General features: G+C 35.2%; 1 protein-coding gene across 1 annotated transcript; it reads left to right on the top strand.

Annotated features, from left to right (window-relative positions):
• The first annotated feature begins 19,730 nt into the window (after positions 1-19,730).
• Emc2 (ER membrane protein complex subunit 2) lies at positions 19,731-49,453 on the top strand. Its single transcript, XM_013012551.1, has 11 exons — positions 19,731-19,815; positions 27,815-27,928; positions 28,390-28,454; positions 28,814-28,899; positions 31,302-31,359; positions 36,455-36,540; positions 36,691-36,750; positions 39,775-39,856; positions 41,436-41,546; positions 43,836-43,940; positions 48,933-49,453. Exons 1-11 carry the CDS (start codon positions 19,776-19,778, stop codon positions 49,017-49,019), a joined length of 894 nt encoding a protein of 297 aa, XP_012868005.1. The 5' UTR covers positions 19,731-19,775; the 3' UTR covers positions 49,020-49,453.
• The last annotated feature ends 22,636 nt before the right edge of the window (positions 49,454-72,089 follow it).

Raw genomic sequence — 72,089 nt, 5'->3', positions numbered from 1 at the left:
TCCCTAAAACAAGTATTATCAGTAGGAACTGAATCCAGGTTTTCTGACTTCAAGGGCATAAGACCACACTGAATCATACTGAATGGACAGCTATTTTATGATACAGGTATTTTTTCTTTTACAGTCTCAAAGCAAAAGAAGGAATGCCTTACAAATCTTTGCTTTTCCTTTTGGTTATTTCCTGGTACCTAACTGTTCTTGCATTAAGATGGCCACTCAATTACGTGCCCTTTGTTGGGAAAAGAGCAGATGATTACCATAAACTAAAAGAATAAGCTCAAGTCTACATCTGCTGATCCTTTTAATAGTATGCAATATCATGTCCGTGTAAATATTATTATGTACAACCAAAATTTCAAAAAATTATTGTTCCAGGGATAGACAATCATTAGAAACACCCCATTAGTTCTAAAGCAAATTTTTAAACAGTTAAAAGATATTTGGTATATCACTTAAAACTGTCTGCTTTGGGCTGGGAAGGTGGCTCAGTGGTAGAGGGCTTGCCTTGCATGCATGAGGCCCTGGGTTCGATTCCTCAGCACCACATAAGCAAAAAGCAAAAAGCCAAAAGTGGCGCTGTGGCTCAAGTGGTAGAGCGCTAGCCTTGAGCTGAAGAGCTGACGGACAGCGCCCAGGCCCAGAGGTCAGGCTCCATGACCGGACCCAAAAAAACCCCCAAAAAACAAAAACAAAAAAAAACTGTCTGCCTTTCCTGAGAATCTTTTATACATAAAGGAATAACCCAATTGCAGAAGGAAATGAAAACTCTAACTGTAACTTATCTATAAACGAATCTGTGGTTTCATAGCACCAGTTTGGACATTAGGTTGGGACTCAGAAAAAGTGTAAGGTAAAGCTGTATTTATTTTGAATGATTTGTGGCTTTCTGCTTCCCACAAAGTCCACAGAAATGTTTCATTTCCTCTAGAACAAATAATGGGGAAGAAACAGATAATGACCTCTAAGATTTCCTCCAGAGTTTAAACCTATCTACATGTAAGACGGGACCCACAAGTTTCTGTAAGTGTCCAGTATTCATCATGAAGGACAAATCTCAGCCTTTGTCTTTTTTTTTTTTTTTGGTGGTACTGAGGATTGAACCTCTTGAACATGAGGCAGCTACTCTACCACTGAACCATATCACAGCTCAAAGTCAAGTAATAAAGTAAGTATACTTAACCTTTCTTCCTATTACAGAAGGAATTGTACAAAATTATTCTTAAAACAATATTATTAAAATATTAACACTCATGCTGGTATCATGAAATATTTAATTGATCTGGCCTCTTTTTGCTCAGTAATTCGAAATCTGGGGCATCTGAGCTGTGAAAGAAAACTGTCCTGTATAAATATAACACATCTGTTTTTTGTGATAGAGTAGAAGAACCCAGAAGTAACTTAACCACATCTTAAATGATTTAACTTTCCTGAGTAATATTTGTAATAGTACTAGGAATGATGGAGAATATGGGCTCAAATTCACATTTGAATCAGTTTTAAATGTTGAAACTCTTTTTGAGCATTCATGTGCTTTGTAGTAAGCTAAGTTCTTTACTTACATGATGTTGATTATGATTATTTTTCATTAATAAGACTTTTTTCAGGTTGGGAAGGTGGCTCCGTGGTAGAGCACTTGCCTTGCATGCCTGAGGCCCTGAGTTCGATTCTTCAGCACCACATAAGCAAAAAGTAAAAAGCCAGAAGTGGCGCTGTGGCTCAAGTGGTAGAGCGCTAGCCTTGAGCTGAAGAGCTGAGGGACAGCGCCCAAGTCCAGAGTTCAGGCCCCATGACCGGACCCCCCCACCAAAAAAGACTTTTCTTTTGCTTTTTAAATATGTAACAAAATATCTAACTTGAAGGAAAAACCTCTCAAAAACACTTCAGTTAAGAACCTAGTTTAAGTATTTTCCTTCGGATTTATTTATATGACTGTTATTAAGTTTTTGCAGATATATCATCTTATAGAATGCTTTATAATTCTCTATTACACTAATTCTGAAAATTAATCCAAAATATTCTCAGTGATATAGTGCATTGTAATAGGTATTAGAGCAGAAGATTGCTCTAAGTTCTTATATCCAGAGTATGGCAGATGATCCCAGAGGATTTTTTGGTAAAGAAATTATGAGATCTAACTTTTAAAACCCACTGGATTTTATATTGACCATATGACAAGAAGTTTTGCAGGAACCAGTAAGAAGGCAATTTCAATAATCCAAGTGAGAGACAGATGTGGTGGGAAGTTTGGCTATATTTCAAAGGCAGGACCAAAAGTTTTGCTGACAGAGTGTGGATGTGAAATGTGAAAGATGATAAGGTTTCTGGCCTGAACACCTGAAATAGTGGAGTTGCTGTTACTGGGGAAAGAGAGACAATGGGAAAAGACATTTTTTAATGAGTATGGAAGAATGCAGCATCAAGAACTCCATTTTAATCAGTATGAAATGCTTATTGTACATATAGTTGGAGATATAAAGTACACAGATACATGAGTCTGAAGTCAGAAAAGTTCTCTACAACTTAGAAAGCATCAGAACATATTTGCCATTTAAAGCTATGAACTTGGAGTTGATATTATTAAAAATATAGAGATGTTGACTCAGTTTTAGAGCCTTTCAACATTGTTATGCTGAAGAGATATAGGAGAAATTAATAAAAGAGTCTGAGAAGAGGCTAGTGGGACAGGAAAAGAAATGAGAGAAAGTGAGTGTATTAGGAGTGACTTTTAAACTTCTGCTTATGGATCAAACAAAATGAGAACTGAAAATAAACTGCTAGATTTAGAAAGGTAAAGGTTATTTGTGTCCCTGATAAGCTTTAAGTAGGAAATGGGAAGAAGTGTTTACAAAATTTTGAGAGAAACCCAATATGGTTTTAGGCTTATAATCAGGAGAAAGAAAACCCATGATGAAGCAGGAGAGGGAAGAATCGCTGGAATTATGTACTGAGTTGTTACAAGGATGGAATCTGGTGATCAAATGCAGACTTTGTGCTTAGATGGGTGTGCAAACTATTCACAAATTAGAGCCAGTAGAAAATAGCTTATGCTTTAAAAAATTATAGTAAAGGTGATGTAAAGAGGGGTTTCAGTTACATAATTAAGGCAATGAATACATTTCTTTTTGAAAAGTTATCCCTCCCTCATTTTCTCCTGTTCACTCCCTCCATCCCCCAATTCCACTCATCTCCAAGTCGTAAAATTCATTTCCAACAGAGTTTAGTATCACTGTTGCATTGGTTCACCCTTTGTCCCATTATTTCTGCGATTCCTCTTCCCTTCCCTGAAAGAGATAAACATATACAAGACAAAAGTTACAGAAATTTAAAAAAAAACAGTGACAACAGGGAATAAACCAAAGGAGAAAAAGCTTATATTCTTCTATGGCTGCTAAGTTTCTTACATCTGCAGGCTATCTTTGAGGTGTTTATTTCAAAAGCAAACTAAGTCCTGTTTAAACCATTGTATACATTTAGCTTTATTTGTGGTACATTAGATTGAACTCCATATTCATAAGCATTCTACCTCTTTAGCTAAACCCCCAGTTACTTCCTTATTCATTGGTTGTAAGGACAGAAGTTCAAACTAGCTATGTAATGAAGGAGGATTTATTTAAAGGAATATTTGAAGGATAAAGATCTACTTTGAAAACTCAATGGAAGATTTTATGAGTGACACAGTAAGAGAAGGCTAACACAATCCATGGCAATTACTCCCATTCTTCCTGTTCTCTATCTCTAGGGCCACTGGAAATTTCATCTCTTCATCTAAGTGCCAGAGTCATTACTGTCTTCCTCTACAGGGATTTATACAAGCCTAAACACACCATACCAAGACCATCTTTATATAATCTTCTCAGATACTTGAATTTCTGAATCTCCTCTTCAAATGGTTAAGAGATCTGATTGGTTCTCGAGTCAGGTGTCAAGAACTGAATCTGTGTGTGTGTGTGGGGGGGTGTTATATGTGTGTGAATTGGTGGAAACAGAGAGGATATCCTGTGATCTGATCACATGGGTACAGGGAAAAGAGAATTCATTAAAAATTAGGCAAATTGACCAACACAGTTGTGTTATGCCTTTCAATTCTCTTTATTTGTTTATTTACTTACTTTTGTTGTAAGGTGATGTACAGAGGAGTTATAGTTACATAAGTAAGGTAATGAGTACATTTCTTGTTACCCCCTCCCTCCTTTTTCTCCCACTTTCCCTTCCCCACCACCCTTCCCCCAAGTTAGAGTTCATTTCCAACTTAGTGTCTTGTGGGTATCACTGTTACATTGGGTCACCCATTGTCCTTGTTTTTTTCATTTTCTTATTCACCTTCATTTATCCAAATCAGGTATATGTATGTACAAGACACAGGGTACCACAATCAAACACAGTGACTACAGGTGATAAACCAAAGGGAAAAAGAAATAAATAAAGAAAAAAGAAAGAATTTCATATAGTACATAAAACAACAATATCAACAACAAACAAAACTTCTTGTTCTATATCTTAGAGTTCACTTTGATTAACATCATTTTATATGGTCATATGAACATACTTATTGTGATCCTTTGCTAGGGCTGTCCTAGACATAGAGTAATTGTTACAAATGAGGGAAACAATGGAGCTTATGTTTCTTTGGGTCTTTACATTTCCTTTTGAATGGGGCAATGTCATTCTTTCTGATGGAAGCATAGAATTTCATTGTGTATATATATCACATATTTTTATTCATCCCACTCCTGGGTATTTACCTAAATGATAACAAACAAGGTCATACCAAACTTACCAGCACAATTATGTTCACTGTAGCATTATTTGTCACAGCCAAGATATGCAAATAACCCAGATGTTCCTCAGTAGATGAATGAGTCTTTATAAGGACCCAAAAGATTTCTTTTTCCATTCCTATCCAGGTCCTCCCATTCCATATGGAATGAATGATATCCCAGTATGCTGAAAAATATTTCAGAATATAAAAAGAATATGTCTATTATCAGTTCTGAATAACTTTTTTCACATGTATGCATTAAGATTCTAAAGGGTATTGCAGGAACCTCTCATTTCTAATTTTTCTCCTAGAAAAATTAACATAATCAATATTATTCCCTGATGGGATGAGTTGTAAACTTGGAGGTTTTTCCTTTTGCCACCATGAGGAAAATATAAGAAATGATCCAGTGTTAGAAGTTTTCTATAAGTTAACATTCATACTATTATCATCTTACTATCAAATAAATGAAGGTCACATTTGTATTTCCAACTATGTCAAACCATTTTTACAACACCAGTTATTTTATATCATATAGAGCTAATCAGTAAGGAATAGGTTTAGAATTATAAGTGATAAATAAATTCTAGGATACAAAGAACTAGTATGTTGGCCTCCATAAAATATCTCTTATGATCATTTTTGGATACTGGTTTTCACTTTTTCTTAAAGCTGAAAACTAAAATAAATAAATAAATAAAATTGTGTTAAATAATACTCATAACTTGACTTTTTAAATTAAGGACAGAGGGGAAATGCCAAAAAGAAGAGAACCCCTGTATGTTCGCAAGGTTTATCTGCAGTGTTTTATGGGATAAAAAAGTTCAATGTTCGGTTATGTGTGGGAAGAGATATGAGACAGGCATGATTATAATCTCAGTGCATTCCAATTCTTCATAGAAAACTTTGTTTAGAGTAGTTAGATGCTTACTTTACAAGTTTAAGAAATATTAAGGCTCCTTGGATATCTGGCTGATAGTTAAAACAGTGTCTGAAGATTTTACAAATTTAATGTAGAGAGATTAGGACAGCATACATAAAAACATAGAAATTACTTTTGCTACTTTTGAAATATTATGTTAAAATCTACATCAGTCTTCTATTTAATTGTCACTAAGAAAATATTACAAAGTTTGCTAGATCATTCTGTACTAGAACTGAATGATGAATGGAAAAGAAAATGGAAAAGTCCATGAGATGATGACTTCATTAAAGTGATTACTTTTAATCACTTAAAATTTATTCATGTGTCAAATATTATGTTAAGTTTTCCGAGGCATTTTTACATGTAATTTCTAAAGAACTCTCAAAGGCAGATAATATCTTCTATCGAACAATAGAGTAGGACTGGGAAGGTGTCTCCGTGGTAGAGTGATTTCCTAGCATGCAGGAAGCCCTGGGTTCAATTCTTCAGCACCACATACACAGAAAAAGCCCGAAGCAGTGCTGTGGCTCAAGTGGTAGAGTGCTAGCCTAAAGCAAAAGAAGCTCAGGGACAGCGCCCAGACCCTGAGTTCAAGCCCCAGGACTGGCACACGCACGCACACACACACACACACACACACAAAATAGTAAAAAGACTTATATAAATCATCTTTTAAGTATTTGTAGAGCCAGAACGCCAAAATTGAAAGAGATAATGAAGTTAGCATGTTTTGCAGTAACTGTAGGAAATGGTACACCATTGTATTTGATTCATTATTTACATGTCTACAACTTTATTAGGGCATCTATTCCTTGGTAACAATTCCTTAAAATAAATGGACTTCTTATAGATTTGTCTATAGATATTCTTTAAAGCTCAGATATACAAGTCTCTCAACAAGTTTTTATAGTTTATTGAATAATACATACCTTTTCTTTCTCAATTAAAACTAAACTTTATCTTTTTATAACCTTAATAAATTACTTATTTAAGTTAGTTTCATGAATTTAAATGGCCATAGTCTAAAGCTTTAAGAATTACTGTCAAAATAAGACCACTGCACTCTAGTTGAACTTTTGTTTTTCAGTTAATTATGCTTAGTGTACAGTTTATGGAGATAATCTTGTCTGTGTTGACACTCAGTATCTACTCATTGATATTCTGCTGCCAATTATAACTATTTTCATAAGTGATAAGCCAAATTTAGCTGCTGATAGTTCAAAAATATTTAACTATTATCATCAGCACTTTAAAAATGATATCAGCATCATTTTTCATGTTCTAGAATGTATTCAAAAATTGTATACAGTATCATTAATCTACTTATAAACTAAATGGAAACTTAAAAGTCTAGTTTGTAGTACAAAATATGATCCTTTATTCCCTATATTTATGTTGAATCAGGCAACATTAACAACAGTCATTAGTAACATTTCTGCATGTTAAATGACCAATTTCGTAAACAAATTATATATTAATTAGCACAATGTATCAAATATATTTTCATAAGTTTGATTCATGTGTTGTATATTTCAAATTCAAAGTCGTACTTTCAAAGAAGTCTAATGAAGTAAATAACTGATTAAAAAGCATAATTGCTCTAGAAATTAATGAAAGCTGCAATCCAAGAGATACTTCTTCTTCTTCTTCTTTTTTGATGGTCATGGGGTCTGAACGTGGGGCTTGGGCGCTATCCCTCAGCTCTTCAGCTCAAGGTGAGCGCTCTACCTCTTGAGCCACAGCCCACTTCTGATTTTCTAGTAGTTTATTGGAGATAAGAGTCTCACAGACTTTCCTGTCTGGGCTGGCTTTGAACCATGATCCTCATATCTCAGCCTCCTGAGTAGCTAGGATTACAGACGTGAGACACCAGTGCTCGGTGAGATACTTACTTCTTATTCCTATATATATGCAATTGCATGATTTGATGTTTTACTGGGAGGTAGGACTTTAGTTGAGAATTTATACCAGAAAGTAACATGTTTTGCCTTTAGTATTACTACTGTAATATATATGTGTGTGTGTGTGTGTGTGTTTATAATCTAGTCTTAGTTATATATATATATATATATATACATATATATATGTTTTATATATATACATATATATATGTATATATATATATATATATATAAAACTAAGACTAGATTAAGACCTCCTTTCTTTTCTTCCCCCACTTAAGGATAGCAGAAAAATTACAACAGACAACATTTGTGAAGATACAGCCATATTCAGATATTCTTTCTAGCTTAAATATTTACAACAGACATGGCATGTAGGCGGGATTTGTAAGGGAGTCTCCTGTATCTACAAGGGTCTAACTTACATCATTGATTTAATCTTTTCCATCTCCTAATTTTTAATGACTCTGCTTTCCCAAAGGCTTCTGTCATTTATCCCATGGGTTACCAAAATAAGTGAAATTTAAAATAGAAGCACTGCTGTTATACTTTTTATTGTCTTTTCCATTTACTAACACCATACCTATGTCTGATCCAGCTCTAATGAAAATGTTCCTTGGATACTCACTAATTTGTCACTGAGTCAGAATTTTTGTTACTTGTGAATAATATGAAATAAAATGCTAACATATGTATTCTGCTTTACTGCAAAATTTCACCAAGAAAAATTTTGCTGAACTTATGAGACAAGAGCTATATCCAAAATAAATTTGCTAGAAATGTTTTACATCATGAGATACTTCAAATATAATTTTATTTTTCTTCTTAGATCAGAATGGCGCAACTTTTCCCCAAGCATGTTTTAAAAATAAACAAAATTACAGTAGTTCTTACTTTCTAATATGTTTACTCCTTCTGAGATCTTTTAGGAGAGAAACAACTCTTCAAGATAATAACTGCCAACTGGAAAGCTCATGTCAAGTTGGTCATTAATTTTTTTTCTGTGAAGATACAGAAAATGAGTAACAGGTTTATTTGGAAGTGTTATTTAGGATAAATTAGACATTTTCACCTTGAAAATAGGTGATTTAGTATTCCTTACTGCCCTAATTTATCTATCAGACAGGATTTTATGAATTTTGTCATGTGTCAGTGTCTGTCATGTGATGCCATTCCAGGAGGAAATCCTCATGGGTCTTTGGTGGAGAAATTGAATTCACTTTTTCAGGAACTTAGTGAATCCTTGTAATTCCTTAGCTGTTAAAATTTGGATGATACTGAAATGCAGTTATTTCTTTTTAAGTTCTCACTTTGCAAAACAAAAAGGTGATAATGTTATTTTTCTCTCCATCCTTCTCCTAAAAAATTGTACTATTAGTTAAAGCCACAAATTTGGTAAGCATGGTTTGAATAGTTTCTACCTTTTTCCAAATGCCTTTTATGACTCTGGAAACATGACATGCATGTGTCAAAAAGAACTTGAGAACAATGACACAAGAAAATACGAATGATAAGAGTAGGTTGTGTGTTTGAGAAAGAAAAAGAGAATACTGAAGAAAACACAAGGAGCATCTTTCTTCAACTTTGCAAGGATTTCTAAGAACCAGTTTAAAAACTCTGAGTAGGTAGTACAGTTTGGATATGAAGTGCTGTACCTCACTCCCAACCTGCCTAGGGCCCACATACTGAATGCTTGGTTCCCTAGAGTGGTGCTAGTTGGAGGAGGTTCTAGAAATGATAGGAGGTAGGCTCTACTTAGGGGAAGCAAGACTTTGGAGGCAAGTCCATGGGGGCTGAGTCTTGTCCTGAAATAAGGAGATCAAGTCTGGCTGGTGCCATCTTGGCTACATGGTGGATGGTAGGGTCTGGCATCTTGTTAGCAGGTGAAGCCTTTGCTTCATAGCTGATGGGCCTGTCTGAATCCCTGGAGATGGGGGCAGGGACTTGGATGATAGGTTACTAAACCTGTTATCCATGTGCCTGGGACTCCAGTATCCTGTGACCTTGCCCCCTGACCTGACCAGCTCAGGTGCCATTATGTCATCCCACATGTCTCCTCGCTCCTGTCCTGTCTCCTGTCTCTTCTCCCGTCACGATGGCATCCCACTTCAGCTCTCCATTGGTGCTGAATTGGTTTGTTGGTATTGTTTCTGTTCATTCTTTCCTGTCTGGCCATCATATCTTGGTTTCCTAACAGTGTTAAGTGTATTTGCTGGCTGCTGGGTCTTTGAGACAAGAGCCTGCCATGCAGTCACCCGCCTTTTAATAGACTCCAAGATTCAACCTCTCAAAATGTGGCTTCTCTGTTTGTTTTTTCATTGTGCAACAGACCCAACAGACCCTTTCTATTTCTTGTCCACCATGAGGTGGGGAGCCTCTCTTACATGCTCTCACTACTACAAGATTCTGCCACACCACATTAACAAAGGACTATGTTTGGGTTGAGAACTCTGAAATTATGAGGTGAAAGAAATTCCTCCTGTTAAGGTGTTCTTTCAATATTCTTTTTGTTCACAGCTACAGGGATCTCACTAACAGTAAGTTTTTATGACTTTATGAGTAAAGTATCTTCTACAAGACCTTTCTACTACATTAGTGTTTGGGAATCAAAGGATTGACTGCCTTCTCAAAGTGTTAATAGCGCAAATGCCTCTAAACTTTGAGGAAATATTTATGTCCTAGCCAAACAACCGTTCTTTGTGTTGTTGTTTTGTGCTGTTATCAAGACTTGAACTCAGAGCCTCAGCTATTGTTTGGCTTTTTTGCTTACAGCTGGTACTCTGACCCTTGAGCCATGCTTCCAGTCTAGCATTTGCTGGTTAATTGCAGATAGAATCTCTAGGGCTCTTCTATGGGGCTGGGAATGTGGCCCAGTGGTAGAGAAGTGCTGGGTTCAATTCCTTAGCACCACATAAGCAGAAAATCTAGAAATGGCTCTGTGGTTCAAGTGGTAGAGTGCTAGCCTTGAGCAAAAAAAAGCTCAGGGACAGTGCCCAAGTCTTTAGTTCAAGCCCTATGACTGGCAAAAAACAAAAAACAAAAACAAACCCCCAAAAAACAACAACAACAACAAAATGACTTTTCTACCTGGGCTGGCTTTGAACAACAACCTACAGTTCTGGGTAAGCTAAGGTTAACAGCATGAGCCATGGATGCCTGGTTAAACAATACTACTTTAGTAAGCAGCTATCATTTTTCTAGATACAGGGAAATGGTACATGTTTTCAAATAAGCGTGATATTCTTTTTCTTTCTTCAGAAATAACTTTCTTAAGACTCTTAGTCATTTTTTTAGCAGGAGAAACACTCAGGGGAGAAAACTGGAAAGGTGGAAACTTCATCTTTCTAGCTTTGCTTTTCAAAAAAAAAACTGGTTCAAAGTTTTGTTTTTTTAAACAATATTCTGTTGCTACAATTATTTTGTTAAAAGACAGAATGCTTAAATAATGTTATTTGTGTGAGTCTTGGAATCATTCTACCTCTCCCCATGAGGCACTAATTTCATTATATCATTTCTTCTGGAAGCCAAGAGTATGGAACATTTTGTATTCCCTCCCAGAACAGCATCAGTGCACCAGAGCAGATGCTAAGGAGGGACACTTGGCATTGGGAAGGATTAAGTGCAAGGTGAACATGAGGGTCTGTAGATTTATGTAGTGTTCATAATCTCACACCTGCAAACAATCACATATTATTGAGCAAAAACACTAATAAAATTTAGCCTGCTTTAAATTTTTTAATAAGTTAGTAAACAATCACCAATGGCAAAATGGCAGCTTGCCCATGAATTATCAAGGGGCATCCTTAGTGAAATGTCTAGCAGTTTATGGAGATCTTGAATGTTAGAATATTACAAATGCTGCCATTTATCAGCTATATTGCTCTTGTTGGAAGGACACTTAAAATGGTTAATTATAAGGATATATTTAGCATCTAAGTGAAAAGAAGAAATGTTATCTTCTAGACAGTTATTGAGGGTAATAGTATTCATGGTAGCATTAGTATTCATGATAGCATTAATCTCTATCCCTGAAAAAGATAAGTGATTCTTGGTTGTATCACATAAAAGTACAAATAAATGGTTAAGCCTCCATGGAATATAAACACACACTATATGTATTTTATTTTCAACCCAAGACAATCATTGCTGAACTACTCATAAAACTATTCAGAAAAAGATACAAGAATGAGATACATTTCAACATTTATCTTAGCTTTTGATTTGGGGTCATGTCCTTATTGGCAGCCTCCATCAATAACTGAATATGTGCATATACTAAACTTGGACATTTCTTTCCCAGTGTGGGATTTATCTAATGGGTAGTATTTTCTCAGGAGCTTCTCATAGAATTAGCTGATTCATAATCATATCTAAATTTTGGTCTCCTGCCAAACCATGCTTCTTATCTACTTTTCTTTCACAGGTATCAGATATATGCAAAAGCTCTGTCTACCCAATTCTGCTTTCTTCACTTTTCATTTTTCACATAAAGTACTCTAATAAACCTTTTACATCCCTAACTTTACTTCAATGTTTGCTTCCAAGAGGACCAAAGTGAAACAGCTACTATTTATTAAGAAACTATTATATGAAGGAATATGCTGTACTTTGTTAGGAAGTTATTTTACCTCTCCAGTTTCCTTATCTACACAGGAAAGCAGTTACAAGAATTACATGAAAACAACGCAGTAAAATAAGCCTACATAGTTCTTATTTATACAGTTAATACTCAAAAGCATTTAACATTAATAATATTCAGGGTCATACTCATGTATATGTGATCTGACTGAAGAAAGTATGGTATACACAATAGTGAGATTCCATGGTATATTCCCTTTAAGAAATTAACAGACAACTGAACAAAATGAATATCAGGAAGTTGAAACATGTTTTGACTGGGTAAACACTAATAAATGGATGGGCTGCTAAATGGAAATAGTAGTGGTGGGGGAACAAGTACAATATTGTATGTACATATGTGAAAATGGAATTAGAAAATTTGATGAGATTGGTGAGAGAGAATGTTGGAGAATGTTGAAAGAGGTGACTCTTATCAAGATAAATGACATATAAAAGGATATGTTAAGTTAAAACCCCTTTGTGCAACTATTTAAATAACAGAAAATTATATAATATGCATAATATAATATCATTATTGAGCCAGACATGATGGTTCATGTCTATAATCCCAAGACTAAGGCAAGAGAGTCAAGGATTAAGAGTTTAAAGTAGACTTTGAGCCTGTCTTTGAAAATCTTTATGCCAGATTATGTGCATACTACTTATAAAATATTAATATCAAAAATAATCTTTATGCCAGATTATGTGCATACTACTTATAACCTGTTAAAATCAGCAACTATTAATATCAAAACTAATTCTTTAGTTACTTTAAGTCACACACTGTGCTATAGTGAATATATGTTCTTGAGGTAAGGTGTATAGATTGGCAAGGTGTATAGATGAGAGCAGTGTATACACATATTGACAAAGAACCCACTGCTATTATCCAGAATGCACAGATGCTATTTGGGCATGGTATATGCAATTGGTAATGAATACAAACTATTTGGGAAATGAATACAAACTATTTGGGAAATTTGTTTGGAATCTTTTTCAACCAGTACCAAGGATCGAAATTTTGACCTCACATTCACTTGGCTTGCTCAGCCACTGCTCTACCACTTGAGCATGCATTCAGCCCAGCTTTTGCTGGTTATTTTTATTTTTGTTGGTTGTAGGGCTTGAACTCTGGGCCTGGGTGCTGTCCCTCAGCTCTTCAGCTCAAGGCTAGCACTCTACCACTTGAGCTACAGTGCCATTTCTGTTTTTTTGGTGGTTTATTGAAGATAGGACAGTCTTTCCTGTTTGGGCTGGCTTTGAACCTCAATCCTCAGATTGAGATCCTCAATCCTCAGATCTCAGCTTCCTGAGTAGCTAGGATTACAGGTGTGAGGCACCGGTGCCTGGCTTTTGCTGGTTATTTTAGAGTAGTCTCAGGACTTTCTGCCTGCTGGCTTTGAACCAAGATCCTGAATTCTATAATCTTAATTTCACCAAATATATGACACTAGAGTGTTAATGTGTTTAAGATTAAATATTCACTCAAAAACTCAAAAGAACCAATTAAAATTCTTCAGCCACTCCTTGATGAGGTTTCCTCCTCCTCCTCCCCATCCCCCCTCCTCTTCCTTCTTTTTTGGTGGATTGTGGGACACTGTTCCTCAGCTCTTCAGCTCAAGGTGAGTACTCTACCACTTGAGCCACAGTGTCACTTCTGGTTTTCTGGTGGTTAACTGAAGATAAAAGTCTTCCGGACTTCCTGCCTGGGCTGGCTTGGAACTATGATCCTCAGATCTCTACCTCCTGAGTAGGTAGGATTACAGGGCATGAGCCACCAGTTCCTGGCTAGACCATTATTCTTTGAGAATAGTTATCAAGTGGTCTTAGTTTTCCTCAGGATTATATCTAGCTTACACTCAAAGTTGTTATTTCTAGAAAAATAGTATCAACTGAAACCACTCCCTATCCTCTACATTCCTTGCCATTTTCCTGCTTGTACTAAACAATGTAAGCCCACTGTTTAAATATTGAAACATAGTGGACAGAAGGAAATTACAGTATTATAGTGTTATCTAGTATTAGTAAGATGGTAGCAATTTTAACTAAGTGGTTTCTAAACCACATCTATGTTGTTCCTTACCTCATAATTTTAAGAAAAAAGAAGTAAAAATTATATTACATTTTTTTGAAATGTTGCTTTCTCAACAGTGAAGTTTGATGCCTCATGGATTTTTAGGGGTGAATAGTCTTCTCAGAGAATCTGCCAGGAAACTGGATATTTTCCCCAAATAAACTCATGGTGTTGACTAAGTAAGAGGGCATAGGATTAATCACTCACACACACACACACACACACACACACACACACACACACACACACACACACACACAATATGAGACTTGGTGTCCATTGTACCTATAGGTGTTTAAGGTAATTTTAGGCAAGAGCTGTTCATGTGGCCATGGGGGTGGGGGGGGGGAGATGGACTAGTAAATGGCATGTGGCCTGATGACTAGGGTGAGAAATTACTATGAGTCTGAGAAAAACAATTTAGTCACTTGTATCTAGACTGCTCCAAACAAACCACCAAAAAGAGGAACCATTAAAAAAATGTTTCTCTAACAGAATAACATGGAATTAGTAACACATCTGTAACTTCATACTTAATATATTTTGTATGAGTCTTACATAATAACATTTCTTTATTAGAACAAGGTATCATTTAGGGAATTTTTTTCCATCTTAGAATTAAGTTATAGTACTATTGCAAAAAGTAGAGCCTATTGAGTCTCCATAGACTGTCAGAGGACAGTAGTAGCATTTAGAGTCTTCTGGATTATTGGTACCCAAAATGAATATTTCTTTTTTCCACATTGTTATGGGTATCATTAAGTACTACAAGATTTCATTTTGACATGACCATAAATTCAAACAATGTACCTTGAATAAACACACCTTCCATCACTCTTATCTCAACTCCCCAATCTTAAAAAGAGTATTCATGAAAATACATTTTTACACAAGGACTATTACATTTATACAGATGTATGTATGCATCTGAACAGCATATATAATATGGGGAAAATTAAATAAAAATTTAAATCATTATTAGTATCTGTTTAGGTATGGCTATCTATCTGAAAAAGAAACAGTTCTAATTTGTTGTTCAAGTGGGAGAAATCTTGGTAGTGTACTCTTTCTGGATATACTTTCCACTGCATTGTTACAGTTGCAGCACAAAGGGGTAATCAGCAGTTTGCAAAATCTATTGTAAGGACTGAAATGATCTCACTGGAAATACCTTCCAGAGATTCTTCTCTATTTTCTAAAATTATATAATTGAATATGAAATGAATAGTGAGCACATTTAAAACTACACACATTTCAAGTGATAGCAAACTTTTTTTTAAATAAAAATGCTTCTTAAATCAAAAAGGATTATGGTCATGACCCACCAATTAGAAACAAGAACATGATTTAAGAGCTATGGTAAATTTTTATATGAGAATTGTAGTAAGACCAATTTACTTTGATGGCTAATTTTCATAGCAAATAGAGGCTATAAACTGTGCTACATAACATAACACACTTTAACTCACTATGATTAAGACAGAACAAAGCAGAAAGTAGATTATAAATAAATGATTTGATGAAAATGATGGATATTACAAAATCAGTTAAAACAGTATTATACTCTGCCCTATTAAACATATTTAGTGAGTCATAAAGTTTATTAAATTTAAAATGCTTCTGTAGTCTTTCATAATGTCTGAAGATATTAATGAATTAAGTGAACCATAAAAGAGATATACTTTAAAAATATTGTATTGGCCAATCTGTTTTGATAAATAAAGTTAGTCCTATTTCAAAGATAATGTAGGCTTATTCAAAGTTATTCATGTGTGACCTTAATTCATTCTGATTATTATTGTAATTATTAAAACATAATCCTGAAAGAAAAAATCATAATATAGCTCCACATTAACAAATCATATTAATATGAATTGTGTTGAGAACATTAAATAATACCTTCCACTGTGTCTGACACATTCTACTCATAATGTAAGCACAAATATAGTCTTAATATTTATATGACTGGACATTTTCTTCATATTCAGCACCAACATTTGGCAGATTTCACTCAGAGAAACTAAATGTTTGTAACATAATGAATGAGGACTCTCTCAAATGAGAGAGTAGGAAGCACATCTTTGAGAACACAATAAAGATAGCATCACAGAAGGTAATATTGATGTCTATGTTGCTGGAGTTAACAATTTTATGTAGTTATCTAGTTAGAAGTGTCATAAAACACTAAAGAAAATTATAGATTTTTGTCTCTCATATATCATTTTTTTCCTGAGTGTGTCTGATGAAGATAAATTTCATTATACAAATGAAATGTTATTATCAGTGAACAATGTTATATCTCTGTCGTAATCTATGAACTTTATAATTTACAACTGATGAACTTTCATCCTGATTTAACAAATCATCTCTATATGACTAATCTGTTATCTTCTAGTACTAAGAACTTGAGGAAATAATTTCATTTCAGAGTCCTAAATAAGACACTGTTTATTAGGAAATCTCTTTTCCAGTTTAAAAATTTTCAAGATGACTTCCATTAACTTAATATCATGTAGCTTATTTCTTCATAGATACAAGATTTAGTTATTAAAAATACTTATTTTCTAATTGTTTGCAACCATTAAGATCTATTGTAAACTTAAAAAAGTCACTTTTGCTCTCTCAAAAAAAATCAACAAAACTTTAGGAGTTAACAATTTAATGTGAATATTTAGTGCACACTGTATACAATACACTATGGTAAAGGGATAGGGAATAAAAAACTGAATTGGCATAGTCCCTATATTTATTAAATTTATAACTTGTAAGAAAGTAGCAAGTACAAAACATCTTATTCTTAACCCAGCAATAGAGTTCACATGTCTACTAGTATGAAATGTTATCCATAATACTAATTCAACCCATCTTTTATTTGATTTACTCCATTCATTCATTCATTTATTCAACAAACATTTACTATCTGCCAGTTGGGGAGGAGGAGGGGGAGGCTGGCTGTTATAAAGTAAATGACAAAGTAAAATGATAAAGTCCATTCTCTCAAGATTATATAGTAGTAGAAAACAGAAAGTAAGCAAATAAGAACTATCAAATAGTGAATGTTGTGATGATGATAGGTATTAACAAGGGACAATTTTCTTATGGTCAAGAAAGAACTCTGTATGTGTAGATATATTTTAAATTGAAATATGAATGACAAAGAGTTATTCACTTAAGGCTCTGAAACTCAGAAAGGTACTATCTAGGAAAAGGGAAGAGCTAGGCAAATGTCAGATACAAGACAGATATTATCTTGGCATATTTAAGTAGGTAGAGAATAGTTGGGGTCTAGTGTAAAGAAACCATACATACAAGCTTAACAAAGGCCCTACAAACAATTGTATAGCTTTTGGAAGATTCTTTTTATTGGCATGAGGAGTCATTTATTGAGAACTTTAAACAAAGAAGTTATGATTTTTTTTGAGGGGTCCTAGGGCTTGAACTCAGTATCTGAGCACTGTCCCTAAAACCTTTTATCAAGGATAGTGCTCCAACAATTGAGCCACAGCTTCACCTACATTTCCATAGTTAAATAGAGATAAGAGTCTCATGAACCTTCCTGCTCAGGCTGGCTTCCAACTGTGATCTCAGCCTCCTGAGTAGCTAGAGTTTACAGCTATGAGCCACAAGCACCCAGTTCTGTGATTTTTTTAAGACCTCTGTAGCTGTTGTATCTAAGACAGATTTGACATAGTGAGAATGAAAAAGTATGTTAGAAGATATTCAGGAAAGAAATGATTGTGACTTAGAATAAGCATGAGAAATACAAATTATTGTATATTTAGATGATTTCATCAGTTGTGATGGTGAAGAGCAAAGTGAGACTGGGTTAGGGGCAGAGTGAACTCACAGGTCTGCTTAGGATATAACAGAACTGATATCTCATATGACAGTGCCATGTGGGTGATTTAGCTTCAATCTCTCTTTAATCTTGATTTTTAAAAAGTTAAGGCATGTTCTTTTCAAGACATGCTTTTTTCTTTTATACAGATGTTCTTAGCATTTTACATACAAGCATCTCTGATGCTTCAAAAAATACACAAACTGAAATCTCCTGAGTTATTAGATGGTGTGGCCTACATGGCAGTCTGAATTCTTTTTCTTCTATGACACCAGATTGTTTTAAACTGAAACATTAGCAGAACATGAATTTCTGAGTCGAGCTTTTTAAACTTTTTGAATGAATTTTTTTTTTAAAGTCTGTTTAGTCTGGAGAGAACAAGGCTCATTCAGACTGTAACCCATGTCTATAAATTCTGTAGTCTTTTCTGTCCTCACATAACTTCTGTGGCAGATGACATAGGGTTTTTTTCTTTTGTTTGTTTTTAAATTTCTTTTCCTTTTTAAAACAAAAACTGTAGCTGCCAGGAGCTGGAAAAGAGATGTTGGTCAAAGGGTAAAAACCTGTGTACATCTTATGTGGGGATTTGGTGAGGAACATGGAGAACACAGTTTAACACTGTAATAAATGTCTTTACCCTCCTTCCTCGATGGCAACTAGAAGTGAGGGATGAGTTAATTAGCTTGATTGTGGCAATCATTTAAAATGATCGCTTTGTATACCTTCAATATACACATTTTTTTGGTCAATTACAGCTCAGTAACTCTAGAAACAGATTAAAAAACAAACTTGCATCGGGCTTATTAGACATTACGTTCTTTTACAATCTTTACTGCTGCTGCTTCGCTCATCCTTCAACTCTTTCGGATGCTTCTAATGCCGGATGCGTGGTGAAGGCCCTCAAAGTCCGTGCTTGAAGGGCTGACATTTCTCCTCCGCACGGGGATCGGGAAGACTCCCCAGAGGGGGAACAAAAAGGGGCAAAGTTTAGGCCCTCGCCCTTGGGCTGGCCTTCGGGAGTGTCCAGTTCCCGGCCGCGGTTTGGTGCGGCGCCGGCGGGGGGCCTCGCGGGCCCGGCCACGGGAAGACGGGGCACCCAGGCCGCACACGCAGAGATGAAACCTCCGCGGGCTTCCGGGCTCCTGGCGCCCCGTCCCACCAGGGAGATCGGAAACGGGGCGCAAGTCAGGTACGAAAGGCCGACCGGCGGAAGCCGCCCAGAAAACAGAGGTGGAGAGAATGAATACGTTTACAGGAAGGAAAGAAAATGAAGCGGGGCCCTAGAACTCTAGCAGCATTTGTTACAAACACACCGTCTGGGGGAAAAGAGGAAAAAGCAAGCAAGCAAGCAAGCAACGGCCTCACCCCACACCGGCCGCGCCGCCCGGCCCGCAGCCAGGACGCGCCGGGACGTCCTAGGACGCGCGCCGCTCCCGGTCCTGCTAGCTCCACCCACTTCCCCCCGAAGCCCCGCCCGGGAGCTGCGTGCACGTGCGTGACAGACACCGCCCTCTCAGCTCTCTCAACCAATAAGAAAAGACTTCGTAATCCGCCTCTGCCAGGTCGCAGGTCACGTGACCGCACATTTCCCCCCCGCCTCCACGCCCCCTCCCTCCTCAACTCCTCCCTTACCCTTCCTGCCTCTAGGTTCTAGGAAGATGGCGAAGGTCTCAGAGCTTTACGATGTCACCTGGGAAGGTAATTTTTGAAGCGGGGCGGGCGCAGAGAGACCCCAAGTCATGAGAAATAGTTCGGAAGTCCCCACGTCCTTCGGGGAGCGGGGTTTCTCCGGTCGGCCCCCGCCACCCGAGGTCTCGCTCCCTGCCCCGGCCAGGCTGAGGGGGAGGTGGCGGCTGACCCCTTTCCTGGCCCCGGCCACTGACTGCGGCATTCCCGGCCGCTTCTGCCTGCCGGTGGGTAGACTGACAGATCTCCCCACCCGCCCGACAGCCCGGGGCAGCTCCACGTGCGAGGCCCGAGGGCGTGGGGCAGGCGCTGTCACCCTCCCGGCTCCCCGGGGTTGCTAGGCGGCGCGGAGCAGGAGTAAGGAGGTGATGGTTGGAGCTTTGGCAGCCCAGAAGCCCCGAGCCTGAGGCCTGTGGTGTCTTTGAAAGTGTTACCGGTCTGTGCAGGGAGGGTGTGTGGGTATGGGTCCAGGTCTGATTCTTCTACACGCACTTTGCGTCTTGTTCTCTGCTCAGCTGATGGTTTCTGATGGCTGTTCTTTTTAATTCCCTGCTCCACATCCCCTGAAAGTACGTTTGTAGTCGCAACACAGCTTTATGTTTAACTCTGCTAGTAACTTCTGAAGGCGAAACATACCTGGCAAACTCTGGGACCGGAGCTCACAGGTGATGATGGCCTTCTCTCCCTATCCTTGCTTGACTTGAATGGATTTATGTAGTCTTTGGACCAGTTCAATAAGAAATGTTTTTCTTTCTTCCCCACGCCCCTTCAAAAAAAAACTTTAGTGGCGTGCAGTGCTTGTAATCCTTGCTACTCTGGAGGCTGAGATCTGAGGATCGACGTTCAAGGCCATCCCTGGCAGGAAAGTCTATGCGACTCATCTCCAATTAACCACTTACAAAAAAAGCTGGAAACAGAGCTAGCTGCAGCTCAAATGGTAGAGCACTTCCCATAGGCACCAAAAAAAAAAACCAAAACACCAAAAACAAAAAAAACCAAAACAAAACAAAAATCTCAAAGACAGTGCCTAGGCCCTGAATCCATGGCCAGGATCATCATCACACACACACACACACACACACACACACACACACTCCGCAAAAAACTTTGGCTGTCCATTTAGTAGTATACAGTATATTTTGTCCAATGAATGCCAAACAAAATGAGATATTTGCTGTTGGTTGTGAATAAATCAAGTATTATAAAATTGCAAATATATAGGGGGAGAGAAAAATATCTTATAGTTAAACAGAGTTTGAAAATACACTGGTATTGTGTCCTGTAGCACACTGAACTTCTTCTACTTGTATATGGGAAACATCCATTATATTTTAAATTTTGAACATGTGCATGCCTGATGTACTTAGGTTAGAATTTAGGGCCTCCAGCTCTTTTTTGGCTTTTTTACTCAGAGCTGGAACTCTACTATGTAGGCCACACTACTACTTCAGGCCTACTGCAGATTAATTGTAAATAAGCATCTCTTGGATTTGTCTACCCACACTTCCTTTGAATGGAGATTTTCAGCCTCCTGAGTAGCTAGAATTAAAGGCATAAGCCACTTGCTACAAACATATCAAGTTAATTGTGTACATACTCAGTATGTTCAAGTTAAGGGTACATATCAAGACAGAGTCTCTATCCTCAAAGACTTCACAGTCCAATGGAGAAGAAAACCTAATATATAGTTTGAGAATACATGTGTCAGAGTATATCTCATCAGTTGGACAATTGTTAGATACATAATTGTTCTTTGTAATTTTAAAGAAACATTGTAGGTAATTGTGATATGTTCCGGATAGCTTTTTTTGAATGTATGCAAATTGAGGAATTCATAGATATATCTAATTACCTACTTTTCAAATGATGTGATTTAATGAAGTAGCTTGGCCGTAATCTTGTAGGCATTATAAAGAAAAGTGGTGTAATAAGAGTTGGGGGGGGAAAAACAAAACCCAAACCAAAAAACTATCTCACAAATTGGTTGAGTAACAAAAGAAAAAATACATTAACGTGTTTAGTAAACTGTTAAATATTAGGTAAGAATTGTGTTATTAATATGATTATGTCCTCCTATGTGATACCCTCAGCTTTATCTCAAATTGTCATGCTCCGTTTTTGTCGTAGAGCTAAATACACATTTCTCAAAAGGGAAGTGGTCTTCCCTTTTGGCCTCCTTACCCTCCCCCATTAACTTGTTGATTCATCTGAATTATCCTAAAAGGTCATATATTTCAGATGTCCTTCCTTGACCACACACCCCTATGACTCCTTTCCCTATCCTATTTCCTATAATGAATGGTCCTTTTTTTTTTCTTTATCATATCACTACTACTTGACATATGGGAGGAACTCCGTGATTATTGAATAAGTTGTTAATGTTATAATAAACACTAACAAATGGTTGAAAAAAGATTATAAATCATTTTTCTAGTGTTGGAATAGTTTCTTCAGTAGGTTAGGTAAACGTAGTGAACTCAACTAATGAGTAAAGTTTGCTCAGTTGTGTTTCTAAAACTAAGCCCTATTATAAAATTTTAAGAAAAGACATTCTTAACAGGTAATTTATAGACTTAGAATAACAGGATTTTAGAAATGGAAGGCTAGGGCTGGGAAGGTGGCTCAGTGGTAGAGCGCTTGCCTTGCATGCATGAGGCCCTGGGTTTGATTCCTCATCCTCAGCAGCACATAAGCAAAAAGAAAAAAGCCAAAAGTGGCGCTTTGGCTCAAGTGGTAGAGCGCTAGCCTTGAGCTGAAGAGCTGAGAGACATTGCCCAGGCCCAGAGTTCAGGCCCCACGATGGGACAAAAAAAAAAAAAAAAAAAAACCAGTAGAAATGGAAGGCTAAACAAGGGACTCAATGTTTAGTTTGTGATTCAATGGAATTCCATTGAATAGCATCCAATTCTTTAGAAAGGAAAATTCATCATCTATTTATAAAACACCTATTTATACATCTAAAAAAATAGAGTATATGACTTATTAACCAGTTGAAAACATCTTATTATGTAGAGGATTTATTTATTCATTTGGAGGTGGGAAAGAGAATTTATACTAATAATCAACATTTGTCAAATTTCTTGAGATATGTGTTTAGTTAAGATTGAATAAGATTTCTAGCACAATGCCTGTCATATAATAGGCACTAGATGAGTATTTGTTGAAAAATTAATGATTGAGAAAATTTTAGTCATGTATGGTCACTATCCTTTTTCCTATTATTCACTCGTAAGCAACTACACTGTGGTTTTCGTGGCCCACCTCTCTAAGTTAGAAAATCTGATGCCAGTTAAAATGTTTGTGTTTTGTATGTGTATTACATTGGTTATTGTATGTGTATTACATTGGTTATTGTACGTGTATTACATTGGTTATTGTAGACTACACCCTCTATGAAAAGCTCTTTTGTTTCTTAGCAATATTCTTCCATATTCTCTTGGTGTTGGGTTTGCCCTTAGGAACTAATGGTGCTTGCTAGGCAGACTCCTTATCTCCACACCTTTTTCTTTTAGTTATTTTTTAAATAGAATCTTGAGGTTTTGACTAGTCTGATGTGGGAAAAACCTCTTGTTTAAAACCCCTATATAGCTAAGGTGGCAGGTCCATGCCACCATGCCCAGATTATTGGTTGTAGGTTGTAGTCAAGACTTGCTGACTTTTTCCCTGGGCTGGGTTTGAACTTCAGTCCTCCCAAAGTCTGCCCCCACCCCAGTAGTTGGGATTACAGGAACAAGAGCCTGGCCATAGCTCTTTTCTTAAAATATTATCAGTAGTTGTTAAGCCTGGGATCAATAAATTCTTGATTGATGCATGCATAAATGTTAAATAATTCATGAACACCATGAAGTTGTGTACAAGGCCGATCATATATGTGCACATGTATACTTCTGGGACAAGATGAGTAAAGATCTTACAAGTTAAAAAATACAAGAAATGATTTTGTTCTGTAGGCAGTATCATCCACATTCAAGTTTAAATATTAGCCTATTTGGTAACATACTAATTGAAAATAGTGGAATGTGGTTGCCCTGGATATTGTTCCACTTCTTGAGTATACAATGCTGAATAAGATACACAGAATCCTAAGTTCCCTGGCACAAATGTTAAGATTTCCGTTCTAAACTGAAGATCTTATATTTTCAGTTCATATAGGTCACATCTTCTAGATTTTGTGAAATTAATAAAACTTAAAACTGAGCTCCTCTTCTTTCTCTACCTACTACTTCCAGCATTACTACTGTTACCACATCATTCTTCTTGCCTTCTTTAGAATGGTACATGCCACTATTTTATCTCCCTCCTCAATAAGATGACTCCTGATCAGCTTTTATGATATAGACCTGTTCTTGCAAATTATGCTTCAAAAATATATCCTCTTTTCTACATTCTGAACTTCATACTAATAAATAACTTTTACAAAGTAACTCATATTCATATAATTCATATATAGTTATATACACAAATGCTTGAGTGTGTGTATAAATTGAAACCAAAGTTTTATAAAAGTATGAGTTATACATTCTGTTCTATTCATCGTGTTTAATCCACCCAAATGCTGCAAGAAATAACTAAATTGATTTCCTATCACATTACTGTATTCTATCATGTATTGGAGAAAACATTTCTGCTGGAATTCACTGTAAGTTAACTTTTTTTTCAACTTGAATGGGCTATTTTCACATGGACTATTTTCACCATCCTTCCATAATTTGATTAGACAAATTTGTGGGATTATGAATAATTTAAAATTTATTGTATCATAAGTACCTCTTTTAAAAGGTATGTCAGTTATGAAAATGAATATTTCTTTCAGAATTTAGTAGAGAAAGGAGTGTGGGCCATAGGAATCAGCAAAGCAAGTAGCAGGCATGCTTTTCCATCTTTTACAGCTCAACTGTCTTTCCACAGTTAATACCTACTCCTCATGGAAGAAATAAAATACAATAATCATAGCCACTTTTTTAATGATAAGTTTTAGATCATTTCACAGGGTTTATACAGTGGTTAATAAAATGAATAAGCAAGCAATAAAGATCTTACTTTTGCCTTATTAAATGGAATGACTTTGTTCTTGAGGCTTATGCATTTTGGGGGAACTTAGGACAAAATGAAACAAACATATTTGAGGAAGGATTGCCAAAAAATCTTTATATTTAGCTAGAGGCTGAAACTTATTTTCCTTAAAGTAAAAGTAGTTAATTTTTTATAGCATCTTACATTTTGTGAGGTGCTGTATATATAAATTATCTAATATTAGGAATCCTAAACACAGGGGCTAAGCAGATGAGGAAAATGTGTGAAATTGGATGAAAGACAATAGTAGACTATGAGGAATTGGTGAGTGCATCCCAAAAATAATTGAAATCAGCTTAAAAATGCAAAAAACCCTCTGCTGTTTTACTTTAGAACATGTGAGAAGTCTATCTTTTGCTTTAAAAGTATTAGAGACCTGTAAGCCTTCTGTTCTGTGTATTTTACAGCTGAAGTGTTAGTACTGCTGAATAACAGGTCCCAGATGGTCATTTTGATGGGTGACTACTGGTGGCAATGTTGGAATTTATCCTAGTCCTTTAAATATAAGTCTTTGCTCTTTCTGCTATTTAGTGTTCTGTCAGCACTTTTTTCCTTGTAAAGTACCAAATGGTATTTTTTTTCCTGCCAGTCCTGGTCCTGGGCATTGTCCCTGAGCTTCTTTTGCTCAAGGCTAGCACTCTACCACTTGAGCCACATTCTGGCTTTTTCTGTGTATGTGGTACTGAGGAATTGAACCCAGGGCTACATGCATGCAAGGCAAGTACTCTACCACTAAGCCACATTCCCAGCCCCCAAATGGTAAATATTAATAGTTTTATGCGCTGTATGGTTTGTTTCAGCTTGGGCCATAGACAACCATGGACATCTCCAAAATGAATAAGGGTAGATAGGTTCCGATAAAGCCCATAAAACAGGAGGCTGTAGAATTTGAACCTAGGGTTGTACTTTCTTGAGCTATATTTAAATTCTGTGACTCAAATTCTGTGTGACAAACGAAACCAACATTGTAGAATCAGAACAAGACTAATGGTACTTGCTGTTGGTTCAGTAATCAAGATGGAATTAACCTAAATTATTTGCATGAAAACAGGGAAGGAACTAGAGGGGAAAATATTAATAGTAACTTTTTTTTTTGGTCTTGGGACTTGAACTCTGGGCCTGGGTGCTGTCCCTCAGCTCTTCAACTCAAGGCACGTGCTCTACCACTTGAGCCACAGTGCCACTTCTGGTTTTCTGGTGGTTTATTGGAGATAAGAGTCTTAAGGACTTTACTGCCCAGACTGGCTTTGAACCATGATCCTCAGATCTCAGCTTCCTGGGTAGCTAGGATGACAGGTGTGAACCACCAGTGCCGGCAATAGTAACATTTTTTTGAGCACATATACCAGGCAATTACCAATTTGTATTCTCACAAAAAACAGATGATACATTATCATTTGTAGATGAGAACATTGAAGTGCAAAGTGACCCAGCTAGTACCTCATGGCTAGAAAGTGATGGAACTGAGATTCGAACCTGAGCCATCTGTGTAAGTCTTATGTTGTACCCCAGACTGTGTTTTCTTTTGTTTCTTTCTTTGTATTGTGACTTCAGCTCAGCCCTGATGTTTACTTAGCCACTTTGTGCAGGTTAATTGGATATGGAATCTCACTCTATATCAAATTTTTCTCACTTGTCTGGCTTTGAACTACTGTCCTCCAGTTTCAGCCTCCTGAATAGCTAGAATTATATGAATGTGCGTAATTTATTTGGCTTATGGTTTTGCAGACTGGGAAGTCCAAGATTGAATGTAGTATTTGTGAAGTTTGCCTTATTGTGTCATAGGACAAAAGAATGTGTGCAGGAGAGTGGGATGGGGACTGAATTCATGCTTGCATCAGGAACCTAATCCTGTGATAATTAAACCTCCCTTAGTAAATATCCTCCTCCTACTATAACGCATTGATTCATTCATTACAACAGGGGCCTCATGACCTAATCACCTTTTAACATGGTTAAACATTTAATGGTACATTTAAACCATACCAATACCCTGTTTATAACTTCTAGAATTCCCCACTACTTCATAATATTCAGAGTTTTGTGAGTTTGTTGTTTGGCAGCATGCATTTGGTTCTATCTCACATTTTTCATGTTATTCTTTATTTTAAATCAAAAGATTTCTTTATTCAATTTTTTTTGCTGCTATTTCCTTGCTTAGCACTTTTATAATTAAGGTGGTTTGTGGTAAATACCTCTTTACTGCTGAGAGCCTGATACTCTGATTATGAAAATTTTATATTAAAAATTTTATGTGTCAGTGAATAAGCTTAATTTTATATATTTTTCTAGGAAAATAATCCCCAGCTTTTGTCAGACTCTGGAATTGGTCTGTGACTACTCCCACCTACTACCCCAAAAATTAAGACCTATAGTTAAAGAAGTAAGGGAACGTTGTAACAGAACTATGCCTTTGTGTGTGTGCGTGTGTGCGTGCGTGCGTGTGCACGCGCACACACACACACACACACACACACACACACACACGGATTGTAGAATAAGCTCAAGGTAGGGTGCTATCCATTACCTTTTTAGCTCATTTGGCTCTCTTACCACTTTAGCCACAGCTCCACTTCCAGTTTTTCGCAGGTTAATTGGAGATAAGAGTCTCAGATGTGTTTCCTAGGCTGCTTTTAAACTCTAATCCTTAGCTCTCAGACTCCTAAGTAGCTAGGATTATAGGCATGAGCTACAGGCTCCCACCATTATTGGTTTTAATGATAATTGTAATATCAGTTGTGATGCTATTTTAGTTTTATAAGGGATATGTTGCTCTTGGTACTTGGTTTTCCATTTTATCAACTTTAGCTATTATATGTTTGCATATTAGTTTCAGTTTATCTTTAATAGCTGAATTTTATTTTGTCAGCGTTTTGGACATTTATCGTGTGTGTACATTTATGTACATCCATATAAATATCTTAAATATTTTTTTCAGAAATGCGAGATAAGATGAGAAAATGGAGAGAGGAAAATTCACGGAATAGTGAACAAATTGTAGAAGTTGGAGAGGAACTAATTAATGATTATGCTTCTAAACTTGGAGATGATAGTAAGTTCCTTGATTAATGTATTGCATTCAGCCATGTGTTATTTATGGCTCTTTATTATTTTTAACCTATCTTCATTATTTTTTTCTACTGGCCATTATCACTCTTACCTGTGACCTTTTGTTTCAGGAAATTTAATGGTGCTTTGAGAAAGACTTATAATTAGTAGTAATAAAGATGTCAAACAGTTTTGCTTTAAAGCTCACATGGCTGGTAAATGTCTAGCCAAAGTATATTTTATAAATATTTTTATTTTATACAGAACCTTCTAGAATAGTTAAGTATATTAAATAAGTAGGGATTTTTATTTTATATGACATTAAGTATTTTATTGTACTGAATACATCTCCTAAATTCCAGAAATAATAAAGCAGTGTTTAATAATGTTCTCTAAAATATCAAAAACAGGACAGATTCATTAATTTGTGTTTAGGATATTTTTGTATTCTGTTTTTCTCTTTAGTTTGGATCATATATGAGCAGGTAATGATTGCAGCCCTGGACTATGGTCGTGATGATTTGGCTTTGGTAGGTATTTAAACTAATTATATTGTCTTATATTTAGTTTCCTTTGTAAATTATATGTAAGCAGTTAAGAGTTATATGTGGTAATGAGTTTTGCATACTGCTACTAACTGTAAGTGGAGGGTTGGGTTTGTAGCTCAGAGACATAGTGCTTGCCTAGCACAAGGCTCTGAGTTGAAATCTTAGCACCCCAAAGAACAAAGCAAAAAAACATACACACAAAACAAAAAGGGTGACTAACCAGATAACTTTGAGATGCAGTAAAAGCTAGAGTGTTTTTCATAATCTATTTAGGATACATAATACAATTATTGCTCTTTAAGTTTTTTCTTTTTCTTTTTTTAAACCAATTATACTTTCAGTTTTGTCTTCAGGAGTTAAGAAGACAGTTTCCTGGTAGTCACAGAGTCAAGCGATTAACAGGCATGAGATTTGAAGCTATGGAAAGGTAACCAAATCTTGTGAACAATGTGATTCCATTACAAGCTGTCAGATATGGAACCTATATTTAAGTTATCCTACACCCATGGCATATCATTAATTGCTAAATACCTTACTGCTGAGCTCTAGACTAATTAAAGAATGTTTTTCAGTACAAAGCAGGAGTCAATATAAGATCCAGTCCATTTGCCACCTCTGACCTAGTCAGATTTGATCATGTTTTAAAGTAAAAACTGGCTTTAGATCCAGGCTCTAGAATTTCTTTTTCGTTTGTTTGTTTTTTGAGACAGAGTCTTAGTATTATAGCACAGGCTATAGCCTGCATTAGCTTCCTAAGTGATAAGATTATAAGAAGGTACCACCATACACAGCTTCCTAGGTTTTGACTTGACAAATTATTTAGCTTTTTTTTTTTTAACAGCTTTTTAGCTTTATTTCTCTAAGGGCATTGCCAATTCCCTAGGACTTACAGAAATATATATATGTATATGTATATGTTATATAATATATATAAGTATATAAATATATATATATATATATATATATATACATATACACATAAGATATATTTTTTTGGGTTGTGGAGCTTGAACTCTAGGCCTGGGTGCTATCCCTGCACTCTTCAGTTCAAGGTGAGCCTCTACCTTTTGAGCCACAGTGCCACTTCTGGTTTTCTGGTGGTTTATTGAAGAGTCTCACAGACTTTTCTGCCCAGAATAGCTTTGAACTGTTATCTTCAGATCTCAGCCTCCTGAGTATAGGATTACAGGTGTGAGCCACCAGACACCCGGCTATTTACACATGTTTAAAGCATATAGAAGGTATCTTTATTTTTTATTTTTTTGGTCCATCATGGGGTTTGAACTCTGGGCCTGGGTGCTGTCCCTAAGCTCTTCAGCTCAAGGTGAGCGCTCTACCCCATGAGCCACAGCCCACTTCCAGTTTTCTAGTGGTTTATTGGAGATAAGAGTCACACAGACTTTCCTTGCCCGGCTGGCTTTGAACCATCATCGTCAGATCTCAGCCTCCTCGGTAGCTAGGATTACAGGTGTGAGCCACCGGCGTCCAGCACAGTATCTTTATTTTTTATCGCAGGACTTTTCAACCTTTTTAAAAACACCATCTTAAAAAAAAAACAAAAAAACGCACCACTACCTTGTAAGTATCATTTTACCTAGAAATAGAAGAGAGAAAAAATTACTTATTTTAGTTGAAACATAGGTAGGAACCTAATTATCCCAGCCCTTCCTATTTCTTCAATGATAACTTCGGAAGAACAGCTATAGGAAACTACAGAAAAATTAGTAGTTAATCACAGCTGAATGTAAGTTCTGATGGAGTTTTATGCTGTGGTTAGAACTAGAGACGTAGGCAGTACCAAGTGATGTAGACTTCATATGCTCTGTTAAGGAATTTTAACTGAAACTGTGGAGAAACCATTACAGTTTTTAGGGAAATGAGTACTAGTTGGATTGCTTAATAAAAACAATGTAGTAGTCTCAGAAAGAAGATCATTTTTGAGACTGTTGTAATAGTGTTGTCAACTATGGCACAAGTATAGAGACATTAGGATGAGTGAGAGAAATTGAAAGAGGCAGAAAATGGGCGACCAGTTATATTTTAGTGATAAAGCGAAAATATCAAAGTCAATTTTATTCTGTCTTGAATACTTGGTTGCAATCAACCAAATCAAAAAAATTTTTAAAAATATATAAATGTGAACGATGATGAGAAAAATAGTTTTAGGTAGAAAAAACTTGATTTTGAAGTACTATTAGAAATCTGGCTGCAAAAATTGAGGCAGTTGAATGCATATTCTGAGGGAGGTATTCATGGGAACAAGAAAAGTTTACCTCCAGATTTATGCTTGTATTGGTAAGTTGAAAGGTCACTTATAACAAGTAGTGAGAACGTGATCTAACACAAGTTTTGTGTCGAATATTAAGTGTATTGTCATTTCTAATAATACATTCTTCAGCTTTTCTAGTAATCAGAAACATAGATATCTGTCAGGCTATTTGTTTATATTATGACTTATTTATTACTGTTTCCTCATCCTGTCCAAATTTCCCCTTAGGGCAATGAACATGTATAGGTGTTTATACTTCCAGTCTAATAATGCTAATGTTTCTGCTATATCTGGTTCTGAAGCCCCAACATGGTTGCTAATTTTTATCTTTGTATTTAGACCAAATTGAATCAATATCTTTTGAAGTAGGTTTTTTATAATGTATTTTATATGTGATGTTTTTCTTTAAAATATTAGATTTTTACTGTTAAATGAAGGTGTGAAGACATCTATAGTAATTATGAATGCACTTAAATTCTTGCCAGTATAATTTTTCTTTGAATTTATTATTTATTGGTACATTTTTGAGGTAATCTTAAAGTTTCTATTTTTTTAAATAGATATGATGATGCTATACAGCTATATGATCGAATTTTACAAGAAGATCCAACTAACACTGTAAGTTTGCAAATGTGCCTGAAGATGATCTAATGTTTAACTTAAAAGCTACAATTAATTCACAGAGCAAAATCATATATAACTACATATGGACCAAGTTTCATTAAATAAATTTGATATTTTTCACCGAGATTTGACTTCTAGAAGATGTCTTATTAGAAAATAAATTTGTTGAAATTTGAGGGAGAATCAGATGTATTCTTATGTATAAGCCTAGCAAAGTTCTGTTTTTATAACATTTTATAAATAAATACTAACGTTTACGTAGTTATTTTTTAGTTGTTTTAATAAAAAATGAAGTAATTAAATCCTTTAGTGCTTAGGTAAACATTTTTGAGCAGGTGGTTAATTCAGTTTTTCCGGATACATTATTTTTTCATCAAACATTATCTAATTGTCTCTCAGTCCTTTTTTTCTTGAAGTGGTAACTCAATACTCTCAGGAGCCACCAAAATGTTTCTATCTCACCACTATATAAGTTCCATTCCTATATCCTTTGAAAACAATGTTCTAGCTCTTGATGGAGAAACAAGGCCATATAAGATTCAGGATTAATGAACCTATTGGAAGATTTGACTTTACTGTTAAACCTTGAAGTTACTGTGCAGAAGACATCACTTTTTCTTTTTTTCAAGGCAACTTTAAGGGCTTCTCAATACCAAGAAAGTTGTGCCTCATTCTTACCCATAGTTGTGAGTCACATTTTTGTCATTATTTGATTATCTGCATTGTTTAAAAGTGATTACATGATTGTATTTGTATTGTTCCTCTTTTTCTACATCTGCAAGATAGAAATTAGGTTATTCATTCATGCTTTAAGAGACTAGCCTTCAAACTAGCATGCATTATTATTTGAAAAACAGTTGTTTTCAATATTCTTGATTCTAGGAGGAGAAAGTGAATTAAACATCTTGGCTTTGCTTTTATAGTTGCAGTGTAATGTAATAATTTTATTGTGGTCTTTGAAATACATTTGTGTTTCTGGGGTTTGAACTGAGATTCTGATGCTCATTAGACAGACACACTACATTTCAGCTTCCTTTTTCCTCCGGTTTGGTTTGGTTTGGTTTTGTTGCTTTAGAGTTGTTGTTTTTTAAATTGTGTATGTGTGTGTGAGAGAGAGAGAGAGACAGAGACAGAGAGACAGACAGAGAGAGAGAGAGACAGAGAGAGAGAGACAGAGAGAGAGAATGTGTGTGTGAATGTCTTGGTGTTTGAACTCAGGATATGGATGCTGTCCCTGAACTATTTTGCTCAAGGCTAGTGTTCACTTGAGCTCAGCTCCTCTTTCAACTTTTTGGTGGCTAATTGGAGAAAAGAGTCTCTTGGACTTTTCTGCCTGGTCTGGCTTAAAACCTCAATTCTCTCTGTTGTCCTAAATTCTGATTCTTGATGACTTGCTGCATAGGACTTGAAGAATGAGTGTGGCTTAAGAAAAAACAAAGATAGTGAGTTGGGGAAAAACATTAAATTTCAAATGAATAACACTAAGTAAGTCTTATCATTTTTAAAGTATAGGAAGAGTACATTGATTAGAACATAAGTTTTCAGGGCTGGGAAGGTGGCTGAGTGGCAGAGTGCTTGCCTTGCATGCATGAGGCCCTGGGTTCAATTCCCCAGTACCACATAAGCAAAAAAAAAAAGAAAAAAAGCCGGAAGTGGAGCTATGGCTCAAGTGGTAGAGTGCTAGCCTTGAGCTGAAGAGCTGAGGGACAGCGCCCAGGCCCAGAGTTCAGGCCCCACGACCGGACCCAAAAAAAAAAAAAAAAAGAACATAAGTTTTCAGTTTCTTCTTTGGAGAAGATAGTGAAGTGGGATATACCATTCCCCCATTTTGTTTTGTGTAAGTTTTGTTTGTTTAAGATTTCATGAAATGGGCATTCAGGACGTGCATACTTTTGCTAAAAATGATAATATAAAATATGTTAAAAATTAGTACAGTTCTTGTACTTTTTTGGGGGCCCAAGTTTTCCTTCCCATGGGCAAACACTGTAAATTAATTTTTTTGTGTTTTTTCAGAGATTTTTGTTTTTATGTACATACAAGTATGTATTTTGACGATCGTTTCATGAAAAGTTTCCCCTTTTACAGGGAGAATAGTTGGAAATTCAAGAGTAGTATGCATTACTTAACAATGTGTTTTTGACACATTGTTATTTCATCGCCTCCTTCCTTTTGAATTAACTGCAGCGCATTGAAATAGTCTTTAAGTTCTCCCTGGGTAAACATTTAGATTGATGCATTGTAGTTAGTTTTACCTTTATTTTCCATTATTAAAATTTATGCATTACAGTTACTTTTACCTTTATTTTCCATTATTTATAGGAGAATTGGTTTTGTTTTTGTTTTTGTTTTCCACGGCTAAGGACCCAATCCAGAACCTTGTGCGCACCGTGCAAGCACCCTTCCACTGGGCTAATCCCCCAACCCCTCTTTTTTTGTTTTTGGTCTTGGGACCTCAACTCTAGGGCTGGGTGCTGTTCTTGAGTTCTTTAGCTCAATGCTAGCACTTTACCACTTGTGCCACAGCTCCATTCTGGTTTTCTGGTGTTTAATTGGAGATAAGAGTCTCACGGACTTTCCTGCCCAGGCAGACTTTGAACCACAATCCTCAGATCTCAGCCTCCTGAGTAGCTAGGATTACAGGTGTGAACCACTGCTGCCCGGCTTGAAAGTAATTTTTAAAAGATACATCCTTGCAACATTCTAGAGTTGTGCATTACAGAAGCAAAGTACCCACAGTCTGTGGATACAGGCCTCCAGCTTGTGCAGGTGACTACTGACCTAAAAATATTAGTGTGGGTTCCACTATAGAGGAATGATTTTCTGGTTAAATAACTGAGAAAGCTAAACATAATTAGATACTTTCAATACATCCTTTATGAAACCATATATTATATTACATATAACAACTTTTATTATAACTTCGTATTTGTTAGTTGCTGTTCGTATTTATTTTTTGATTTGTGGCATTTGAATCTATATTTTGTCTTGGTTGTTGTAAAACCTAGAAGGATTGGAACAAAATAATAATATAGCCAGACTATACCAGTGTATGGTTAGAACTATGTGGCAACAATAAATATTAAACATAGATCAAAGGTTTTTTTTTTCTTTAAAGGTAGATACCATTTATATAATCCCATTATATGTTCTAGTGGTGTTGCTTTACAGTGACACTTGGAGGTGGAAGGAATATCAAGGTTTTAATAGATTAAGAAGTCTGATAACTAACAGTTGATTCCATCTGTGTTTTCAAAGTATGACTCTTGTTTTACCCAACCAACTGTGGAAGAAACAGTGTCATGAAAAATGAAAAGAACAAATTAAATTGTGTTTCAAGCTGGGGGTATGACTCAGTTCATCAAACATTTGCCTAGCAAGCTTAAGGCTTTTGAGTTCCATCCCAATGCCACCCCTCAAAAAATGTGTTTCAAATTAAATTGTGTTTGAAATGATGCTGGATTGATGGAATCAAACATTTTTGTCTCCTCAAAGAAATGTTTCTTGATTATTTATTTTTTGATATAAAAAAAAAACAATTTTGTGTGGCAGTCTTGTGTCTTAACCTTAGGGACTGAGGTACTGACCCTGAGCTGCTTTTTTCCTTTTTTCTTCTTCTACTTGAGCCACTACTCCACTTCCAGCTTTTCAGTGGTTAAGTGGAGATAAGTGTTTCACGAACTTTCCTGCCCAGTCTAGTTTTGAACCATGATCCTTAGATTATAACCTTCTGAATAGCTAGACTTACAGGTATGAGCCACCAACATCTGGCATATTTTGAATTTTTTTAACAACTAAGACAAGATTTCCATTTTAAGTCTAATAGTCTTCCTAATTGTTTTAGTATTTGTATTAACTTTCTGAGCTATTACTTTTGCTTAAATTCTAAATTCTTGAGGCCTATATTACATAAAGAAAACATTCCCAAAATATTTGAGTGTATACTGTGCAACAGGTTTTGTATTGGTCCTTTGGCATAAGCTAAATAATATATATATGTATACATATATATATATATGTATATAACTAAGACACATATAAAACATTTTATTATCAAAATATTTTTATCCTCTCATTTGAATTAAACAAATTAAAGTGATCAAATTTGTACAAATCTGTACAGTTTTTCTGTACCTCCAACCTGAGTCTAGAACTTACTAGTTTGATTAAACAATGTTTCTTTTTCCTGTGCTTCTTTTTCTACTACTATACAATATTCCACACATAACTCCATAACTTCCTGTTTTACTTTTTTTTTTTTAACTATTTTTCTTCTTCATACCTTTTCAGTATGAGTATCATATCTGCGACCTTTTTTTCATTTTTCTTCCTTTCACTTCTTCCACTGGGACACAGCATGTGTTATATATCCTTGTTATTATGATACTTTTAAATTCCATTGCTGCCCATTCTACATTATGTCTTTTACTTAAGCTCCCCTGGAGAATTATTTTCTTTTTTCCATCACAGAGTCTGCAAAGAATAGATAGCTGACACATATTTGATAAGTGCATAAATTCATGGTTGATTTCTGTATTTATTATGTGTAAGACTTGAAAATGCCCGTTTTAAGTATTTTGCTATAAAATAATTTACTTTAGTATCTATTATTTTGTAAGATTGTAGAGTTTTCTCTTAAATTCTGAAAAAGTTGTCAGAACTCACATTTCTAATGTGAATATCTAGTGATATTCATGTGCCCATGGTGAGATTTCTTTTTCCCTAATCTTTACTATCATTCTACTTCTCAAGATATAGATCTTATGAATGAGACAGAGTAAAGGACTTTGGTTTGGATAAAGATTAGGATTTCCTGCTGGTTTTTAATTATCAGAATCTGGATGGTTATTTATTTGGATGAAATGATGCGTACATTTTATGCATCAAAAATAAGGCATATGTGATTGTTAAAGGAATGTTTGAATTCCCTAGTGAGATGTCATGGGGTATGTTTATAAACTCTCACTAAGCAGTAGTTCTACAATGGAATTTCACTGGCATTGAGATAATAATTTGCACAGTCAATTCACCTTCTTTACAAAAACTCAGCAAATCATGAGGGCCTAATCCTTTATTAATGTCAAACCCACAGGCTGCAAGAAAGCGGAAGATTGCCATTCGAAAAGCCCAGGGGAAAAATGTGGAGGCCATTCGGGAACTGAATGAGTATCTGGAACAGTGAGTGTTTTTACAAGAGGATTGTGTTTTGTTATTCTGATAAATCTTTTTTAATTAAAATGGAATTTGCATTTGATTTTCCTGTTTGCCTCCATGCTGTTCATTTACAGAATATCTACACACTTACTCCTTCCTACTTTCCTCTACTAGATTTGTTGGAGACCAAGAAGCCTGGCATGAACTTGCAGAACTTTATATCAATGAACATGAGTAAGTTGTTAAGCACACATACAACTTTATTGAATGAGTTTTCATTACTATAAGTTCACAAGACAGTGATTTCTAAAGGAATAGTGAGAGGTGTGAATCACTTGTATTTGTATTTTAAATGAGAGATAAAATAAATGAATAATTGAATGAAAAAACCAATAATTTACAGATCATAATATGTGAATAATTATTAAGTAGATCATTTATGTTCTTTGGTTAATTTGGAAAATAAGTTTTCCTTTGAAATGTAGATAGCAAGAGCTTCATTTGCTCAGCTGTTATTGTTTGTTGAACTAAAATTAGTGAATTTTTAGAGTCCAAATACAAAGAGTCTTATACTCCCTGCTGTTCAAAGATTCTGTCAATTGTATGCATTTTATTAAAGCCTTAATACTAAGAGAAACAACTCTCCCAAAGTAGAAGCATTGTGTTGCCTGGGTTAAAAACTAAGAATAATCAAGAATGTTGAATGCTATAGGAACTTGCTTATTGGATATTTAATGTTTTTGTTAGCTTTGTTATTGATGTGGTGACAGGAGGAAATCCCAGTGTGAGAGGATTAGTGCCAAGTCTTAGCGCAGGTTTTCTAATATCACGGCATTAAGGCTAACCTCTATTTAGAAGCATAGATTCTTTTTCTTCCCTTAATTCTAAATCTGAAGGATATCACACTAGTTCTTCCCTTCTTTCTGAGAGAATAGAATCAGATTCTCACACACATTTCGTATTATGCATGAATACTTAATAATTCTCATACTACATACAACTGATACAGGAAATAAAATAGAATGAAGACATTTGTCTGTTGCCTTGGCCCAGATTTATATATATAATTTCAAATAAAAGACTGAAGTAAAGCGAGAGCTACTATATTCCAGGAACCATTCTTCATTTTTCTACTACATAAAACTTTGTTTATACTTAGGAAACTGTTTACCTAATTCTATTTAGAATGCACACACATGCTTACATATATGTTTATATGTACATGTAGGTGAACGTTCTCATTCTTTCATGTATGAGATAGTATATAATACTTACATTTAAATGTTATGAAACTGAATTTTCAGAGTTCAGTAAAAAGTATATTGATGATTTTAGTTTTTTTCTAAAACAACAGTCATTTGAAGTTTGTTTTTGACTAAAAGCATTTAAAAACATTTCATGCTGAGTGTGGTGGTTCAGGCCTATAATATTAGCGCTCAGAAGGTTGAGGTAAGAGAGCTAAGAGTTTAAGACTAGCCTGGTTACAATAGATAGACCTTGACTCAGCAAAACAAAAAGTAGATAACTGAGTAAATAAAAATATTTCAGATCATCAGACATGTTTGTTTTGTACTTAAAAAATACCCATTGCAGAAAATTTGGAAAACTCAGAAAGGTATACAGTCCAAGACAAACTTTACTTATAATTCCAGCAACCAAGGTAATGCATAGTTTTCAACCCATTTACATCATGTGAACACCTATTCTTTGCCTTACTATGAACTTTTGGTACCAGCTTAGTTAAAGGGACATGTAAAAGAAACTCTCTTGATTGAGACATTGTAAATAGAAACAACTTTTTGCCTTTCCTTTAGAAAGTTAGGTATTAGATATGTAGGAGTTATATTTATAGTTATAATACTTTCATTCTAGGTATTCAATCATCCTCTCAGTCACTCACTAAATTTCTCTCATGTTTCAAGAATCACTGCTAAGTTTTCCATATAAAAATGTGTAAAAGAGCTGCAGATCTAGGATGAGAATCTATTTGTAATATCCTTTATAGATCTAAAACATGCTATAATTATGGGTAGTCTGAAAGGTGAAATTGCTTCTTCAAGACCTTTGGGTTTAATGCTTATGCCTCATTTTTTTTTCTATCATCACTTAAAATTCCATTAAAATGATAACTGGTTTTCATTGGGGGTAGTATGCATCCAAGTAGTGTCTGTAGTGTTTATATAGCTCTCTGGAGTTGCAGAGCCTGGGATTCTGTTTATACTTCTGTGCCTCATTGTTCTCAGGTATAGATTAGTGAAGATGATTTTCTATTTTTTAGTATTTTGTAGGATAAAATAAGTATATATATAATACATTTGGTATAGCATGTAACACTTAATAAAAGCTAGCTATTATAGTTAATAAGCATGTATGGAACTGAATAAAATACTTCTTAAAATAAATATACTAGGTGTTAATGTAGGAGTGTATACCCTAAATATATGGATGATAAATACTACAATTAACTATAGGTTATAGGTTGCCTTTATCTGTTTTGTAGTGTCATCACCTCAGAATAAATCTGAACACCTATATTCTTTAGGATTTCCTATAGTGAGGATATTCACAAAGCTTTTAACATATAAAGTACATTTAGGTGAAATGCAGTCATATGGCCTAAAGCTGTTTCTTCAGGGCATTTTCTGCAGTTTATCCCATAGGTTTTCAGCAAGATTTTAGTTTTACTACCTCATAGTTTAATAGTAGTAAAGGCCATATCAAAACTAACTTGATTCATTGGTTTAGAAGTAAACTTAAGTAATGAAAGGTCTTTGTAGTAGAGTAGAATATGTCATGTTTAAATCTATACATATATATTATATATGGATGTTTATATATTACATATTCATATATAAATATATACATACACATATAAGATTAGACAGTACTTAGTAAAATATTTATTTCCTATTATATATTAAATACTTACGGACTTAACAGCCGTTTCTTTATATATTGATCCAACTTAAAGCCTATGTTACTACTAATATTTAGATGTCAATAATGACCCAGTCTGTTCTATAATTCATAGACTGATTTAGATTTTAAGTGTATATTTATTTCATTGAAAATTGTAATGTCATTGGTATTTTTGAGTTCAAGAAAATTACTAATGAAACTACTTGAATTGTTTTAGGAATACATATCTAACATTGCTAAAATTATTTTTATACCTGCCTAAGATAAAACTAGTTATATTAGTTAAGGTAAAATACTTAAGACTGGTTGCTTAAGTTTTCTCCTGTTGATATTTTTTAGCTATGCAAAAGCAGCCTTTTGTTTAGAAGAGCTTATGATGACTAATCCACACAACCACTTATACTGTCAGCAGTATGCTGAAGTAAGTATTTTCAGAAACAGCAACTGTATGTGATTTTATTTGTTTTGCTATTGGATATTGCATGGTATTAATATTTTCTTAATATTAGGCAATTATATAAATATTTATAATATCCGTTGAATATTGAATTATAAGAATAAAATTTTTGGCCAAAATTTTTATGTTTTTATTGGTCACTCTTGTTTCTTCTTCGGAGAAGTCTGTCTTTACGTCTTTAGCCCACTTATTTATGAGATTGTTGTTTCTTTGAGGATTTGGTTTTGGGGGTTTAATTTTTTGAGCACTAAATATATTTTAGATATGAGGCCCTTGTGTGATATATATCTAGTAAAGATCTTCTCTCAGTCTGTGGGCTTCCTATTTATCCTGCTAACTATGTCCTTTGCCATGCAGAAACTCTTTTGTTTAATGCAATCCCATTTCTCCAGACTTTCTTTCTATTGTGTATCTGGATCTTTACTTAGGAAGTTTCAACCTGTCTCTGGAAGCCCTAGTGCTTCCCCTATCCCTTCTTGTAACATTTTCAGAGTATCTGGTCTTACATAGAAGTTTTTGAGCCATTTGCAATGGAAATAGAAGAGTTTTTTGTTGTTGTTGTTAATTGTACTATTTGTAGTTTTTTTTTTTCTTATTTTTTCCTCTGGTTTATTCCCTATTTTTGATTTCTGTACCTTTTGTTTTGAGTGTAAGTTTACCTGATTTGGGGAAGGGAAGGGGAATCACAGAAGCAGTGGGACAAAGGGTGTACCAATGCAACAGTGATACTCACTAGACACTATGTTGGAAGTGAACTTTACAACTTGTTAGGGAAGGGAGTTAAGGGAAAAAAGTGGGAGAAAATGAGGGAGGAGGTAACACTTCAAAAAGAAATGTACTCATTTGCCTTAGGTAACTAACCCATCTGTACATCACCTTTACAGTAATTTTTTTTAAAAAAATAACAAAATGTGTAATATTGCAATTTAACTTTTCATTTAAATTCTATTTAAAAGTGGTGTTTCTGGACTTCTGTGCAGTATTTGAATACTATATTCTTTCCTAATAATTTTACAGTTGTCACTCTTTAATTGCTTCTGAAGCATTTATAATGATTATGGTTCTAAAAATCTGTATCCTAGTATATTCATATTAAGACCAGTATTTTAGGATGTAGAAATATTTATTTACTTTGTTCACTATTTAATGCTGTAAGGTTAGAAGGATTTAATTATTATAGAATATAAAAGGATAATTCAGTATCTTAAGTTTAGGCTTATCATATGGTGATAAAAAATAGAATGTTTTGAGGCACATTCAAGGCAGTTGAAATAGAGATTGTATTGAGCTTTTTTATTGTGGCAACGTTTTTGTTTTAGAAACTACTCAGTTTTTAATGTTTATAGAACAAAATAGCTTATTGGGAGAAGTTATGCTGTAAATTTTAGATTAACTTGAAAAATCCTAAAGTGAATTCTTTTACCATCTTGCATTTGTTTGCAGAGTATCTGTTTCGATTACTTAATGTCTATGGTACGATGAAACATGCTATATTTCAAAGTAGTAAAATAAACAGGTTTCAGTGCTCTGCAACTTTTAACAGGTCAAATATACCCAGGGTGGACTTGAAAATCTTGAACTTTCAAGAAAGTATTTTGCACAGGCATTGAAATTGAACAACAGAAATATGAGAGCATTGTTTGGGCTTTACATGGTAAGTTGAAGTGTATGTTTAATGTTACTTTTGCAGAACTTGTCACTTAAAATCCATATTAACACTCCCACCAATCATTCTTTGCTTGTTGTTATATTTTATTGATTAGCATTTTTTTCCTCTAGTTAATTATGAACAATAAATTATAAGACAGAATTATAGTTGAATATTAATATATTCTAGCTGCTTACCACTTCATTGTAAAATACCTTTTATTAGTGTATCAGGATCATGAAATTCAATAGCATTGAACATAGTACTTTTCAATTGTTTTCATAATGTATTACCCAATACTCTTGTATTTCTTACCTAATTATATTAAACAATGCCAATAAAAGACACTAGACATAAAATCTCAAGTATATCAAATTAAAATCTTTTTTATGGTGTAGAAATACAGGGAATTGTGGAAGTATGTAGTTAGAGTTTTGCCAAATGAAATTTCAGAAGAGTCAATTTAGCAAGCACTACTGGAAGTAGAAGAATTAATTGGGCTTTAAAATAGAACCTTTGCAGTAAAAAAAAATTTTTAATAGCTTATAGTTTTTGAAATTTTGTTTATTCTAGTCCTTTTATGGACTTCATGATTTTTTTTCTTGTTTGAGTATAATAAAAAGAATTAATTTGAAAAGAAAAGGGATTGAGAAAAACATAAATAATTTTAGAAAGGAAATATAGTTAGACAATGTTTCAAAGGACTTTCAAGGAAATTTTCCTGGATTCTAACAGAATTAATTGCAGTGACTTGGATGGATACTGTAGTTAGCAGCATCTCTTTGCTAAATAGATCAATAACATTACCAGTAATAGGATATACAAAGCACCTTTTGTGACAGGCATTGTTTTTCATTCTACTTCCTAATTTTTTCTATTCTACTTGGCCATTTTTTTAACTGTATTTTTTTGTTTTGTCTTTTTTGGTACTGAGGATTGAAACCAGGACATTGCACTTGCTAGGCGAGCTCTTTGCCACTGAGCTACATCCCAGCCCTCTACTCTCTTTTGTTGTACCAGTCTTGATGGTAGTGAGGATTGAATTTAGGGCTTCACCCATGTGAAGCAAGCAGTTTTCCACTTAAACCATGTTGCAAATCCTCTTGCTCTTTTAGTTTGCTTTTCACAAAATGTGTGAGATTTTGCCTAGGCTGGACCTTGATGGGATTACAAGTATGCATAACAATACTCAGGTCACTTATTTTTAAATCACTAAATCCTCACATCAACTATTCCAGTGGTAGTCACTCATACCATTTCACAAATGGTAAAACTGAGAGAATTAATTAATTTACACAATGTTGGACCTAGCTCCTGAGAGATTGAACTGGAATTTCAATCCATGCATTTGATCCCAAATCTGTTTGTTACCACTAGATTTACTGAAATTCATATCAAAAAGGTAATACGAAATGTTTTGATGTATAAAAATTCAGTACTGGCTTATAGGTACTTCAGTGACAGGGGAAACATATTTAAGAAAAAAACCCAAGTCATAGATGGAAACACAGGCTAAACCTTTTTTAATCACATGGACAGATTGTTTTTAAGCATAAGGTATGTCCAGGAATAAGACACAATTTAAACTTTACTCTCTGCAGAAATATAACCCTATATTTTAAATTTACCTGTGATTTTTAGTTTTATAGTTCGTTTCATGGATGTCAGTCATATTAATAAGAATCCCTCACAAGCATTTTTAAAAAGGAGATGGTGGATCAAATGGTAATCATTAATGAGTTCTGTAGAACACAATTTGAAAGATTTGATATAATGAAAAGAGAAAAGGATTAGAGATAATTATCTCTTATTTCAGACTCAAGTCTGATTACGTCTGTTGGACTTTTTTTTTTTGTAGTGTATAAAGGTGGGCTAAATTATTTTTGAAGTTCTGTCTGTTAAATTCAGGAATTCTGATTTTAGACAGAATATATGATTCAGAAAAAGGAAGTAGCTAATACTATCCTAATAATAAAAATGTTCTTTTGGCTTATGAAGTGTTTTTGTACTTCTTTAACTGTTTGGGAATCTTACCTTTAGTACCTGTGATAAATGCATAATTAAATAACATTGCATATTAAAATGCCTTTTGTTTTTCTTATTACTTTGCAGTATGCCATATTTTAAAACATAATTTTAAACACTGATTTCATTCAGGTTTATTTTTACTTTAAAAATTGTTGTACAGTATTTTCAAATTTTGTGTTTTATCTCCTCATTGCAGTTGTGACCCTTATATGTTGTCTTGACTGGAAAAAAAGGAACTTTTTTTCTGACTCTTTTTTCTGTTTTTAGTCTGCAAGTCATATTGCTTCAAATCCAAAAGCAAGTGCAAAAATGAAAAAGGACAACATGAAATATGCTAGTTGGGCTGCTAGTCAGATAAACAGAGCATATCAGGTTTGTATTGGAAATTTTCTTTTTTTGCTACTACTTTTATTACAATTTTGTTATTACTATTTTAGTAATTATGTTGCTACATGACCTGTCTCTATAGTCTTTGTGACAGTTAAAAGTGATTCAGATTTTTCTGACTCTAGTCCTCTATTGTATCCTATAAAAGTATTGAATTATACAGTATTACACTAAGTTTGAAATGTTTCTTTAAAGACACCGCTGAGTTTAAATAGTGTATTTTCTCTTTAGTTATTGAATTTTTGTTTTGTTTTGCAGTACTGAGGATTAAATTTAGGATCACCCAAACTTAAGGGGAAAGCATTCAATCATTTGAGTATTGCATCTAGTTTAAATGTTGTATTTTCTGAAAATTAAATGTAGCCAATGATACAAAGTATCATTAAGTTAATTTCTCTGGTATTTTTGTTTTTTCTTTTTTAATATATGTGTGTGTATACTAATTGTTATTATAAAGGTGATGTACAGAGGGGTTACAGTTACATAAGTCAGTTAGTGAGTTCATTTTTTTTTTATCAATGTTACCCCTTTCCTTGCTCTCACCCACCCCCTCCAACCCACAAGTTGTATAGTTCACTTTCAACATAATATCTAGTGAGTAACCCTACTGCATTTGTTCACCCTTTGTCCCACCCTTCCTATGCCCCTCCCCGCCACCTTATCTTCTTGAAGGTTTTCCTTTAGTCCTATAGATCTTATGATATCTTGTTTTATATTTGGTTAGTTTTCCCAAAGACACAGTACATTTATTTAGCATTTGGATTCAGTGCTGTTACTTGAGAAAAGATACTTTTAGAATCTCAATTGTAAGTATTTTTTTTTCCTGTGTAAGTTTTTTCTTTTCAGGATTCCAATTATAAGTGTATTGGATTTCCTTTTCCTGCCTTCTACTTGCTCCACAACTTTTTCTTTTTTTCTCTTTCTTTTTGTCTTTTATACTTTCTTTCTCAGTGGTTCTTAATGAATTTTATTAGTCTTTTTTTTCTTGTTTTCTGCACTAAATGCAGTGGCATGACTGGACTGTTTGTAGAGTGGCAAGAGTTAGCATTAAGGTAGGGATACTTTTCTAGTTTGACTTTTCTTTTTGTTTTTGTTACAGGAAACTCAGTCATGACCTGCCTATATAGTCTTTGTCACAGTTAAATGTGACTCAGATTTGTCTGACTCTAGTCCTCTGTTCTACCCTATAAAGGTCTTGAATTACAAAGTATTGAACTAAGTTTTAAATGTTAAGTATTGTGGTAACAGATGCATTTTTCTTTCCCTTTTATTCCCTCCTTCCTATCTTGTCTGACGGTCTCTTCCTCTTGCTCTAGTGTTTCTGTCCTATTCAGTTTTGTTTCATTTTCTAGCATTATTTCCTCATGTTGTGAGAGTTTTATGTTTTTGAAAGATGAGGTTTACTGGATATTTGGAGAGGATTTGAGGCTTTATTAAAATCTAAGTGGAACCTGTGACCTGGAGGTCGTGTAGGGCCTGAGAAATCATGTTGTTAGACTAGTTTTAATCTCAAATTTGCATGCAGTTTTTACATTTGTCTCTGAATTGGGGCCTGTGAAGGCTTGTTTTGCAGGCCACCTGTAGATTCATCAATTTTTGTTTGAGGGATTAATATTTGTTCATAATTTTGATATTGTGTTCTTACATAACAGTAGGTTTTTTTTTCCTGTTACTTCCTACTTCCTATACTCACCACATTGCTGTTCATCTTTTTTAGGTAGTACTACTATTGGGGCCATAACCATATTGAATGGTTTTGAAAATTTCCCTGTAAACTAGGCAATTTTTTTTAAAGTTATCATTTGTAGGCTTGCTTTCTGTTGCATTGTGGGGTTTTTTTTGGTGTTATCTCTTTGTTTTCCCACTCCTAATTAGAGAAAATTAGGAAGATTTTAAAAAACAATTAAGTTCCCCTTTAATCACACCATAGTCACCTTTGTGTATTTATATTAGATTATTTTTATTATATTATTAATATTAGATAGTATATGTTAGTTCTGTTAGCACATTCTATGGCAAAATATTTGTAGATATTAGATAGACTGTGCTTAAGTTGCAATTTGGGGTAGCCTAGATTCCACACAGAATAGGCTCAAAGTTGTAGTTTTAAAGCCACAACTACAGCAAGCAAATATTGATTTGATTTTTATTACTCCAATTTTTTTTTGCCTAAATTAGAACTTTATTGAAATGAGAGCACATATATTATGTGTTCTTTGGTGTCTGGCTTCTTTAAATAATGTTGTGGGGATTTATCCCCCTACTTTTCCATTCCCTTCTATTGTTTTGTTACCCGTATTATTTTCCACAACTTGAGTAATTATAAATTTAAGCTCAGTGTAACCCAGTTATTGCAAATTTGATATAAGTTGTTTTTGTAATTTTTCTTATAGACCCAAAATAGAAATATAAAAACTTTATTTAAGCAAATATAACTGTTAGGAAAAAAACAATGAATTTTGAATGATGTAGAAACATATAATGTCCAGAGATTTAATTAAAAAGTTCACAACTCAAACTAAGTGTAGGCATATAATCCAGTTTAAAGTGTATAGTAAATACTTACTGAGATGTTTTCCTTCATAATTATAAATGAGAAAAAGTGAGTTTTTTTTTTTTTTTTTTTGGGTCCGGACGTGGGGCCTGAACTCTGGGCCTGGGCGCTGTCCCTCAGCTCTTCAGCTCAAGGCTAGCACTCTACCACTTGAGCCACAGTGCCACTCCGGCTTTCTTTTTGCTTATGTGGTGCTGAGGAATCAAACCCAGGGCCTCAGGCATGCAAGGCAAGCGCTCTACCACTGAGCCATCTTCCCAGCCCCGAAAAAGTGAGTTTTAAAGACCCACTCTCCTTTCTTAGTTTCCACTTACTAATGAATCAGAACTTGGTTTAACATGTTTAAGCAGACAAGTTTGAATATTGCTCTTGAAAAACTTTAATGAGAATCTACTAATTTTTCAGATAAATTCTTCTTAAGTACATGATAAATTCTTCCATCCTTATAATCCATATGCCATTTATGGTTACAGAGGTGATTCTGTTATTCTTGTGGGAAATAGACAATTCAAGATTTGAAGAAAAATTATTCCAACTTAGTTAAATTGCCATATATTCAAGAACTGACAACATAATTGCATGTCAGATAAAATGTCAAGTGATAGATTATTTTATATAGCTTTCTTTTTATTTGTTCTGACACAAGTCAGCTTGGTTTATTCTAAATTGCTGTTGTTTTAGTAGTGCTGACACTATCTGAGGTGATTTTTAAAAATTAGCTAATTTTGAAAAATTTCTCTATTTTGATTATTTTAAGTATAAAGCAAGAAAAATGGTATATTCTAAAAGACATATTAGGTCTTGAGTTTTTCAAAAGTTTTAACAGCTTTCATAAATGTTAATGTGTGATGTGATAGTCTATACCTTCCTCCTAGCCATCAAAGATTTTTTTTTCATTTTTTTTTTTTACAAAATTAGCCCTTAAAATATCTGATTAGAACCATTCCTGTTTACATTGTTAGGCAGTGGTAAATGAAAGCCTTTCTGTTCTTAGTAAATCCTTGTGAAGGTGAATTTATCAATTAGATAAGCATGCCCTATGCCCTTTATTTGCCAAGTGAAATTAGAAAAAAAAGAGTTTTAAATATAATACTGTGGCCACATTTTGTAATTGTGGCTATAGTTTCAGCACTTCTGTTCCCTTCAGTAGAGATGCCTTACAACAAGCAATATGAACTTGATTTCTGTAAGCTTTTTACTTTTCCTGGCATTTCCCTTTTACTTACTCTTATCAAATAAAGAAGAAACAAATGTCTTAGGAAGTAGTGGAATTATGTTAAGCAGTAGCCAGAAGGTCAGAGGCAGGTTACCAGTTCCTGAAGCCTTTGGGTTCTATGATGTTACCTGTGCTTGATCACTTAATCTGTCTGAACAGGTCATGAGGAGCTTGCCAAATTAAGTTAATTACAAAAGAGAAGAAACACCTCATAAATCAAGGACTGAATACTGCTTAAAACAACATTGCTATTTGAAGAAACATTCAGTCACTTGAAAATGTTAACTGGAAAATACTAGGCATTGTTCATAGCACAGTACTTTACCATGAGAAAATAGGTAGATATAATAAACTTTGTTCCACACTCAAAACACTTATTTGGTGAATCTGTTGTGTTAAATTGGATTGATAAATAATAAATGGCCAGTTCAGTTAGAAAATTCATTTTGAAGTCAGCATGGGGTATTCAACAGTGAATACAAATTATGTGTGCTGTATTGAAATTAATGAATTTGCTTTTAAATATACATACTAATTTCTGCATTGTTTTTTATTTATAAAATCCAATCTTGTTTTAGTTTTATAAAGTAAATTTTACTGCTCATGAAAACTGTAATGTATATTTTTTAAATATAGAGGTATATCATTTTAATATGTAGCATAAAGTCTTAACTGACAACTTTTTGTCCCTCAAAGATAACATTTAGTCAACTAGTAAATCTGGAAAGTTAAATTAATAACTCACTGTACCTAATTTTTGAGGTTTCTTGAAACTTGAAAGTGTTTAATAAAAAGTACTTTCCTTCATACTGGGCCTTTTTGAAATTGTAAAAATCTATTCAGAATGGAGAAAAATACAAATGGACCATAAATCTACATGACTATATTTCATTAAAATTATACTTTATAAATATTTTCGGGTCTGAATATAAGATAATTTTTAAATCAAGTCTGTGATGTTGCCAGTTCTCAGTACTTAAACTGACCAAGTATGCAGTGAAATATTTACACTTTACCTGAAGATTAAAATCTTAATGAAATATCTGTTGAAGAAGCTATTTCATTTAATGCTAGTGGTAAAATAGTCTTAAGTTTCATTAGCAATGTGAAGGAAAGATTGTGATATTTTTTGAACCAACCTCTGAAATAAAGCCTAATTGAGCTCTGGGTTTTTTTTTTTTCTTTGTTTTTTGGTATGTGTAATTAGTTTGCAGGTCGAAGTAAGAAGGAAACCAAATACTCTCTTAAGGCAGTTGAAGACATGTTGGAAACATTGCAGATCACCCAGTCTTAAAGTTTCAGAAACTCTTTGACGTTGGATTCTACAACTGCACAATTGAACTGATTGGCCTGTGACTTATTTACTAAATGCCCATTGCTATTTATATTCTAATTTTCTGTGAAGAAAGTGGTTGTAAAGAATGTGTTTATATAAACCTAAAAATGCCTTTTACTACTAAGCAGGAAGATGGAGAAAATCCATTGAAAAAAGATTTAAGACCTACTGATTGTACATCAATCTCTTCATATCACATATATATTATAACTGCTTTTAAATCACAATATGATGTAGAAATAATCTTGTTAAATAAACTGTAATGATTTATTAAACTTGCATATACAGATTCTAGCTTCTTTTTTGCTTTTACTCAGAGTCTGCATTTTGCTTTTGAATTAAATTTCTAGTTAACTTCCCACTGATAATAAAAAAAAACACAGTAATCCTAACTTGTCTAAGAAAATTATTTTGACTTTGTTAGTAGTGTCAGGTTGGATTTTGGTCTGCAATTTAGTGAACTGTTTCAATTATTTATCTGCCCTGTTATTCTGATCAGTTTTGCCTTGAAGTATTATGTCACTTGCTAAAGTTAACAGTATCTGAAATTTTTTCTTTTCACATTGGGATTTTTACCTATAAAATGCCTTAATATTAATATATATCAAACCTTTGTGAAACTTATATTTAGTGAGCCTTTAACTGTGAATGACATCAAAGGCAGTTAGGGATTACAGAGAATAGAGATTCTTTAGTGACCAAGAATACATTTCTTTTGTAAAAACCTAAACTACTTTTAGAAAGAATTACCTCAATTCTCATATTACCTCCTGAGATGGAATTACAATTTCTTATTCTCTTTGTACAATAAACAACTTTTGTCCTTCCATCACCAATATTTTGTATCTTTCAGTAGGACAGGAAAGACTTTGGAACTTAAACATTTTATTTAGACACAAAAGTTTTTACATAGCAGTTGTTCATCGAGGACAAATATTTATTGTTTGCAGCTTGTAAAGGTAGATAATGGAACAGGTAGAGTTTAACCTTATTTTCACTAACAATTTACAAAGGCTTCTGTATTTGGGATTTTGGGGGAAAAAATTATAACCCAGATTTTCAGGAAGAAAACTAACCAATATCAGCTTCCTTTAACCTTTTAGGTAATTTATATGCTTAGAAAATTATTGTGCATATTTAGTCTTCCATGTTACCATCTTATTTTCATTTTTTCTATCATGAATAATGACCATATGATTAGTATCGTTTATTAAATAACTTCCCATAAGAAGATAATTCTTCCCATAAGAAGATTATATCTTTCTCTTACCACTAAGATCAAATCTTGGTACATATGAACTTAGTAACTACATTTTCACCATGATCAACCATTTCAAATGTATGTTTGCTATCCCCTGCCTTTTCTCTGTCTGATCTCCTCTCCTTCAGTTTGCACATTGGCATCAGTTGTACTTGTATAAGTAATCAACAGCCTCCTGTAATTGTCAACCTTAGTTTCACTTGACAGGTTTATATAAGAAATAACTTTAAGCCGGGCATTGGTGGCTCACGCCAGTAATCCTAGCTACTCAGGAGGCTGAGATCTGAGGATCGCAGTTCAAAGCCAGCCCAGGCAGGAAAGTCTGTGGGACTCTTATCTCCAATAAACCACCAGAAAACCAGAAGTGGCACTGTGGCTCAAGTGGTAGAGTGCTTGCCTTGAGCTGAAGAGCTGAGGGACAGCGCCTAAGCCCAGAGTTTAAGCCCCACGACTGACCAAAAAAAAAAATAATAACTTTAGTGTATGTGTGTGTGTGTATGTGTGTGCCATGTGCATGCTTGTCTGGAAGGCTTGAATTCAGGATCTGGGTGCTAATGTTTTATCACTTGAGCCACTTCTGACCTTTTTATGGTTAATTGGAGATAAGAGTCTCACACTTTTCTGCCCAGGTTGGCTTTGAACCATGATCCTCAGCTTCCTGAGTAGCAAAGGTTACAAGCATGAGCTACTGGCACTTAGAAATAGTTTTGTGTGTGTGTGTGTGTGTGTGTGTGTGTTTTAAGTGCAAGCTGGGCACCAGTGGCTCATGCATGTAATCCTAGCTACTCAGGAGGCTGAGATCTGAGGATCGTGGTTCAAACCAGCCAGGGCAGCAAAGTCCATGATACTCTCATCTCCAATTAACCACTAGAAAACTGGAAGTGGTGCTGTGGCTCAAGTGGTAAAGCGCTTGCCTTGAGCTGAGTTGAGGGACAGCTCCCAGGCCCAGAGTTCAAGCCTCACAACCAACAACAACAACAAAAACCTTTTATTTACCAAGTACATTGTCAATGTCAAAATTTATAAACTTTGCCTTAAATATTCTGATAATCTCATAATGACCTGACAGTTTGCCTATATTGTGTCTGTTACATATTTCTTATTAATGGCATTCTTTTCTATTCAGATAATGGCAAAGGTTTTTTTTCTCAAAGAGATTAGGACATTATACCAACTCCAGAGAAAGTATCTGAATTGAGCAGTAGAACTAGCATTCTTTGTTATGCTCAGTGAACTTTTTTGCAGGAAAGGAAATTAACAGCCTGTTCTGTCCAGTGTGGCAGCTACTATTCATCTGTGTCTCCTGAACATGAAATGCTTGTAGACTCTGAGTACAACTGAGAAAGTGAAGCTTTAACTGTAAAAGATAAAGTAGCTACAGATGTCTTGTGGCTATCATGTTGAACAACATAAACTATGGAATATGACTTAGACGAATGAGCAGAAACTTGCTGGGAGAGGATTTTCCTTTAAATGGAACAGAGCTTTGTGAGGTGACTTTTCTTTTTCTTTTTCTTCCTTTCTTTTTGCCTCTTTATCCTGGTCATAGTGCCTGTGAGATGCATAGGGGTATAGTGGCTATTTTACAACCATGAAATGACAAATGTGAAAATGTAAGTTATATTTCAAAGATAGAACTAAAGAATTAGGGAGAAAAAAATAACACTGCTATAAAAAAAAATAATAAAGAATTAGGGAGAATCTGGTCCCCTGATGGCATTGTGGGTCACTTGAAGCCACATGAGCATTTGACAACTTTTGCACTTACTTCTACATGAGAAAAATATATTCTTGGCCATTTAGGACACTATATTTGGAGTTCCTGTTTCTTTAGCTATGTATGTTTCCGAATAACATGGCTACAATTAAGGTAGCCATGCAAAATTCCTGGGCACTTCAGAATATTGTTACTTAAAGCAAACGTTACTTATAACAAAAGAAGCAATATTGTAGCTCAGCAACTAGCATTCTAAAAGGCCAACAAGTTGTAATTACATACCTCTCCAATTGTAAAAGCAATAGTGATTTGGAGCAGAGGAGTTAAAAAAAATGGAATAGAAAGCCAGTATTTCAGTAAGCTAAAATTATGTAATTCAACTTTGTAGCTTTTTAGAAAAATCTTTTCTCCTAAAATCAAAACCCACTTACTTTCAAAGCAACTTTGTGTTTCTTCATTTCATAAAACTAGGATTTGAGAAAGGACTTTGGAGATGATTTAATTGGACTCCATTTTGGTAAAGGAGGCTGAGGCTTAGAGAAATTAAAATTCTGTGACAGCAGGTACCCGCCCATCACAATTTCACAAATCATTGCTCTTTCTGGTATCTGAGGCATGTGCCATGTGTTATGTTTTCCCAGTTTAGGTAGACCAAGTGAAACTCAGAAATATTAAAAGTCAATAAAAATTATTTATTAGCAGAAGAGAGTAGAATTTAGATTTTTCTGACTTATACAACAATTGTTACTTTTTACTTCATTGACATTAATTGTACAGGAAGAATTTCAATAAAACTATTTTTAATTGAATAATAAAATTTTATTGTAACTCAAACTGAATTTAAACTTAAATGTTTAGTGAATATGAGAACCATTTCAAAATATCTAGTACTATTTTCATCCTCTTTTACTTTGAACTTCACATGTTCCCTATCTCCCTTCTCTCCCATCAGGTAAACTCTCTTATCCGCTGAATTGCATTATCCCAGAATATATATTCATTACTTTCACAAGCTTGTTCCCCTAACTTCTCTGTAGAACAGAGACTTTCTTGTTCTTCCAGAATAAAAAAGTCAGTCCCCTTTGTCATATACTTTTAAATTTTATTTTTGCCTACTTTAATTTTTTGAGAGGGACACACCTTTTTTTTTTTAACTCAATATGTCAGTTTTTAAGTGCAGGAATCTTGACCAACATCACCCTTTCCAAAGTTCCCCATCTCATCCTGTCCCATCCCCTCAGATGACCAGGTTTCACTTTCATGTAAGTACATCGAATATTATCATTTTCCCCCATTGTTCTCTCCTTTTTCTTCTGTCCTCTTTCCCCTAATCCTCTCTCCCTGTACTCCCATTGACAACACATATTCCAATTTCTTGGTAGGTTTTTGTTAAACTGTAATTTTTAAAATAACATTTTAATTTGGAATACTTTAAAAGAAGTTTTGAGCCTAGAACAGTCTATTGTAAGATGGCTGTTCCCTATTATAATACCTTATATAACCACAGTACATTATCATAATGGAGTTGTTATTAAATAGTAACAGTAATTCAGATATGGATCTCACTTAGATTTAACTATTTTATGTGCTTTGTTTTCTGCTTATGAAGTGTTCTTGTGTGTCGATTTATCATACAAGAACTTTGCTACAAGAGCTTCCTTCTTTCCACTCTGTAATAGTTAATGCCTTAGTCTAAACCTGCTTGATCTGTTCTCCATAAATGTTGCTTTGTCTAAATGGAATATTAAAGTTTGTAATCTTTTGAGAGGTATCACTCATCATATTGCTGTTTACAATCTCAATATTGTTCTAATCGGCAGTTTGCTCCTGTTTGTGGCAAAGTAATATTCCCATTTTACAATTGTATGATAATATGTTTTTAATCATTAGGGAAGGACACACACACACACACACACACACACAGTGAGTCAGGTATAAATATAAGATTTTCATCTCTCTAGAATGTGGTTGTTGGGTTGTATAATAAATGTATGATTGACCTGACACTAATTTTTTAAAAAAATTTATTGTGAAAATACTGTACAGAGGGGTTACAATTACATGGGCAAGGTAATGAGTGCATTTCTTATCAAGTATTGTTGCTTCCTCCTTTGTTTCCCATCCCTTCCCATCTCCTCTCCCCCACCCCAGCCCGGCTGAAGTTGTAAAGTTCATTTTTTAAACATTAGGACTTGTACATCTCATTGTTGCAATGGGTCCACCTGTATCCCTATTTAAACAATTGTTTTTGCCCTTCCCTTCCATAAATTATACCATCATCAAATACAATGAAAACAGGGGTTATACCATGGAGGAGGGACATACAAAACATACAAAGCAACAAAGAAATTATAAATACATTAGAAACAATCTCAAGGGGAAAAAAAACATTTGAATACTTATCTTGGGGTTAATTTCACCTGACATCAACTTATCTGACCTTTTCTGCTTGTCTCAGATATATACTAGTTATTGCAAATAAGGGAAACCACAGGACCTATGTTTCTTTGGGCCTGGCTTACTTCACTTAATATAATTTTTTCCAAGTTTTTCCATTTCCTAACAAATGGGGCAATGTCATTCTTTCTGATGGAGGCATAGAATTCCATTGTGTATATATACCACATTTTCTTGATCCATTCATCTACTGAGGGCATCTGGGTTGGTTCCATATCTTAGCTATGTGTAAATAATGCTGCAATAAACATAGTTGTGTTGGTAGCTTTAGTATGGTCTTATTTGTGATCATTTGGGTAAATGTCCAAAAGTGGGATTGCTGGGTCATAGGGGAGCTCTATGTTGAGTCTTTTGAGGAACCTCCACATTACTTTCCAAAGTGCTTGAACAAGTTTACATTCCCACCAACAATGCAGTAGGGTTCCCTTCTGACCCGACACTAATTTTTGACCAAGGTACATAAGCAAATGAAGAAATTGTATTCGGATAATATCTATCTTCAGAAGTCTAAGTAATGAAACATTTCAACAGTGAATGGATTAGGCAGAAATTCTGAGTTTTTATCCAATTAACTTGAGAGCTATAGTTTGAAGAATTTCCTTTACTTCAAATTCAGTTCCTTTTGACGCTACTTAAATAGTACATGAAACATTGGGTAAGAATTATGTGTAAAGGTATCACATCTTTCGAAAACCCTAGGCAACAATATGTGTTGTCAACATCACCTATTTAAAGTAAAATGAAAGGTCTCCAGAGTTGTAACAAATAGCTAGGAGTTTCAAGAACTGGACTAAATGAAAACTGATTTGGGATCTAATTTCACCGTACTAGTCCATCTGTCATAATCAGTAGGTGAGAGGGGATCCAAGAAATACAGCACCATTGGTTGGTAATTTCTCAATGACAATAAACTTCTGGAATGAATATCACTGTAGTTCTTGTGAGGGGAATCAAAGTGGTGTGATTTCAAAATTAAACAATGGAAGAAATACTGTATATAATACTATCTTACTAAAAAAGAACTCCATATAGCATTAACCATATACATGATTTATGAAAAGCAATAGCAGTTGAGAAATAAACAAAGGTATAACTAGGAGTCTGTCTGCTGGTTACCTGGAGGTTTATTTACTTGATGATGATAATGATATGATTTTTTTTTTTGTGTGTGTGTGTGTGTCTAAGCTTTTGTGCTCAAGGTTTGCACTTTACTACTTTAGCCATGGCTCCCTTTCTGGCTTTCTTTTTAAAATTTCTTTCCTTCCTTCCTTCCTTCTTGAAAGAAACTAAAAAGAAAGGAGAAATAAAAAAAGAATGAATGAATTTTTAAATATATGAAAATTAAAGGTATTAAGAACAGTTGGATATGGTATTATTTATATTTATTTTGAGCTAGGTACTGCTAAGCATTCTATATTTTCTATTTTTTTTCCACAAGAAAATATTCACTATTCTACAAAGACTCAAGGTATTTTGTGGTATAGATTGAAATCAAGAGTTTTCAATTTATAATTATTTTTCTATTAGTCTCAAATCAGGTAAAATAATTTTCATGTGATAATTTAAAATTATTGATTAGAAATAACATAAAGCTTGCTGTTCAAGTGTATACTTTCAAGACCAGGTTGTATAAGTACGCCATCTAGAGTTTTAAAATTTTAAATTGTTAAAAAAACCCAGCAAGATGAAAGGTTAAACTACAAAAGAAAACAGTTTATTGAAAGCATGCTAAATATTGGAATATTTGTAGAATTTTGATGAATGTACAGGATTCATTTTTACATGTAGCTTTAGATTTCTACATATGGATGGGCTAGACAGTTTTTGTTAATAGTTTTAGATTAAGCAATTTACCTAATGTGTACACTTGGGACAGGTAACCAACCAGTCATGTTCAGGAGGTATAATTTTTGAAGTCTGACTCAATAACATTTAAGCTAATCATGTCAATTCATTAAATATTTATAGAACAATTATAAACAAACACACTCTCAAACACAGTGCCAAAAACCCTGTTTTTTTTAAGGATTTGCATAGTGATTAAGTAACCTTTGTGTTAGAGGTTTGCATACTAGAACCAGATTTGCATATGTACCGGACAAAATGCTTTCCAAATGCTTTTAAAATATAAATGAAAAGAATCTTCTATTTGGTCTGTAATGCTTGTCAGGTAGTCAAGACTCATTCATTTATCTTAGAACAACAACCAAATACTCTTGAGAACTTTTTAAATTTGTCCATAGATCTATATATCTTTCAGCCTCCCTAGGCCTCTTCAGTATTCAGTGTTTAAAAAAAAAAAAACTCTAACTAGACAATCTTTAAAACATTGATATGCCCTAGTAATTATGATATGGAAAACACATTTTTTTGGATTTGAAATAAAATAGTGTTTACAGAGGTTAAGTGCCTCAACCTTAATCTGCTTTTCATGATCATTTTCTATTCTTGCTATGTCTGTTAATATATAACACTTGGAAGTTTTACTTCAGATGTTGTGATTTTTATATGATTTGAAGAGATATGATGTTCTCTTTAGGGTGGTCAGCAAGCAAGAGACCAGTTTGCTTAATGAATATTCTTTCATTTAGTAGTGTCCTGTATCAGAATTTCCACAAGCTAGAGGAAAATTTTCTGGGAAGTAGATATCTTGTCTTCATTTCCTTTCCCCAGCATCTAATATATATATATTGATCCCACAATGAATGGTTATCAATATTTGTTGATTTCATATTTTGTCTGTGTCAACTGATGTCTACAAGGAGTGTCAGAACTGCTAAAGTTTAACATTCAAACTAGGTTAAGAGACTATGAATTTGGATAGCAAAGTTTGAAAGTTGTTTTGTAGAGTTGTCTTTGAGTTGGATTAAGTATGGCAAACTTTATTTAAGGCTCAGTAGGATCTCCTTGATGAGAGCTACAATAATGCAGAAGTTTACAATAAAAGATTTATGAAATTTCCAAAATCAACTCACAAGGGAAAAAAGACAAAAATTACCCATGGAATCTCTGCAAATGTCAGTTTTTTTTTAAAAATCCAAACTCATTTTTCAGTTATAAAGAATGCATATATTATATTTATAATATAGTTTTAAATGTAGGCTTCAAATATGCTACCCAGAATATCATCTGGTTGCTATGGATAGTTCTGTTGTTTGTCAATGCAGGGTTTCCTTCTTGGCAGCATTAGATGTTTATGATGGCATCTGTGTTTGCTGGTTGTTGCATTTGCAGTGGAACTTGTGTTTCAGCCAGTTAAATGGGGTGGGAGGGGAAGAAAGCAAATTAAACTTGACTTCTTGGAAATGAAGCAGCAGCTTCTTGTTACTTTCGTCCATATATTCCATCAGCACCAATTGTGGCTACAGTTGTGTTCCCTAGGAACTCAACATATAAATGACTACATTTGCAGTATAATAGGCTTTTAGAATAATATTAAAATCCCAAAGATAGATACTAAATATGATGCTTTGTCAGTTGACATGACATTTTTAAAAATGGAATTTTTATGTAAGAGATTAATCTAGAGATTGATGTTTATTTTTGTTTTGTTTGTGTCAAAGAAATATCATCATCATCATTATACCATTATGAAGCTATCATTTATAAAAAAAAAGTGAAGATCTAAATTTGGAAACTTCTGCCTTCAACTTTTATAATTAAAACAAAATAGAAATAACTAAGCTCACTAAAAGTAAATTTTAGTATGTGTTTTAGCCAGACTTGTAAACTCACCTAAATCTATCAAATAAACTAGTGGTGGTGAACCTCTTTTTCTGCTAAAAGTCATTTGGATATTTAGAACATCATAATCTATACAAAATTATCAACTTAAATATTAGCTTGCCAAAGATATGGAACCAACCCTTAGTAGACTAATGGATCAAGAAAATGTGAGATACACACACACATACACACACACACACACACACACACACACACACACACACACACACACATACAATGGAATTCTATGCTTCCATCGGAAAGAATAACATCCCCCATTGGTAAGGCAATGGAAGGACTTGGAAAAAATTGTATTAAGTGAAGTAAGCCAGACCCAAAGAAACAGACTCCATGGTTTCCCTCATTTGTAATAATTAGTATATGTCTAGGATAGTCCTAGCAGAGGATCACAATAGCTCAATAGCATGTACATATGACCATATAAATGATGCTAACTGAAATGAACTCCAAGATAGGGAAACAAGAGGGGTTTTGTTTTGTTTCTGTTTGTTTTTTAAACGTACTGTGTGAAGTTAATTCTTTTTCTTTCAATCCTACCATCCCCGCCCATGCTTTGGCTCCCCTGTTGTCACTGTTTTTGATTCTGGTATCCTGTATCTTGTATACCTTTTTCTTATTTGGGGAAGGGAAGGGCAATAACAAAATGGAGAGACAAAGGACAAAGGGTGAACCAATGCAACAGTGAGAATCACAAGACACTATGCTGGAAATGAACTTTACAACTTGGTGGGGGTGGGAAGTGAGAGAAAATAATGGAGGGCGTAACACTGAGTACAAGAAATGGGTACAAAGAGTACAATGTACTCATTACCTTATTTATGTAACTGTAACCCCTCTGTACATCACTTTTACAATAAAATAAAATAATTTTAAAAAATGTTAGCCTTCTAGCCACACATCAGTGTTCATACCTGTAATCCTAGCTACTCAGGAGGCTAAGATCTATGGATCATGGTTCAAATCCAGCCCGGACAGTGGGATTCTTATCTAACTATCAAAAAAGCTGGAAGTGGAGCTGTGGGTTAAGTGGTAAAACACTAGCTTTGAGTACAAAAGCTTAGGGATAGCGCCCAGGCCCTGAGTTCAAGCCCCAGAACTTGCGTGCATTCACATGCCTATGCACTTACACATACACACAGAGCAAAATATTTATTCAAACATTTGATTAGCTTACCTGTAATGTGATGGCTGAAACTGCTTCTCTTTGGTGAGATGCGATGTTAGCTCATTTTGATGATGTTGCTACTTGAATCTGGTCACAATGATGTATTTTCAAACACAAATGCATATTTCAATGTACTTTGCTAAAAGTGGGAAATTCACCATTGTTTATATAACATGCATAGAACTCAAGCTGTAGGAAGTTGCCATTCTTGTTTTTCAGTTCATCATCATTTTTGTAGACGAATGATTTCATGTCCTAGGTTGTCAGGTACATCATCTGGCTCTATATAGGATGGTGTTGTAAAGATGTTCAGGTCCATTTGTTTTCTTTTCCTGTTCTTGAATCTTGCATTAAATGCCTCAATTAGTTTTACACATTCACTAGGAAATTCAACTGGAAATGTCTTAGAAGGCATTTGTCACTGCAGAGTGAGGAAATGCACCACATTGTTCCTTTTGGAGTTGCACATTCCAGCTTTAATTTAACATCTAGTGATTTCACATTTTGAGAACAGGGAGCTCAGAAACTAGCTGGAATCTTGTAGTTTGATGTTCAGCTCAAAAACAGATACTTTGTAATACCTACCATGAAAGCTAAGCACACAGCCATTTGCTGTCATTGAGATTCATGACAGATTTTCCTTTCATTTCTATAAACTACTTGACTTCATTTCTGTTGGTTAAACCTTATGTACATGTCATCCCAACTCAGCTACCATCCTTCAGTGATAAATAAGATCAATGTATACAGAGTCAAGATTATTTAACTGTTAAACCCTCTCTTTTTGACAGAATTTATACCTGCACTGCTGTTGGTATCATATTGTTGAGCCATAATGATTGCACAGAGTCCTTCTGGGTATATGATGCAGGGGCATATAATTAATCACTTGGATTAAAACTGAGACTAATTTTCTTTTTTGTTTTTAGCTTTCTAATTTTATTTATTTTAAAATTTTTATTGTAAAGGTGATGTACAGAGAGGTTACAATTATGTAAGAGAGGTAATGAGTACATTTCTTTTTCTTTTTCTATTTTTGTCGGTGGAAGGGCTTGAATTCTGGGCCTGGGTGCTGTCCCTGAGCATTTCAGCTCAAGGCAAGCACTCCACAATTTGAGCCACAGTGCCACTTACAGTTTTCTGGTGGTTTATTGGCAATAAGAGTCTCATAGACTTTCCTGCCAGAGCTGGCTTTGAACTGTGATCCTCAGATCTCAGCCTCCTGAGTAGCTAGGATTACAGTTGTGAGCCACCAGCTCCTGGCTTACATTTCTTTTTGAGCAGTGTTACCTCTGCCCTCATTTTCTCCCCCTCCTCCTCTTCCCATCTCCTCCCCCCACAAGTTGTAAAGTTCATTTCCAACATAATGTCTTGTGAGTATCACTGTTGCATTGGTTCATCCTTTGTCTTACAGTTTCTGTGATTCAACTTCTTTCCCCAAATCATATAAACACACACACACACACACACACACACACACACACATGTTAGGGTTAGGGTTATATATCACAAAGGGTATAGAAATAAAAGACAGTGACAACAGGGAATAAACCAAAAAGGGAGAAAAAGAAAGAAAAAAACTGCAAACAGTCCAAGAAACCTTTTGATTACATTTCGTGGAGTTCATGTCAGGTGCAAATAGCTATTGAGCTAGTGTGATCACCTGCTAAGAATATCCTAGAGATATTTGAATTTTCTTATTAAATATTTCTTATTGTAAAGATACTGTACAGAGGGGTAACAGTGACATGAGTAAGGTAATGAGCACATTTCCTATCAAGCATCGCTGGCCCCTTCATATTTGAGTTATTACAAATAAGGGAAACCATGCAGCCTATACTTCTTTGGGTCTGGGTCACTTCGCTTAATATAATTTTCTCCAGGTCTCTACATTTCCTTATGAATGGGGAGACACAATCACTTCTCTTTGTGTGTCAACGATGGTTGTCACTCCATTTCTACTAAGGCCATTTGCCTTTCCAAATGTTAGCTCAAATTCTTTTCATTGATAAAACAAGTCTCACAAACAAGTTTCCACCTCTTGTGCCAGGCGTAGCACCCAGCTACAGCAGCTCCTTGTCAAATTTGGTTATCCCACAAACAAAAATGTCTACTTGGATACACTTGTTATATCTCTTATCTCATCATAAGTCAGAGAGAAAAGCTGGAAAAATCATACAGAATTATTCAATGCTTTCTCAATAGCTTGTGCTAAATGATTTGATCTGAGATGGTTCTTTGAGACAAGCTAGCAGTCTGAAAAAATTTTCCTTTGGTGTTAACAAGTCCACAGCAGTCACCACACACTCTTATACAAACTCTTCTTCTACCAGAGGCCTCAGATTCTTAGATTAGCATACTTACTACATAAATCATCCGAATTACCTTTTTTGGGGGGGGAGGGTCCGGTCATGGGGTCTGAACTCTGGGCCTGGGCGCTGTCCCTCAGCTCTTCAGCTCAAGGCAAGCGCTCTACCACTTGAGCCACAGCGCCACTTCCAGCTTTTTTCTTTTTTATTATGTGGTGCTGAGGAATCGAACCCAGGGCCTCATGCATGCAAGGCAAGCGCTCTACCACTGAGCCACCTTCCCAGCCCTATCCAAATTACCTTTTGTTGCACAATGAGGCCTAGAGAAAGTGGCTGTTAGGATTCCAAACGCCACCCAAGAGCATTGATTTTTACCTATATGCAGTTTACCTCTCAATTCATTGAGTGTAACATGTTTTTTGTGATGATGCTCCAGACTGGCTTTAAAAATTATCAGTACATAATTTGTGGAGGGGAAGGGGAAAAACAAGTCCTTTAAATAAGGATACAGGTGGACCCGTTGCAACAATGAGAAGTACAAGTTGTCATGTTGAAAACGTACTTTACAACTTTGGTGGGGGGGGGGAGGAGGATTGGGTAGGGGTGGTGGGGGAGGATGGGAAGGGATGGGAAGGGTAAACAAAGGAGGAGGCTACAATGCTTGATAAGAAATGTACTCATTATCTTGCCCATGTAATTGTAACCCCTCTGTACAGTATGTTCACAATAAAAAAAATTAAAAAAAGAAATGTACTCATTATCTTGCCCATGTAATTGTAACCCCTCTATACAGTATTTTCACAATAAAAATGAAAAAAAAATCAGTACAAATTAAGCACCACAGGTTTGCCTTTGACTTCAACACTAACAAAATCATTTGTCTATTTCTCTTAGAAAGATCAACAATCTGCATCAACTTTCTTTTCTTTTTTTAATAAGTTTTGTTATTGTGAAAATACTGTACAGAGGGATTACAATCACATGAGCAAGGTAATGAGTACATTTCTTATCAAATATTGTTGCCTCCTCCTTTGTTTTCCCCCTACCATACCTTCCCTCCCATCTTGCCCACCACCTCTGCCTAAATTGTAAAGTTCATTCTTTGACATAGCATCTTGTACAGCTCATTGTTGCAATGGGTCAAACTGTATCCCTGTTTAAACAATTTGTTTTTTTCCTTCCCCTCCCCAAATTATATCAACATCAAATATAGTGAAACAGGGGTTATACCATGGAGGAGGGACATACAAAGCAACAAAAAAAAATCACATGCAACCTTATAAATACATTAGAAACAATAGCAAGAAAGAAAAAAACACATGTGTCCTTATCTGGGAGTTCATTTCATTTAACACCATCTTATCTGACCTTTTTTTGCTTGTCTTAGATATATACTAGTTATTGCAAATAAGAGAAACCACGGGACCTATGCTTCTTTCTTTTTTGGGGGGGGGTCCGGTCGTGGGGCCTGAACTCTGGGCCTGGGCACTGTCTCTCAGCTCTTCAGCTCAAGGCTAGCAATCTACTACTTGAGCCACAGTGCCACTTCTGGCTTTTTTCTTTTTGCTTATGTGGTGCTGAGGAATCGAACCCAGGGCCTTAGGCATGCAAGGCAAGTGCTGTGACACTGAGCCACCTTCCCAGCCCCGGGACCTATGTTTCTTTGCACCTGTCTTACTTCACTTAATATAATTTTTCCAAGTATTTCCATTTCCTAACAAATGGGGCAATGTCATTCTTTCTGATGGAGGCATAGAATTCCATTGTGTATATATACCACATTTTCTTGATCCATTCATCTACTGAAGGGCATCTGGGTTGGTTCCAATATCTTAACTATGGTAATGCTGCAATAAACATAGTTGTGCTGGTAGCTTTAGTACGATCTTGTTTGTGATCATTTGGGTAAATGCCCAAAAGTGGGATTGCTGGATCATAGGGGAGCTCTATGTGGAGTCTTTTGAGGAACCTCCATACTACTTTCCAAAGTGGTTGAACAAGTTTACACTCCCATCAACAATGCAGTAGGGTTCCCTTCTGTTCACATACACTCCAGCATCTGTTGTTGTTAGAGTTCTTGATTTTTGCCATTCTAACTGGAGTGAGGTGGTATCTCAATGTTGTTTTGATTTGCATTTCTTTTATGGCTAGGGATCCTGAGCATTTCTTCATGTGTCTATTGGCCATCCTTCTTTCCTCTTCAGAGAAGTTTCTCTGTAAGTCTTTCACCCACTTATTTATTGGACAGTTGTTTCTTTGAGATTTGTTGTTGGGGGATTTAATTTTTTGAGTTACAGGTATATTTTAGATATGATACCCTTGTCCATTGTATGGCTAGTGAAGATCCTTTCCCAATCCATAGGCTTTCTATTGATCTTGCTAGCTATGTCCTTTGCCATGCAGAAGCTCTGCAGTTTCATGCAATCCCATTTGCCCAAACTTTCTTTGATTTGTTGTGTTTCTGGGTCTCTATTAAGAGAATTTCAGCTTGTGCCAAGGAGAACTAGGGTTTCTCCTATTCCATCCTGTAATGTTTTCAGAGTGTCTGCTTTGACTCCAAGGTCTTCGATCCATTTGGAGTTGATTCTGGTACAGGGCGATATATAAACTTGTAGTGTTCTACAAGTGATTAACCAATTTTTCCAGCACCATTTACTGAAGAGGCTCTTTCTTCTATTCTATTTTTTAGCACCCTTATTGAAGATTAGGTGGCTATATGTCCATGGGTTCATTTCTGGGTTTTCAATTCTATTCCATTGGTCCTGAGGTCAGTTCTTGTGCCAGTACCAAGCTGTTTTGATTAAGATGGCGTTGTAGTAGAGTTTGAAATTTGCTATTGATATTCCTCTAGCACTGTTCTTTCTGTTAATGATCATTTTTGCTATTTGGGGTTTTTTATGTTCATATGTTCCATATGAAATTTTGGACTGCCTCTTCTATTTCCTTGAAGAAAGAGACTGGAATATTGATAGATATCACATTGAATTTGTAGATAGCCTTGGGAAGTATTGCCATCTTCACGATGTTGATCCTTCCAATCCAGGAGCATGGGAGGTTTTGCCACTTTCTAAGTTCTGTTTTGATTTCCTTTTTCAGGTTTTTAAAATTTTCATCATAGAGGTCCTTAACTTCTTTGCTTAATTCCTAGGTATTTTATTTTTTGTGGGGCTATAACGAATGGAGTTGCTTTCCTTATTTCAGTTGTGCTCTTCTCATTGTTGGCATACAGAAAAGCTATTGATTTTTGAGGGTTAATTTTATACCCTGCTACTTTGCCAAAGTTTCAAATCAGCTTGATAATTTGGGAGTGGAGTCTGTGGGATTATTTAAATTCAAGATCGTGTCATCTGCAAAGAGGGAGAGTTTTATTTCATCTTTCCCTATTTGGATCCCCTTTACATTTGCATCTTGTCTTATTGCTGTAGCTAGACATTCTAATATTAATTGAAGAGAAGTGCAAAGAGTGGACATCCTTGTCTCATTCCTGAGTTAAGAAGAAATGACTTTAGTTTTTTGCCATTAAGTATAATGCTGGCTGTAGGTTTGTCATATACAGCCTTTATTGTATTGAGGAATGTTCCATGGATTCCTAATTTTTCCAGGGCCTTCATCATAAAGGGGTGTTGGATCTTGTCAAATGCTTTTTCTGCATCTATTGAGATAACCATGTGGTTCTTGTCCTTGCTCTTGTTGATGTGATTAATTATATTAATTGATTTGTGTATATTGAACTGGCTTTGCATCCCTGAAATGAATCCTGTTTGATTGTGGTGTATGATTTTTTGTATAAATTGTTGAAGTCAACTGGCCAAAATTTTGTTGAGAAGTTTTGCATCAATGTTCATCAAAGAAATGGGTCTATAGTTCTCTTTCTTTGATGAATCCCTGTCTGGTTTTGGGATCAAGGTTATGATGGCTTCATAGAAAGAGTTCGGTAGTGAACTTTCTCTTTCAATTTCATTGAAGATTTGAAGGAGTATTTGTGTGAGTTCTGCTTTGAAGGCCTTGTAGAATTACACTGTAAATCCATCTGGTCCTGGACTTTTTTTAGATGGGAGGTCTCTTATTGCTGTTTTTATTTCAATGCTTGATATGGGCCTGTTAAGTTGGTTTAACTCGTCTTGGTTTAGTTTTGGCATATCGATATTTGCTAGGAAATCATCCATTTCTTCCAGGTTCTCTAACTTATTAGCATAAAGGTTTGAGAAGTATTCCCTTATAATGTTCTTGATCTTGGTTGTTTCTGTGGTGATGTTTCCATTCTTATCTCTGAGTTTGTTTATTTGGGTGTGTTCTCTTCTTTTTCTGATAAGATTTGCTAAGGGTCTTTCAATTTTGTTAATATTTTCGAATAACTACCTGTTTTGTTGATTCTTTCTATATTTTATTTTGGATTCTAATTTGTTTAATTTTGATTTAATTTTAATTATTTCTTTCTGTCTACTGGATTGGGGTTTATCTTGCTGCTCTTTTTCAAGGGGGTTCAGATGTGTCATTAAATTGTTGGTTTCAGAGCTCTCCAATTTGTTGATGTAGGAACTCAGAGCTATAAACTTGCCTCTGCTATTGCCTTTGCTATGTCCCAGAGGAGCTGGCAATTTGTGTGGTCATTTTTGTTCAATATCATGAACATTTGAATTTCCTTTCTAATCTCTTCCATGACCCACTGGTGATTCAACAGTGTATTGTTCAGTCTCCATGTGTTACAGGGCTTTCTTTGGTGGCTTTTGGTGTTGAGTTCTAATTTTATTCCCTTGTGGTCTGAGAGAATGCAGGGCATAACTTCAATGTTTCTGAATTTGGACAAGTTTGCTTTGTGACCTAAAATGTGGTCTATTTTGGAAAATATTCTGTGTGCTGCAGAGAAAAACGTGTATTCTGATGCTGCTGGGTGAAATATTCAGTAGATGTCTGTTAAATCTAGTTGATCTATGCAGTTGTTTAGATCTGTGGTTTCTCTGTTGAGTTTTTGCTGAGTTGATCTATCTAGTGGGGATAGTGGTGTGTTAAAGTCCCCAACAATTAATGTCTTTGGATCTATGTGAGATTTGAGGGAAAGTAGTGTTTTCTTGGCTGAATTTGAATGATTTGTTGTTTGGTGAATAGATATTTAGAATTGTAATATCTTCCTGAAGGAGAGATCCCTTAATTAGCTTGTATGTAGCGACCTTCTTTATCTCTTGTAACTAATTTTAATTTAAAGTCTATTTTATCTGATATTAGGATTGCAACTCCCACCTGTTTATGGGGGCCGTTCGCTTGGTAGATTTTATTCCAGCTTTTCACTTTCTTTTTTTCTTTTTTCAGCTTTTCACTTTCAAACTTTGTTTTTATGGGCAAAGTGTGACTCTTTAAGGCAGCAGATAGAAGGATCTTGCTTTTTAATCCAACTAGATAGTCATGTTGCTTAATTTGAGAGTTTAGTGCATTAATGTTGAGAGTTAGGACTGAAAGGTGTTTGGTAGTTTCTGCGATGTTGTCCACCTTCTTGGGGGCTGCGACAGCTGGGTTCTTCCTATGGTTCTTGGGTTCTCAGTTTGGGTGCAGTTTCTTGGCCTTTATTGTGGTCTTGTTGGTTTTCTATGTGTAGGACATCTTTAAGTATCTTTTGTAGGGCTGGTTTGGTAGAGATTATAGTTTCAGTTTTTCTTTGCTATGGAAGATTTTCATTTGACCTTCTGTTATGAAGGAGACTTTAACTGGGTACAGTATTCTTGGTTGATAGTTGGTTGTCTTTAGGGCGTTGCATATGTCATTCCAGGCTCTTCTTGCTTTAATTTCCTCTGCTGAGAAATCTGAGGTGATTCTAATTGGTTTCCCTTTATAGGTGATTGATCTTTTCTCCCTGACAGCTTTAAGGATCCTTTCATTGGTTTGAATTGATCCTGTGCAGATTATAATGTGATAGTGGGATGTCCTGTTCTGGTCTGGTCTATTTGGGGTTCTAAAAGCTTCTTGTATCTTAATAGCCCTATCTCTTTGCATGTTTGAGAAGTTCTCTGCTAGGATCCTGTTAAATAAATTTCTTAGACTGCTACCTTCTGTCTCTAGGTGCTCCTCTACACCTATTATCCTCAGATTAGGCCTTCTGATGGTGTTTTCCAAATGTTGAATAGATCTATAATATTTCTTGGATTTGTCTTGGATAATTGTATGTTCTTTCTCTATAATATCTAGGCTGTCTTCAATCCCCAAGATTCGATCTTCTGCATAGTCTAACCTACTGACAAGACCTTTCTACTTTGTTTTTTACTTATTTTCCTTCTAATTGGTTGGCTTTAATGGCTTCAAATTCATTGTTGGAGCTTTGTTTTAGATCTTGTAAGAACTTCTTTACTTCCTTAATTTGGTGGTCAGTGTTTATTCTTAAATCACTTAGTTGATTGATTATGGTTTCCTTGGACTCCCTTTCCTTCTGACGACCTCCATTCAATATTCTTTGTGGTCTCCCTGGATTCCTTCAGCTGTAGGTTTATGGATTCCATGAATGCCTCTAGTGATCTTTGTCTATTCTCATTCTGCTCACTCAATTCCTGTATTACCCTTTGATTAGTTTCCTCACACTCACACATTTCCTGTGTTTCTCTTTGACTATTCTCAGCCTGCTCACACAATTCCTGTTTCTCTTTGATGGTTCTCAGCTTGTTCATGCAATTCCTGCATTAATCTTTGAGTAGTTTCCTCATGCTCACGAGATTCCTGTAGTAATTTTTGGTTAGCCTCAACATGCTCGTGAAGTTCCTGTATTAATCTTTGGTTTGCCTAGTCTCGCTCCCTATCATGCTCATACTAGTCCTTTGCAGGTTTTCAATCTTTTCATTCACCATGTTTACCACTAGTATTTGTAGAACTTTTTGGGAACTCTCCTCTGGATTATTCATTAACTGTTCTGTCACCTGATTATCCTGAGTGGAAGCAGAGATACCCAGACTTGTCATTTTTCTTCTGTTTCTCCTGCTTGTTCTGCCCATTTGGTATGAAAGTAACACCAATTTTGTGCTAGAACACTATATTAAGGCAAGCATCAGCCAGAGTCCAGTAGTTGCACAATCAAAATGGCTGCAGATACAATCCAGTTCAACAGATACAGTCTATTCAATGTCAAACAACTATGGATTAATGGGCTAAGGACATCCAAGGCTGATTCAGCAAACCAGAAATTGTTAGGTTTAGGGAGAATTGTGGGGAAAAATAGGATTAGGGTGATGTATAGGGGTAAAAGGAGAATGAATTTAACCAAGTCCTAATCTCAGGGAGGGAAATGGATAGGACAGAATGATAGGAGAGAGATAAAAAAAAAACACAAGAAAAATGAAAAACAAAAATTTAAAGTTAAAAAATGAAACACTTAAAAATTATGTAAGCATAAACAAATAATATTGAGAGAAGAAAAGGATAGGATGAGAAGAGGAGAAAGATAAAAAGGCAAAATGAAAAACATAAAAAATTCTTAAAATTGGAGTACTTGAAAGTTATATAGGTATAAAGAAATAGTACTACTATTAAAGAAGGTAAGCCTAAGAGGTTTTGAATTGAGTAATAAATTTCTGGATTAAGTATGCACACAATGAGGGATAAGGTCTAATAATCAATGATGTATATATATCTGGGTATGAGCAGAACAGCAATTAAGTCACACAAAAGAGAAAAGAAAAAAAGGACCAAAAGGTCAAAAGATATTAAAAAAAAAATCTCTCTCACACACACACATACACTCCTAAAATAAAAATTAAGAAAAAAAGAAAAAATAATAGAAAATAATTTTAAAAATAATAAAAATAGGTAGAAAAAAGAGTTCTTTGATTTTTTTTCTGGGGGAGGGTTGGTGGAGGAAGATCTTATATCTCCTGTGTCAGTAACCAGTCTCTTGGTGGAGTCTCTGGTCTGCTTGTGGTGTTTAGTTTTCCTGTGGCTTGATTGGTTTCTTAAGTCAGTTTGTTTGAGCAGGCAGACAGCTCTGCCTTACCCAGGACTTTGTGATGCTCCTCCCAGGCTAGTTCAGTGGGAGGGAGATCTGCTTTGAGTTTCACAAAAGAGGGAGAAGGCTGTTTCCTCTTCTTTGGAGATGCTGTGATGAGGCTAGTTTCTGGGTAGGGTAGAGGTCTTTCAGCAAACAGTAGGCTAGCTCCTGAGACACTCACAGAGCCCAGCCTGGAGCCATTCTCAGGGTTTATGCTTACTGAGTTTCAATTGTTTGTCTAGGCTGCTGTAGGGAGCCTCTGGCTCTGTTTACCCAGTAAAGAAAGTCACTCCTCGGGGGCGGAGTTTTCTCTGCCTGGGCAGGGTGACTTTCCCCTGGCAGGTCAGGTCAGGTTCCTGTGACCTGCTAATGGATCCAATCATTTCCTTCCAAGGCCTGGATTGGAGCTAGCTGCTTTGGCCCACCCTTTGTCAGCAGATGGAAATCTTCTCTGGTGGTGGGGGAGGAGCTGCCTTCCCACCAAGGCTCCATAAGAAGGAGTAAGGATGTCAGGGTTCTACTAAAACCAGACTCTTGGTTCCTGGGCCATCCCTGGTTTTTGATCAGCAGGATGAAGATTTCTGCTCCTTGTCAGTTCTTCCTGGTAGTGAGTAGAATCGACTCGCATGACCGCATGCCAAGTCTGGCTGTTTTGTCCTGGACTTTCTTTGATGGTATGGCGGCCACAGCCGCTGCTACAGCAGCCGCAGTTGCAGCTACCCGCAAGTGCTCAGATCTGTCTCCTTGAACAAGCTGCCTGGATTTTCCCCCTCTGGCCAAGTCTCTGTACTGTGATGGCACACTTGGTGTGATTCTCTAGCCTAAGACTGTTCACTGGAACACTAAAACTGCTTTCCATGCGAGAGCTTGTTTAGCCTCCATCTTCTCCACCATCTTCCTCTGGTCTGCTTCAACTTTCTTTTCTTTGTAACCACCATTTGTAGATGTCATATCACTAAAGTTTTAATAACTCTGCAGAGTGTATGTTACCAGCAATCACATTATTTTGCATTAATAGGTATTGTATATGTTTAGATGTTCTGAATGAACATCATTGATTCTTGAAGTTTTTCAGGAGTACTGTAGTTTCCTTACTTTATCTGAGATTCAGTTTAGGATAGAAATCTTGGTTATGAGCAAGTAGTCAAGATGAAGTCAGTGAAGAATTTGACAAGAGGGAGAGTCATCAATGTCAAGAGAAATTATCTCATCAACTGTCATTTCACCACAATGTGTTAACTCTTTCACAATGTGCATGTTTCTTGTCTGCCTTCTGAATTTCTGTTTCTGGCAAGGTAGACTGTTGAGAAGTTACTACTGAGAAGCTTCTGTGTCTGTTTTGTCATGCACTAGGATATGTCCTATTTATCTTAAGGAATTCTCATTTAACTCATTTCATTTTGTTTTCATTTAACTTCTGTTTTCTTTTTCTTTTTTTTTTTTTTGGGTCCCGTCATGGGGCCTGAACTCTGGGCCTGGGTGCTGTCCCTCAGCTCTTCAGCTCAAGGCTAGTGCTCTACCACTTGAGCCACAGCGCCACTCCTGGCTTTTTTTTCTGCTTATGTGGTGCTGAGGAATCGAACCCAGGGCCTCATGCATGCAAGGCAAGTACAGTACCACTGAGCCACCTTCCCAGCCCCACTTTTGTTTTCTTTTAAGGCACTGAAACACATACAATGATATTTAAAGTTGTGATTACTTAGAAGAACTTTGGGTATTATAATTGGAAATACAATAGGGAAATAGGAGCTGAAGAAAATTATTTTAAAATAATTTTTTAAAAATTAGTTAAAAATAATGTTTAGCAAAGATTTATTTTAGTATAGCAGGACAAAATAGAATTGGAAAGGAGAAACATTCCTGTTCACTGGGCAGGAAATGGGAGTTAAAGACTTCAAATGTAATTCTTAGGAGAATGCAAAGAAAAGAAGATAAGCAGATAAGAGATGGAAGTTTCAGGGGGCTGAGAAGGTGGCTCAGTGATAAAGTGCTTGCATTGTATGCATGAGGCCCTAGGTTTGATTCCGCAGTACCACACAAGCAGAAAAAGCAGGAAGTGGTGCTATGGCTCAAGTGGAAGAGTGCTAGTGTTGAGCTAAGGAGGTAAGGGACAGCACCCAGACCCAGAGTTTAGGCCCCACAACTGACAAAAATGTAAAAAAAAAAGAGATTGAAGTTTCAGGTTCATCACAACATTTTTCAGGAAGAACAAGGGGAAAATAAAATAAAGAAAGGAGAATTAAGAAAATAGAGCAATTACAGATCTCTGCATTAGATATTTCAGGGAAAACAATAAAAGGATACCCAGAAAAGATCAGTGGAATTAGCAGGAAAGTATTGAAAGACACGTTTTGGCATACAGAAGAGGCAAAGCCCAATAAATTTAAAAAGGACAGATATAAACACTTCAGT

This window comes from Dipodomys ordii, unplaced genomic scaffold, assembly GCF_000151885.1.
Source record: "Dipodomys ordii isolate 6190 unplaced genomic scaffold, Dord_2.0 Scaffold17, whole genome shotgun sequence".
Lineage (NCBI taxonomy): Eukaryota > Metazoa > Chordata > Mammalia > Rodentia > Heteromyidae > Dipodomys > Dipodomys ordii.
The sequence above is the reverse complement of the archived record's forward strand: the minus strand, read 5'-3'. Positions and strand labels throughout refer to the sequence as shown.

Excerpts from the sequence above, each read along its gene's own strand:
- Emc2 (XM_013012551.1), top strand. The coding sequence starts at position 19,776 with ATGGCGAAGGTCTCAGAGCTTTACGATGTCACCTGGGAAG. Across the intron at positions 31,360-36,454 it reads AAGAAGATCCAACTAACACT|GCTGCAAGAAAGCGGAAGAT; the intron begins GTAAGTTTGCAA and ends TCAAACCCACAG. Across the intron at positions 43,941-48,932 it reads AGATAAACAGAGCATATCAG|TTTGCAGGTCGAAGTAAGAA; the intron begins GTTTGTATTGGA and ends ATGTGTAATTAG.